Source organism: Vicugna pacos, unplaced genomic scaffold (assembly GCF_048564905.1).
Source record: "Vicugna pacos unplaced genomic scaffold, VicPac4 scaffold_21, whole genome shotgun sequence".
NCBI classification, from domain to species: domain Eukaryota; kingdom Metazoa; phylum Chordata; class Mammalia; order Artiodactyla; family Camelidae; genus Vicugna; species Vicugna pacos.
The window spans coordinates 14,548,208-14,620,296 of NW_027328742.1; the positions used below are offsets into that span (position 1 = coordinate 14,548,208).

The 72,089-nt window shown below is 36.1% G+C and overlaps 7 pseudogenes; all 7 read left to right on the forward strand.

Moving 5' to 3' along the window:
- Positions 1 to 9,831: 9,831 nt before the first annotated feature.
- On the forward strand, positions 9,832 to 11,318 carry LOC116277860 (olfactory receptor 5M5-like; annotated as a pseudogene).
- A 6,307-nt stretch (positions 11,319 to 17,625) lies between these two features.
- Positions 17,626 to 18,545, forward strand: LOC140694272 (olfactory receptor 5M11-like; annotated as a pseudogene).
- An 11,572-nt stretch (positions 18,546 to 30,117) lies between these two features.
- LOC140694392 (olfactory receptor 5M5-like) lies at positions 30,118 to 31,067 on the forward strand (annotated as a pseudogene).
- An 8,897-nt stretch (positions 31,068 to 39,964) lies between these two features.
- Positions 39,965 to 40,903, forward strand: LOC140694266 (olfactory receptor 5M8-like; annotated as a pseudogene).
- A 5,154-nt stretch (positions 40,904 to 46,057) lies between these two features.
- Positions 46,058 to 52,226, forward strand: LOC140694367 (olfactory receptor 5M3-like; annotated as a pseudogene).
- A 7,078-nt stretch (positions 52,227 to 59,304) lies between these two features.
- LOC140694383 (olfactory receptor 5M3-like) lies at positions 59,305 to 60,234 on the forward strand (annotated as a pseudogene).
- A 7,272-nt stretch (positions 60,235 to 67,506) lies between these two features.
- LOC140694301 (olfactory receptor 5M9-like) lies at positions 67,507 to 68,448 on the forward strand (annotated as a pseudogene).
- Positions 68,449 to 72,089: the final 3,641 nt, after the last annotated feature.

A 72,089-nucleotide genomic window follows, 5' to 3' on the forward strand; every position in this document is an offset into this window, starting at 1 on the left:
TCATTGGGTCATTAAAATGTAAATATCAGGTTTTTGGTTGAAAGAATAAACATATATGGGTTTTCATTCAAGCAAAGTAGACATAAAAATTCATCAAAGATTTATTCAGACCAAACACAGAAAATTAGAGAAATGAGATTTTTCTGAGAAGATAATCAGATTTCTTTAAGGAATATACATAAGATGTACCAGGGAAGAAAACCAGTTTCTTGAGGAAATTTACTACAATGCACATCACTTTGCTGGTGACAGCAGCTCAGGGATGCTCCATGTTGGTGACCTAGGAAGTGAAAGGGAGAACTTCTCAGCTAACTAACCAAGTGGAAATGCATTCCTGAGTGACTCTAAAACGGTGAACCAGCTGAATCGTAGACAACTGACTTCTGCTGTCTTGATTCCTGCCCACCGTCATTTCCACACATTTTGCCATTCTGTTTCCATAGACTCTCACTCGATCCCAAGCTCTGCGTGCATATAAACTATGATTGCTATTCCAGAGAGTTGCATCCCAATGTTGGCAGAACCAACAAGGGATACTTTTCGATTGTTTTGGGGGATTCTTTCTTCTTTTATTGGGAAACTGGTAAAATAGAGCTTTTCCCCATTGTACCAAGGTTTCTCATAAATACCCTTCTCAAAGTCTGTTTCACATCCTTGTTTCTCAGGCTGTAGATAAATGGATTCAGCATGGGACTCACAAAAATACAAAACACTGAGACAATTTTCTCTTGTTCAAAAGATTGCTTGTTTGCTGGTCTCAGATACATGCAGAACAGGGACTCGTAGAACATAGAGACAGTTTTCATGTGGGACCCACAGGTGGAGAAGGCTTTGCACTGCCCTTCACTGGAACAGATCCTCATGATGGTAATGAAAATGAAAACATAGGGGATGAGGATTATGAGAAGGGAACCTGTGAGGTTAATCCTGGTGGACACAAACAGGGTGGTTTGCTTTAAGTAAGTGTTAGAACACGTCAACATTAAGAGGGCTGGGTCTGCACAGTAGAAATGGTTGACGACGTTGGATCCACAAAAGGACAAGTGAGAGGTCAGTATCACATGCATTGTGGCCACCATGGACCCCCAGAGGTAGGGGAGGGTGACCAGGTGGATGCAGAGTGGCCTGGACACTCTGCTGTTGTAATACAGGGGACTGCAGATGGCCACATACCTGTCATAGGCCATGGCACCAGGCATGTAATACCTAGTAAGGAGCAGGGTCACAAAAACAAAACATTGGGCCAGACATCCCGTGTAGGAAATGGTCTTCTCAGGTAAGAAGTGTGCAAGCATCTGAGGAGAGACATTCATAGAATAAAACATATCTATGCGCGCTAAGTGGGTGAGGAAAAAGCACATGGGGGTTTGCAGCTGGGAGTGAATCTGATTAAATAAAATCATCCCAGGGCTCCCGGCCAGGGTGACGGGGTAATTCAGGAGGAAGACCACACAGAAGACGGGCTGCAGGTCTCGGTGTGTGGTCAGTCACAGCAGAACAATCTCGGTGGCCTCGGGGCCATTGTGCCAGGGAAATAGCTTCATTGTCATATTCTCTATTAAAAGAATGATTTTTCAGATTTAAAAAAGAGAAATGAATTGTGTGCAATTCAAGAATAGATAAAAATGAATCAGTACCCCAAAAAACTGGTTTTGAAAAGAGAGGTTTCAATAAATTGTTACCTCCTTCAGAGATGGAGGAGATTAAGCAGGTGCCTCCCACGGTCAGTGGTGCTGCTTAAATGGGAAAATGTATTTGATAAACATACCTTGAAGTCCATGTACCACCTGTGCTGGTTGTTTTGCTACACCCACCAACACATCTGAATCTGAGTTGGCTCTTTCATGCCCCTTTTTGGAAGCAGAACCTTGGATGCTCAAACATAACTGCTACCTGTGTCTGACCATGACATCAGTGCTCAATCAGGGAGGGAGTGGAGGGGGTGACTGGCTTTCTGGAGATTGGTTCTATCATTGCCAGTGCAGGCACACCTGCTGTAACTGGAGTGGCATATACTCCTTGAGAGCCTCGTTGTATATTTATTCAGATTCAGTTTCTTCCTGATTTCTTACTTATTCTCCAACAGCAATCAACCTCTTGGGTCCTTTGAATTTCTCTTCATCCCGTCACCTTTGTTTCAAACCAACAATTGATGGTCTGCATTGTTTCTTCCCCCAGTATTCCCTATGATCTCACTAATCTCTTTGTGTCCCACAAAATCCCAATTTATTTTGTATTATATGTTTAATATTCATTGTATTTTATATTTAATATTCCTATTTCAGTTAACCTCATAACTTCCCACCTTCTATCTAAACTAGCAAGAAATCTCTGCTCTACTTCCACACATTGCCTATTGAATCTTAGAACAGCTTGTCAGCATCTCCTCCACTACCAGTCAGGTCTAAGATTAAATTATCTCTTGCCAAAGCTACTGTTAATGATTTTTCTCCTTTCAGTTGGAAACTTTCTATCCTCCAACACAAGCCACTGATCTTGTTATAAACATAAATTACATCCTGTTAATGACCTAAAGTGGTTTGCTAATGTTCCATCACACTTGGGCTAAAATCTTCACTTCATACCAGGATCCACAAAGACTTACGTGATCTCTTCCATAACTCCAAACACTTCCACCACTTTCCCTTCAATCCTTTTGTTCCTGCCACAGTGACCTTCTGGTCGTTCCTTAAACATGCTGAGCACATTCCTGCCTCAAGGCCTGTGCACACACTGGTCCCTCTGCCTAAAATGTTCTCCCCTCAGACCTGTAAGTGACTCATTCCATCACTTCAGTTGGGTTTCTCTTCTAATGACTCCTCCTCTGAAAGGCTGGCTTGACTGCTTGTCTAAGTGACTCCATTTCACATAGCTCTTTTACCATGAAGTATGATCTATTTTTTCTACCATTGATCACTTCTGAAGTCATTATTTACTTACATAAATAAGTTTAGTTTCATGTTTTGTCAGCCCCTTCCACTTTTAGAATGTTAGGGAATTTCTTTGGGCCATATCCCCAGAATTTGGGCAAATGTCTGAATCATCAATGAGCAGGATCCATTAGTTGAATGAATGGATGGAACGAGTAATGTACACTTTTCCACTCACATCACCTGACTTTTCCTGGTATGTAGATTTCTTACTCCCCTGATGGAGACTGAGTTACTACACAAGGCAATGTAAATCTGCTTTGATTATTACGGAGGGAGCAATGCTGTCACTTTTTAATGTAATACTGAATTGAAAAAACCTAACAGAAGCCTTTACAGATGAGGAAGGAAATGTGTTCACATATTTTTTTTCTTCTCACCTTTAGCCTTACACTCATCCAAATCCCTTTAAATTTTTCTCTTAAAAATAAGTGTCTGAAATCATTGAAGGCATATGGAGAGGGAGTGTATTTTCTTGTAGCAAATTTTAAGGTTATAGGCTTGGAGAAGGAAAACAAGTTAAAAGAGAAATACGTCATCTTTAAAATTCCTCGAATTCGCTAAAGCTCCACATCTAAGCCTGCTCTTCTTCTTAGCCGTGTTGGGAAATGCACCTTTAACTGAGGTCTGGAGTGGTGGCAAGGTCTGCCCGACCTCCTGATACATCACAAGTCACCTGCTGTCTTTGGCAGAAGGAGTCTGGACTTTGTCTGCCTCCTGTTTGGTCTCAATCTGGCAACCTTATAGTCACTACTAATTCCATTTGTTGTTCTAAAGAAGAAACAGTAAGAAAACAAGCAGTATTTCGTATGAGTTCTTGATTTTCAGAACAGTCAGACTTACCTGTGGAGAACAGTGGTTTCTTGGCCTCCATGAAGGTCCCCAAATAGGAGGGTTTATATCTGAATGGGGTCCAGCCCTGAAGCATTCATCAAGAAATCACCTATGGAACATCGTTAGAACTCCCTCCAGAGGTGCTGACGAAAGTCACATCTTAATGAAGTGGATCTTAATTTATGGGTTAATCATTATATGTACACGGTGTCTTTTAGAAAATGCAAAAATGCATCATACTGATTTTGATACTGAAAGTAGTTTTTGGGCAGATGAAAAGCTATTCCTCCCTTTATACTGAAAGGTCTCTGCATGTTTCTGTGTACCTTATCCTCAGCTGGGGTAATGTTTCCCTCTTCCAAGTGCCCACTGTTGTCTCTGCCTCTCTTGTGGTCCATGCCTCCTTCATAACTTTTCTAATTCTTTTAAGGACAGTAATTGTCTAAGGACAAAATTAATGCCAATTTCATCTGCTATCCCCAGTAGCAATCTGTAAACACTTTGAGTGCACATTTAATCTTTAAAGAAGAGTTACTGAATAAAAAAATAGTGATGCTAGGCAGAAAGTTGTGAATTCATGGACTTTCGTGTAAATAGTACATTATCCTGTTTTCGTGAGTAATCTAAGAGCATTTCATCTTGTGAATTAAAACACAGGGAATCAGTTTTTAGAACCTCAGATCCAACTGAAAGATCAGTTTAAATGAAATTAGTTCAAGTAGACATTAGCATAGGCCACTTATACAAAGATATTTTAATTCATGACTCCTGATATATATTAACTCACACAGTATTTTTCTTTAGGTCTTATCTACATTAGTGCTTGAAATTAGAGTCAAGTCCTAGTATTTCTGACCAGATGTATAATAATGCTACTATAAATAAGAAAAATAATGCAGCAATATTATAACTTCCATATGATTAAGCCAATCTTCCTCTCTCTAACTCCATCTACCATTCACTACTCACGTAAAAAATATAGATTATTACAGAAAAAAATAAACAGAAGTAAGTCTTGCCTTTGGGCACAGGCATACTAATAATCCATTTAAAAAAGTGATTTAAAGCCTTAGGAGAGCTCTCTGAGCCTGACTGTCCCACACTACTCACTGGAGGCATGGCCCTGAGTCAGTCTGGTGGGCGGCCACAGCGAAGTAAACCTTGGGTTCACACAGCAGTTCATCCACACTTGGACTTGGGTTAATGCTCCGACAGTTTCTCATTTCCATGGGACATAAACAGCACCCAGGTTTCCAAAATTCCACGTCTTCCTAATAGAGGAATAGGCAAAAAGCTAAATGGGATGACTGGGACAGGTGCACCAGTGAAGCTGAGAACCCACAGCAGATGTCCTGGGCCAGGACTCATGACATAAACAGATCAGACCTAAGCAGGGCCTGTAATTCCCTTAAGAGCCAAGATGCAGCCGGGTCAGCAGGGAGGGTCAGCAGGCCCCGTCCAGCCCAGAGGGAACAGTGACCCCAAATTGCACTGGTCCTAGAGACTGGCAGCAGAGTAAACTAAGCATCCATGTCAGAGACCAAGGCAGACCAGAGAGAAGCAGGAAGGTAATGAGTGCAGATCAAAGCCTTCCTTTCCGGTGCTGGGAGGCCTCCACAGTCATATGAGGGAAAAAAGATGAGACTATGAAGCGCTGGCCATTGCCTTGAAGGGAAGGATTCAACAAAAGAGTTTATTTAAATTATTGACTAAGTCCAAAGCTGCTCTTTAAAATAAAACCACACTTCACAAGTTCATGTATGTAATTACACCTTGACGTAAGGCCCCAGGTAATACAATTAAAGATATTGGGCCATTAACATTTTTTTCTGAAAAGATGAGTGAAATATACATAATTTGTATACACTAGTTCCCATAAACTTGCAAGGAAGAAACCAAAGCTCTTGGGCAAAGATCTTTCAGGTTTGGAAAAAAAAAAAGCCACATTTCAACAAACCTACTGGACAAAAACTATTTTCATAATAACAAAATAAAGAACTTGAAATGGATGAAAGTTCTCCTATAATATTATAATTTATTCACAGTTTATAACACTTGGGCCTAAATACAGGCCACTGTCAAATTCTTCATTAAATATGTTGGTTAGAAGAAATTATGTTTCAACAGGTAGTTAAGAAATTATGTTTCCTCATTAAAGTGACATATTTGGTTCATTACAGAAATTCAAATTTGCTCACTAATCTTATGATTGTTGACATGTAGAGATGGTTTTGCAGATGTTTTTACAGTCACCTTCAGCCTTATAATCTTGGATACATGCCTTTGGTAGTCTCCATTATCTCTGGATTTTCCTAAATTCAGGTTGAACAAATAGAACTAATTGGTTTTATAGTTGATTCACTAATAAAAAAACACACGCTAAAAACTTGTTTTACCGTCTATCTGCTCAGCTGGATTGGACTCCTGTGGAAGAGAAGAGCACTTCCAGATTTTCAAGCTACATTTTCACATTTTCTTTACCCTATCTGGCAATGGAGCTTGTATTATTTGCAACCCTCTTAGCATGACAGCTGGTATCCTCTGCTGAGTGCTTATCAGATAACAGCCACGAGTGTGCTAAGTACTGAGAAATGGTTGTACACATTCATTGCCAAGGAAAGACAAAGTTTATTGAACATTTGCAATGTCCTTGTGATACAGATATTGTAAAGTATTTCTTACAGATTAAAGACCTGAATATAAGAGAAATTAAATCAATTTTTCCTAGAACACAGAGCTAGGTTTCAAATCAAATACTGCTGTCTTATGTATTTCTGGGCTGGCTCTGAAATCACTCCAAACCATAGGAGTTTAGATGTTTAATAGTAAGTTATGTTTCAGATTTCTCAAAATTTAGGAATATATATACATATATTCATTACATAGACATATACTTATGTACAAATGTATGCATTATATAATATATATTATAAAATATATTATTATTTCTATACATCTAGGCACAAAGGACTGGTACTAGGCTGACAGTGTGCTGGCAGTGGATGAGATAAAAAGTGGGCAGAGCTGTTACTTGCTTTTCTTGCATCTTTCAATTCCAGGTCATGGCACTTCCTTAAAGTTGAAATATTTATTTAAGAAATGAATTAATAAAAGTTGATTAGCTTTTAAGAAAGGAGATCTCCTAATAACTGTCAAAGTAATGTTGCAAACTCCTCTAAGGTTAATTGCAGGAATTCCTTCCTTCTTCTCTCCTCCTCCTCCACCTCGTAATCTTCCATCTTCTCCTCCTCCTCCCCATCCTTCTCCTTCTTCTTCCTCATGTGGGAAAATTTGACTCTTAAGGCATTTAAAAAGTCAAGGAGGTGATATCTGGCTGTGGGAGGGAGTGGGAGGAGGAAATCAAGGATGACGGAGACTTCTGGGATGCACACAGGTGAATGGGGGTGCCAACTGCAATAACAAGGATTGAGGCAGAGGTTTTTAAATGACTTTGGAGGAAAAGAGACTGAAGGACATTTCTGATTTCTCTCCATCGACCCCCACAGGCTTGCTGTGGTAGGGTGAATGGAGCTTGGTGAGATGATGAAAAGCATCATTTGCAGCTGCCTGGCTGTCAGTACAAGACATCCTCTTCTCTATGTGACTGACATGTGTGTCTCATCTCAATCAGATGTGCTGATATGTCATGGCTCTGGAAAGGGAAGGAGGGAGCAAGAGTTGTCTCACAGCTCTGCTGTGCCCAGGTGACTTCCATCCAGAGGAGAGAGTCAAGAAAGCATGTCTAAGCCACATTCTGAAACCGATTTTACCTGTGGTGATGCCAGTAATATTAATATCTGACTCCCCTGTGTAGTATTCCGCCAAATCAGAAGCCAGAAGGAGGGTGATTCAATGACCCCTTTAACATCCGACAATGATGAAGCCAGGGATATCTCAAACTTTAACAAGAGGAGTAATTATTATTACAATAATGACTATTACTGCTCCAACTTCCAATGTAATATTTATTGAATAAGTACCATGTACCACTCTCACCTGAATAAGGGACATGGAATAAAACAAAATGCTACTCAGATGGTTTAACTGAAGGGAATTTAAGGAAAAGACAGAGAATCAGTGAAAGAAATGTTAAAGAAATTAGTCAAAGACTTAAGCATCTGGAGGCTGATTGCAGCAGGCAATTTCCAACGTAGCACTGATGTGGTCCGGGCAGGGACAACTGTCTGGAGTCCAGTGAGGACCAGAACCAGGAAGAGCCCTGGCCACCTTCTCAACACACACCCCAGCAGGGGATTGCTTGGAAGGATGCAGCTACTCCAGTGCCTTCTCTGTGAAACTGGGAGAAAAGGAAAGGGCAGTTGGGCTACTGTTCTCTTCCTCCCACCTCTGACGTGCTGCTGGTTTCTCCCACTGGCAAAAATCAGCTGGAGACAAGACAACGGGTCTGGGTGGGGCAGGCTGACAAAGGAAGAATCACCAGCACATTTATATTATCTGAATACCCACAATGTCTCCATTGCTGTGCAATATAATACCTATTAAAAAATAAAATAAAATCAGGAAATAACCAGTCTAAGTTCAACAATACTTGATTGATCTCCAACAGTTTTCTAGACTCCAAACTTACTCCACACACCATGCTCTATTTTATCCTTTGTAAACAAGATAACTTAATAGTTCCCCCAAGTCAAGTCTCCAAATATTGAGGCACTCAGGCATAAATTAAAATAAATAATGAATCCCATTGCTTCAGTTTCAGGAGATTTGATGTCTTGATGATACTGAGGAGTGGCAAAAAAAATCATGTTCTCAATCAGGTTATAATTTAAAAAGAATAAAACAGTGGTGGTTGTGTATAGTCTGAATGACTGTCTGCTGGAAGTAATTGCACCACAGGGAGCTGGTCCCTCTATGACAATTCTGCTATAAACTCCTCTGGTCCTTCCCGGCCACGCTGTCACTAGAAATCACTCTTCTTTCACAGGTAGGATTAGTCATTGTTAAAATACACTTTACACTCCAGAAATAAATATTTTAATGAACAAAAATAAAATTATGGCCTGAAACATATTCTGATGAATTATCAAACATCTTAATCTAAATTCTGCTATTCTTCTGATGATTGTCTCCTCCCCATCCAGGGTGTCTTTTTATATTTTATTTTTCCCCTAACCTCTCCCAGCTTGAGTATTTACTATCACTGTTATGTGTGGTGTTAAGTGCCACAGGCATATGGTTTATGTGCAGTGTGTTTATCTGTTTCTACACAAAGAGCATGGATTTACTTTCATGCCCCATGAACACACTCATGCCCCCAATAACTGGCCATATTTTACAAAGGCTCAGATATCCTGAGCTGAGTATAAAGCTTTGGTGATATGTAGGCCAATTGATACAGACAAGAGCAGGGGAAATGGACATGCATTTTGGGGTGAGGGATCATCCTGAAAATGATCGTGAGTTTAGAAGGGCTGGTGGACAGAGTCCAGTTCTAGAAGGATTCGTGTCATTTATCAGTGCTACCTCCTTGAGTCCATGTAGCTGTGAAAACATGTGACTGATGCTTTGATATCACATCAAAAGGCATACTGATAGTACAGGGAACTATAATCAATACCTTGTAATAGCCTGTAGGGAAAAACAATACAAAAAAGAATGTAAATAAATATATATGTATAATGGGATCACCATGCTGTACACCAGAAATTAATACACTGTAATATAATAATATAATATAATACAGTAAAAAAGATATAATAGGAAACAAATGATCCTAATTTCAAAGAAAAGTAATGTTTAAGGGAAGTATAAGTAAACAATTTATGAAAACTAAATCAGGAAATAATACAAGATTTTCAAGTATGAAAAGACTTTCAAAACAGGGTTTGGGAGTGTGACTGCCTGTACACAAGAGAACTCTATCAGTTTAGGTACCTGAAACATCAGTCTCATACTTGCTATGCTATTTCTTTGTGTTACACACATTTACAAGTTGGAGAGAGGAGTAAGTATCCGACGACATGATGTGGGTAATGGAAAAATGACCAAAGACAAATGCATTTTTATTTCCTTTACTTTAGGCCTCATTTGAAGTTGAGCAAGCATAATGGTAAGGACAAACTACACAGTGGGGACTGAGTTTATTATCCTGGGACTGACAGACGGGGCGGAGCTGCAGCCTGTCCTTTTTGCAGGGTTCCTAGTCATCTACCTCATCATGGTAATCAGCAATGTGAGCATGATTTTCTTTTTTTTTAATTTTTTAAACATTTTTTATTGATTTATAATCATTTTACAATGTTGTGTCAAATTCCAGTGTTCAGCACAATTTTTCAGTCATACATGGACATATACACACTCATTGTCACATTTTTTTCTCTGTGAGTTATCATAAAATTTTGTGTATATTTCCCTGTGCTATACAGTGTAATCTTGTTTATCTATTCTACAATTTTGAAATCCCAGTCTATCCCTTCCCACCCTCCACCCCCCTGGTAACCACAAATCTGTATTCTCTGTCTGTGAGTCTATTTCTGTCCTGTATTTATGCTTTGTTTTTGTTTGTTTGTGTTTTTGCTTTTAGATTCCACTTATGAGTGATCCCATATGGTATTTTTCTTTCTCTTTCTGGCTTACTTCACTTAGAATGACATTCTCCAGGAGCATCCATGTTGCTGCGAATGGTATTATGTTGTCGGTTTTTATAGCTGAGTAGTATTCCATTGTATAAATATACCACATCTTCTTTATCCAGTCACCTGTTGATGGACATTTAGGCTGTTTGAGCATGATTTTCTTAATCAGAACTGACTCAAAACTTCACACTCCAATGTACTTCTTCATCAGCCACCTCTCCTTTGTAGATCTCTGTTATGTCACCAATGTCACTCCTCAGATGCTGCTTAATCTCTTGTCCAAGAGAAGAACCATTTCCTTGCTAGGTTGCTTTATACAGTTCCACTTTTTCATTGCCCTGGTGATCACAGATTATTACATGTTCGCAGTGATGGCTTATGGCCGCTACGTGGCCATCTGCAAACCCTTGTCATATGGAAGCAAAGTGTCCTGACGTGTCTGCCTCTCTCTTGTTGCTGCTAATTATATTTATGGGTTTGCAAAGGGTCTGGCACAGACATCCTGCTGCTCCACCTCTCCTTCTGTGGACTCAATGCAATCAACCACTTTTACTGTGCAGACCCACCTCTCATGGTCCTGGCCTGCTCAGACACTTACGTCAAAGAGACTGCCATGTTCATGGTGGCTGGCGCCAACCTCACCTGTTCTTTCACCATCATCCTCATCTCCTACATCTTCATCTTCTCAGCCATCCTGCGCATCTGCTCAGCATAGGGGAGGCACAAGGCCTTCTCGACCTGCGGGTCCCTTCTGACCACTGTCACTATCTTTTATGGGACACTGTTCAGCATGCACCTGAGGCCCCCTTCTGAGGCATCTGTAGAACAGGGGGAAATTGTAGCTGTCTTTTATACTTTTGTGAGCCCCATGTTAAATCCTTTGATCTATAGTTTTTGAAACAAAGAAGTTAAAAACACAGTAAGGAAAGTGATTCAAAAGAAATTGTTTGCCCAGTAGCATAGACATTTGGTCACAGGTATCGAACATATCAATGTTCTCTACCAATTAGTGAGCATTTAAAATAACAAATCAATATCTGTCATGGAGTTTGTTTTTGTCTCCTGTAATTTGCCTGTGAGACTTGGAAGAAAGTGTCAAAGTATTAGCTCATGTTCACAGCATTGGCTCATTCTATTTAAAAAAAAACACATGTAGAAAGTCAAAGACAAGACTAGATAGCATTGTTATTATTGCTCTAAAAGTCAATAGTCAATAAAGGACAGATAATTTTATACACAGTAGTCATACAGGTACAAAGTTATAAAAGACATAAGTGAAAGACGATGCTACAGCAATGACAGTTTGCTAGAATTTGGGGGGTTAATGATTTCCAAACTATTTTCCAGAAACTTGTTAACCATAGCATGAGAGGTTTTTGCTTGATTATTTGGTTGGGTTGCCCTTCTGTTCAAATTATATATCAATGAAGATCTTTGGGGATCTCAGGTCATTACTCTAAGAACTATATTTCCATGTTAGCACTGGCCCAATAGAATCTTCATTCATAAAGCTTTTTGATGGAAATGTCTGATTTCCTTCAATTTTTTTATTATTTCTTTTAATTTTTTTGACCAATATATATCCCTGTAGTGAAACTGGTTTTGTGGTTTCAATTTTTTCATCATAAACTATTACCAGCATGGACCCCAAAATAGAAAATGCCATAAAGACCACTCGTTCAAGCATATCTGATCACTGTCAAGTCTTCATTCAAAGCTGCTTCTGTTCCAGATACTGCACACCTCTCCAGTCATGGGCCCCACTGCTCTCTTTGGCATCTCCTCCTCAGGCACACAAGGCAGGGAAGCCTCTGGTGCCAAAAATCTCTCAGAAAAGATGGGAGCTGAGCAGAGCAGGGGTCTAGTAGTCAATCTAGTTGAATTTTCTGCTTTTTCCAGGTCTTATCTCTCCGAGTATTTGTTTTGTACATACAACTGAGAGAGTTGTTTGTGGACTTTATTTCTTTCTGCAATTTTTTTTTGGGAAAACTTGAGGTTAAAATTAGACCATGTCGAGTATTCCTTTTGTTATTTATAGTTTTCATCCCATCTCTGATACTTATTCTCTAAAAGCCGGTTCTGTCTGATGTGCATTTATCATAAGCAGTATTAATTTTTTTTATCATTTTTAGCTACTTAACACCTATTATGTGTATTTCTCCCTTTTTCATATTGAAGTATAGTTGATTTAGATATTATAGAGAGTTCTGGATTTATAGCAGAGTGACTTCCAATTTTTAAAGGTTATTTTCCATTTATAGTTATTATAACGTATTGGCTGCATTCCCTGTGCTGTACATATACCCTCATAACGTATTTACTTTATATATTGTCATTTGCATCTCTCAATTTCCTACCCCATCTTGGCCCTTTGCCCTTTCCCTTCCCCACTGGTAACCACTAGTTTGTTCTCTGTATCTGTGAGTCTGTTTCTTTTTTGTTATAATCACTCATTTGTTTTGTTTCATATTATGGATTCCACAGATAAGTGACAACATACAGTGTTTGTCATTGTCTGACTTTTTCACTTATCACAGTAGTCTTATCTTCAAGCCCTGAGTTTTTTAATCACCTAATTTCTTATTTTATTGTGAATATTGATACTTCAGAATACTTTCTAACAAGTTTTTTGTGCTTTAAGAAAATTTTCCCTCTGCCTTTCCCTTTACTGACTAAGAATTCAGTTGTATTTTCAAAATTCTTTTTCTTTTTAATTCTTCTTTGATTATTACACATTCCATACTCAATTTTTAATAAATTCCCTTAAGTCTTAATACACCTACTTGCCTTAATGAAGTCTCCATTGATCAGTAAGTCTACTTTGCTATGATACAATAAAAGAAACTTAGACTATTTAAGCCTGGCTACATCCTGCTTCTAACATATGCTTTCATTTGCAGGCATAGAATAATAAATTATCATTTAATGATGAATCTTAAATATTATTATATGTGTTACATATGATAACAATGATAATTGGGTTTGATCCTATTTCTTCAATATCAATGTTCCTTTAACTTTAGTGACCTTTTCCAGAGTCTCATTGTTCTTTCAGGATTTCTACCCTTCATTCATGATTTTGTTTTCTTCTGTGAAATGAATACCCTTAATCAATTCTTTCAGTGAAAGTTTCTCTGTTTTCACTTGTCTGAGAATTTCCTGTCTTAACTTTCATTCTCAAAGAACAATTTATTTAGGTATGAATGTAGACAGACAGATACTTGCATTCAGTATTTAAAAATGTTTCAACTTGGTATGTGAAGGCAGGCATTCAAATCCCACCCTGCCACTCAACAGCCACATGGCAGGGTGAGTTAGACATCACTGTTCCTGGAGTGGCACTTCTACTTCTTTAGCTAAGACTTCAGAATAAGTCCATATCTGTTAGTTTTTTTTTTTTTGAGAAATCAACTAAATTACCTGCATAAAAGGTGTTTGCCAATTACCTTGTCTATTTCTGCCTATTCCTGATCCTGTCCCAGACAGCGATGCCCATCAAGGAGGACTCTGATAAAAGCTCTGGATTTTAGAGAGGAGACAGTTTCAGTATAAAAGAAAAACATAAAACTCAGACGATCATCAGAATTTCAAGTTGAAATTCTTTGTGTGGTTCCCATAAAACTCTTAGGGTAAACAGTAATTTGAAATTATGGAGAATATGACTGAGGCTTGCAATTTGCTTTCTGATCCCCAAGTGTTCCAATTAATTCTGAAAAAAGTGATTCCCAATGCCACACTCATTCCTGCTGCTCTTCAGTCCTTCTGAGATCTGCTTTAAGGGCAGTTCCCTGCCTCCCATATCCTACTAGAAATATGGTTGCCTTTGTGGGCTTGGAGAGGCATTAATGAACTCCCTCAATCAGAGTTTGAGAAAATAGGTGCCTATTAGAACCAGAAGTAAGTCTTTGTGTTTCTACTTTAGTTTCAGTCAAGAGGAGATTTTATTAAAGTCTCAAACTGATGCCCACAAATTTGTACCTTGTTTGCTCAAAATATGTACAAGCAATCCTTTCTGTTTTCAGTATCAGAGTTTGAACGGCAACTAATTTTCTGGACAAAAAACTTATTGAAATTCTATTGCTCTTTCTGGACAACATTTTACAGACCCGTTGCTAGAGCAAAAGAACCAAGAAAGGCAAACACTCTGTTCACCCCACACAAACATAAGGACATGTCTTCATGCATAAGACAGAGCTGATCCTAAATATAAGACTTCTTATCCTCAGAGCACAGGAATCTAAGAGCCACCTAAGGAAGATATTCAAATCTTTCCTCTGACCTGACCCAGCAGCCAGATCAGCTGTGATTTTCCTTCTCTGTAAACATGAACCCTTTATAATCTTATTTTTTTAATCTCTTTCCACTTATCAGCACTACTGCTTTACCTCAGTTGGTTACATCTGGATCCCACATAAGTTTCTGAGCTTGTGAGTTAAAGATATTTCAGATCCAACAGGCAATCATGAAGTGACATGTAATAAATGAGACCTTCTGCAAGTGAAATCTCAAATCCAATTTCCTGCTATGTCTTTATAACTTTGAAATTCCAACATCCTGATCTTTGTCTTTCCATTATTTTCTGTCCTGGTAACCACCACCTCTCTCTTTCTGGGTGCTGAAGAGTATGAGGACTCTCCTGAGCCACCTTGCTGCTGTCATACAAACAGATATCCTTTTTTCTCAGAGTATTTTTTGTAACACTTCTTGCAGAGAAGCTGCAACTAACCACCAACTCCTGTTCTCCAGTGGAGGTTGTGACATTTTGGCAGGAAACTGATAGGTAGAGATGGATCAGATTCTCAATGAAGTGAAACAACTGTGTTTTAGGAAACACCTCACTTATGACCTTCTGTGCTGCTCTGTGTGAACTCTGTACCCATGCATACAAGTTCCAAAGAAAGGTCACGCATAGTGTCTTCATATTTTCTTTTTTATATAAATTTCATGTTATATGTATTTTACTATAATTTTTATTGAATGAAAGATTCTTAAAATTCTGTAGTGCTTTACAGTTTTCAAAAGTTTCACAAATAATTTGGTAGAATCCCATAATAACCCTTTTCTTCTACACCATCTTGCCCCTCCCCTTTCCCTCTCCCCAATGGTAACCACTAATTTGTTCTCTATATCTGTGTCTGCTTTTTCATTTTATTCACTAGTTTGTTGTATTTTTTAGATTCCACATATAAGTGATATCATACAGTATTTGTCTTTCTCTTTTTGACTTATTTCACTTAGCATAATGCTTTCCAAGTCCATCCATGTTGCCACAAATGGGAAATTTTTGTTCTTTTTTATGGCTGAGTAATATTCCATTTGCATATACACTGCATCTTCTTTATTCACTCACCTGCAGATGGACACTCAGATTGTTTCTATACCTTGTCAACTGTAAACAGTGCTGCTATGAGCTTTGGGGTGCATGTATCTTTTCAAATTAGTGTTTTGGGTGTTTTTCTGGATATATGCCCAGGAGTGGAGGTGATGGCTCAGTGGTAGTTCTGTTCTTTTTCCCTCCTAGAACACCCTTCTTAAAAGAGCCTTGTTGCTTGCTTTCCTTCTCCTTCAATTTGTTGCTTTTATGAATTTTGTTGGTATTATTATTAAAATGTGAACTTCCTGTCTTCCAAATTCCATTTGAAACACTATGGACTTACAGCACAGTCTGTTCACTAGAATGTGGGTGCCACAAAGGCAGGTGTTTTTGAAGGTTTTGTTCATTTTGTAACTGAAGTGCCTAATCACACAATATGCTGAGTACTAAGAAATACTTGTCTTATGAATATCTAGTCTGACATCTGCAAAGACATGAGAAGGAGACAGGACAGATATTATTATGTCCATTTGCAAATGAGAAAAATGATGTGAATCTTGGTTAAGGATCACTGTATGTTATCAGTAACTATTATTAGCATATTCAGCAAATATTAACTAAGTACATAATGTTCTTGGTAAAGGAGATATAGGTGCAAAATAACTTGTCACTATCTTTCTAAAACTTATAATAAAGTAATGTAGAAATGAAACAAGAATTGTGTAGGTTTTGAAAAATATTAACCAAAAGTGAACAGACAAAAATAAAAGCATCTGGGGAGAAAGGAGGAGAGGACTCAGGATAGTTAAGTGGCGAAGACGAGCTAAAAATCCATCAGGATTGTAATTCCGCTGGATAAATACAATTGTGATTAATAACTTAAATACTAACCACACCAAAGTTACTTCTTTTCTTTATCAACATATTATGTCTTTACTGTAGACTGTTCTCAAAATACTGCCTGAGAATTCATTTGATTTGATAATTCTTTATTCATTTATTTGACATATATGACTGTGCCTTTTTAAAGTGTGATTCTAGAAGCATCTTCATTAGAGTCTCCTGTATAATTGTTAAATGTGAAGATTCCAGTATCCCATGTGACGCTTTCTGAAACCAACTTTCTGTCAATTTGCTTGATTAAAAAGCTTCTCAAATAAATGCTTTGTACACTAAAGTTAAAAAAAGTCCTTAGCTCTTCTAAGGATCTGATGTCACGAAAAGCTCTGTAGGGATACAGAGATGAGTGCAAGTTTGCAAATAATTCATTCTTTCGTGCTCATACTATTTTTTTTTCTTTTCCTTTTTACAATTCAGTATGCTTAGAAGTCACAGTACAGTAATGAACTATACTTTGTCCTGGACACTGAGGAACTAATATATGAGTAGAAAGGGGATACTTTATGGGGATATAATGTGCTCAAAATAGAGTATGTAGGGCATGCATGAAGCAAATAGTAGAGAGGGATTAATTCATACCCATGTATGACAGGAATGGGCTGAGACATTCTCAGAAATGACTGGCTTTTAAACTGAGCCTTATAGGGGAAAAACAGTGCAGGGAGGTAGGGGATATGCAGCTTTGGTGTACAGATAGGTAGAACTGTAGGTATAATTATGGTTATCTATAGGTACAGCCTGTAGGTAAGAGAGAGAAATGCAATAGTAATTTGTTATATAGACAGCTTAGATAATGGCTTAGGCATAAGTATACTTATCAGTAGGTACAGCCATTAGTACAGGTGAACCTAGGGTAAATATGATAGTAGTGCAGTATAGAGAAAATGGAAATAATAACTCAGTAGAAGTACAACATTGGGTTATGGCAGTATTTATTTGGGATAGTATCTGGAGGGGAAGAGGAAAATCATTTCAATAGTCAGTAATGCGATTTGCACCTTCATGTCTGCTTTCATTGCATTTGTTCCAGATGCAGGCACAGACTCAGAGAATGCCCATCACCAATGACAGTGTGATAACAGAATTCATTCTTCTGGGGCTCACAGATCACCCAGAGTTCCAGCCTCTGTTCTTTGTGCTGTGTCTTGTTGTTTACTTTGTCACCCTCCTAGGCAACCATGGTGCTGGTAATCAGACTGGACTCTCGCCTGCACACGCCCATGTACTTCTTCCTCACTAACCTGGCCTTTGTGGACTTGTGCTACACCTCGAATGCAACCCCACAGATGCTGACTAACCTGTTGTCAGATAGGAAGACAATCACCTTTGCTGGCTGATTTGCACAGTGTTACCTTTTCATAGCACTATTCCTCACTGAGTTTTACTTGCTGGCAGCAATGGCCTATGACTGCTAAGTGGCCATATGCAGCCCTCTGCACTACAGTATGAAGATGTCCAGGCATGTCTGCCTTTGCTTTGCCACATCCCCTTATGTCTGTGGTTTCTCCACAGACATAGGCTGTTCCAGGCCATCCAGAACTTCCACTTGAACTTCTGTAGATCCAATTTCATCAACCTCTTCTACTGTGCTGACCCACCACTCATCAAGCTTTCTTGTTCTGACAGTTATGTCAAAGAGCTTGCCATGTTTTAATCAGCTGGCTTCAACCTCTCCAATTCCTTCACCATCATCCTGGTGTCTTATGCCTTCATCATTGCTGCCATTCTCAAGATCAAGTCAGCAGAGGGAAGGCACAAGGCATTCTCCACCTGTGGTTCCCACATGCTGGCCTTAACCCATTTTATGGGACTCTCTTCTGCATGTATGTAAGACCACCATCAGAGAAGACTGTTGAGGAATCCAAAATAATAGCTGTTTTCTACACCTTTGTAAGCCCAGTTCTCAACCCACTGATCTACAGTCTGTGAAACAAAGACATAAAACGAGCATTGAAGAGAGTCCTCAGATGAGATGAAATATGGTCACCAAGGTAGCAACACCTCCAATTTCCAATAAACCATAAACTCTAAATTCTTGGCTAAATATCTTTGCATTTTATGATGAGTTTTAATATTCTTTATGGATATGTCTCAGACGTCCTCGGGTCTGAGAGAAAATGAGTTGCACTTATTAGTCTAGGCGCTTTCCACTCAATGTTTTGTCCGTGGACCAGCATAAATGTGAGATCATACAGTGTTTATCTTTCCATTTGTCTGACTTATTTCACTTAACATAATGACCTCAAGGATCTTTCATGTTGTAGCAGATAGCAATTTACTTTTATTTTTAGGCTGAATAATGTTCCGGTGTTGTGTGTATGTGTGTGTGTGTGTGTGTATGATATTATCTTTATGTATTAATTTATTGATTGGCCCTTAGGTTGTGTCCATGTCTTGGCTGTAATGAATAATGTTGCAATGAACATGGAGCAAAAACCTCTTTTAGGTCATGATTTTATTTCCTCTGGATATACTTCTAGTCCAGAAATGCACTTACTGAAGCATACGGTAGTTCTATTTTTGAATTTTAAAGACATCTCTGTATTGCTTTTCATAGTGAATATACCAATATGCATTTCCATCAGTAATGAGTTCCCTTTTCTCCACATTCTTTCCAGTACTAGTTATCACTTTTCTGTTTGATACCAGCCATTCTGACAATGCAAATGTATATCTAACTGTGACTTTAACTTCCATTCATCTCTTGACGTGATTTTGAGCACCTTTTCATCTACTTTTTGGCCATTTGTATGTCTTCTTTTGGAAAAATATTTATTCAGGTCCTTTGCTTATTTTTTTAAAAATTAAATTATTTACTTTTTAAATTCAATTTCATGGGTTTCAGTTTTAGTTTTGTGAATATATGTGATTGCTTCTTAATTATACATGGTTTACCAATACTTTGGTTAAAAAAAAATTGCAAATATTTTCTCCCCAAACCATAGGTTTCATTTTCATTTTGCTGATTGTTTCTCTTCTTGTGCAAAAGCTTTAAATTGAATGTAGTCTCATGTGTCTAATTATGTTGTCGTTACCTGTCTTTTGTTGTCATACACAAAACACCATCACCAAGACCAAAAATTCAAAGAGTATTTCCACTCTGTTTCCTTCTAGGTATTTTATCATTGCACATCTTATGTTTAAGTCCTTAGTCCATTTCAGATTAATTTTGGGGAATGATGTATGATAGGAGTTCAGTTTAATTCTCTTGCATGTGGTTGTCCAGTGTTCCCAACACCATTCATTGAAGACACTAACCTTTCCTCATTGAATATTTTTGGCTCCCTTTTCAAAAATTTATTGGCCACATATGTAGGGGTTTAATTCTGGGCTTCCAGTTCATTGGTAAATGTGTACATTTTTAAATATCTGTCCCATACTGTTCTCATTACTACAGCTTTGTAAAAGAATTTGAAATCAGGGAACCAGGAAGTTTGATGCCTTTGGCTTTGTTCTTTCTCCATATCCCTTTGACTATTCAGGGTCTCTTGTAGTTCCATATGAATCTTAGGGTTGTTTATTCTGTTTCTGAAAAAAATGCCATTGGAGTATTATAGGGATTGAATTAAATCTGTAGATGGCTTTGAGTAGTATGAACATTTTAACTATTCCAGTCAATTAACATGAGGTATCTTTCCATTTATGTCATCTTCAATTATTTTCTTCAATAGCTTATTGTTTTCAGTATACAACCTTTCGACATCTTAAATTTATTTCTAAGTGTTTTATTGTTTTTGCTGCTATTGTGAGGTTGTTTCCTTTCTTTCTTTCTTAAATAGTTCATTGTTAGTATATAGAAATGTAACTGATTTTTACATGTTGATTTTGTATCCTGCAATAAAAAAAATAAAATTTTTATTAGTCCTAATAGTTTTGGGGTGGACTATTTAGGGTTTTCTATATATAAGGTCATATCCGCAAACAGAGACAATTTTATATTTTCCTTTCTGATATTGGATGCTCTTTTGTCTTTCCTAATTGCTCTAGTTCAGACTTCTAGTACTATGCTGACTAGGAGTGGTGATAGTGGGTACCTTTGTCTTACTTCTGATCTTAGAGGAAAAGTTTTCAACATTTGACTATTGAGAATGATGTTAACTGTGGACTTGCCATGAATGGTCCTTATTATATTGAGATATATTCTTTCTATACTCAATTTGTGGAGAGTTCTATCTTGAAAGAATTTTGAATTTTGTCAAGTGCTTTTCCTGCATCTGTTGAGATGATCATATGGGTTTTATTTTTCATTCTATTAATTTATACAACCATTTCTTCACAAAAACCTACTCCCTGTGGAGAAGGTATATAATTGTAATATGGCATAAATGAATTTGAATATTTTTTTCTAAGATTTGATATGTGTCCTTTATGCAACTGATTTAACTTCATTTGGTCAGTAATAATAAAAACATAGGATTTTTGAAGCTTTATTTTATTAATATGTAATTTTCATGCAATAAAGTGTATTCACTATAAGCACAGTTCAATGTGTTTTGACAAATGTGTGTGCCCATATGACTACCACCACAATTGAGATATAAAACTTTTCACCACTCCCCAAATTTCCTTTTTATTTCTTTGTGGATAGTTTTTTCTTTGCATATCCAGCCCTTGTTAACCACAGATCTGCTTTACTAACTATAATTAATATAAATGAAATCAAAATATGCCTAGCCATTTTTATGTAGGTTCTTAAACTTAACAAAATTTTTTGGGAATTATCCAGTTGTTGGCTGGACCAGTAATTTGACATATTTTCTGTTACTGAATAAAATTATATTTTTAAAAAAAAATTGAAGTACATTGTTGTGTTAATTTCTGGTGTAACAGCATAGTGATTCAGTTTTATATATATGTGTGCATGTGTGTGTGTCTGTGTGTGTGTGTGTGTTTGTATGTATGTATGTATGTAACACATTATATATATATACATTCCTCTTCATACTCTTTTTCCTGATAGGCTATTACAAAGTATTGATTATAGTTCCCTGTGCTCTACAGTAGGACCTTGTTGTTTATCTGTTTTATATATAGTAGTTGTATCTGCAAATCCCAAACTCCCAATTTATCTATCCACCCCTCTTTAGCCCTTGGTAACCACAAGTTTGTTGTCTATGTGTGTAGGTCTGTTATGTTTTGTTAACAAGTGATTTGTCTCATTTATTTTTAGATTCCACATATAAGTGATATAATATGGTATTTTTATTTCATTTTCTGGCTTCATTTAGAATGATATATCTGCAAGTCAATCCATGTTGCTTCAAAGTGCATTATTTTATCCTTTTTATGGCTGAGTAGTATTCCATTGTATACATATACCACATCTTCCTTATTCAGTCATCTGTCAATGGACATTCCAGTTGCTTCTATGTCTCGGGTATTGTAAATAATGCTGCTATGGACATTGGAGTGTTTATATCTTTTGAATAAGATTACATTTTTTAAGATAGACCATAATCATTTACCCATCCATCTGTTATTATAATATGGGTTGTTTCATTAAGTATCAGACTTTCTAACGTACCAGGCTAATGACAGTGTGATTTCAAGGGCCAAAGACAATTCTTCCAACTAACTGACATAAACTCACACAGAACAGATATTATTATGACAGTTGAAAATCATGACTTTCTACCCTCATAAATGAAAGAAGCATTGTTCTGTCTTCCTCACTTGATCAAAGCACTGTGGATATGAAGCCATCACCTATGAGTTACATTGCTAGACTTTTGTGAGTAGAAGTAATCATTTTCTCCATTGTGTTCCTATTCTACTTTGTAACTAAAATGTTTAGTGAGTCTCACACTATGTTCAATATTGTGGCCAAAAAATCAAATAAAGTTGTGAAGTTGGCATGAGTGTTAGAAGATCATAATAAGTAGTTTAGCAGCTCTTGACAAACCATGGTGCATTTACCTTTTAATGGAAGAAGCTGCTGCTCAGCTTTAGTCATGTATTTCCATGCCAGAATGCAAGCCATGGGGAGTCAGATTAGTTCAATTAAAAAAAAAATTCATAATACTGTAATTCACACAAAATTTGTCAGTTTGAAAACATCATGTGAACAAAACAAAACACATTGGTGAGTGAAATCTTGCTCTATTTTTTCAATACATTTCCTTAGTAAATATTTATGGGTAACTTAGCATTTTGCCATTACTATACTGAATGCTGTGTATATAGTGAACATGAAATCGCAGTCTGCTATCCTCTTGGAATTAATAGTCTGGAAAAGAAAACAAATCTTGAGTGAAAAAAAAATAAAGCACTATATTTACAGTTAAGATTGTAAGGAATGTCATAAAGAAACAACAAGGTAAGATAAGCTGGAATAATTGTGGTGGTGAGCAGGTTTCATCTGGGTAAAGAAATTGACCTTTAAGTCATTTAAATGATAGGTAGGCAAGATGTTGAGGAAGTCCGGGAGAAACAGTATTCATGGTAGTGACAAGAGCTGTGGGAATGGCCTGAGTCTGAAAGAGGTTCTCACAAGACCAGTAAATGGCTAAGCAAACAGATGAGGGTGAGAAAAATATCTAGAGGTAGATCATGGTAAAAGCTTTGATTCAATACATCATGGAAAGATTCATATGTCTTTTGCTTTCACAATTACAGTAATAAATATTTAAGCATATGATTATATCATTTTTATCTTTGTACCTCTTGGATCAGAGGATAATTGAATACTTTGTAAATAGGAAGAAAACATAGACACACTGTTTTTACTTTTAGCCTGTGTATTTTCATGTGAGTTCAACTAAATAAAATATTGCTAAATTATATGCTCACCAGGTTTTCCATAAAATATTACTTTCCAACACTTGGGCCCAATACCTTAAACTCACTCTACTACAATTCATTATGACATCATTTCCAAATGATTTTACTCACCAGGTTTTATCATTTAACCACTTTATTCCAGATATAAAGTCTTTTTAGCAAACATTCACTCAAAAGTAGTTTTGTAGAAGGCATTTACAAAACATGATTCAGACTGGGAAGATATCATAGAAACATCCATGTCTATGAATTATGTAATCATTTTATATCTTTATTAATTATTCTATTGATCTGAGTAGAACAAGTGGTGATCCATGATGCAGAAATTCCATGAGAATAAACTCCTGATCACCCAAAGCAGTCAGCTCAAAAAGATTACAAACTGATGCAATCCTGCTGTGCAAATCCCAAGACTCCAATGAGTATGACTCCACATAATCACTATTTTCCCTGGAGTTTTCTCTTACAGCAATGTTATAATTATTTCCTCAGAGTGTGCTGAAAATGCTTTAGGGGTAAAAGCTCCCAATTACAAGGTGGGTATAAATCATTCTCAGCAATTCATCACTTGGACCACTAGTGTCTCTGAGAGAATCTTTCCTTGGGTCAGGTAGGGATGAAAATTCTGACTTCTGTTCTTGCATTTTCTCTTCTTGTTTCACTTCTGGGTCTTCATCAGTAGGAGCCTAGTGACAACAAAAGCAGCTTTGAATGAGAGCTGAATTTCTTAGACAGTTAAAATTAGTCTTTATGTACTGCTTATTTAGATTGGTCACTATAAAATATAACATTTTATTGGAATCGTGTCTTTACACCAATCATTTTCCTTTACAAGTAGCATTCTTTCCATCCATTCAATAATTAAACACATGTTAAATAACCATATTACAGTAAGCACTTGACAATCTTTTAAACATTTTTAGAATAATACTGTTGAAAGAACAGTTCTTCTCAGAAAATATTTGTGGAATAATTCAAATAAGAAACAGACAAACTGAAGCAGGAATTATACTCATCCTAGCCAAAAAAAAAAAAGTAACCTCATAGAACTTTATAAATCTCTCTTTAAACTATTGAGGAGAGAGACTTCGGGGGCAAATTTACATATTAACCTAGAGATACATGACTAGTAATGAGGTTAGGATTTGTAACTACATAAATGAATGCAATAAATAATGGGAATTTAAAAATTATTTAATCAAAGTCTGATATTGAATAGATGAGGACTCTGAAGTCCACAGAGGAAAATCCCTAACAACAAGATAAAAAGACTTGGAAAAGCACAAGAGTTTTTACTAGTTTTTACTTCCATTGACTAGTACGAAGCCACGATGTGCAGCATGATCTAAATTACGTTCATGGTTTGGAATCAGTAAATGTATCTCGCCCTTAAATTTATGAGATGTTGGAATGGAGAGGTAGGAGGAAGATGCTGGAGCTCATTATGGTAGAGTAGACAAGGAAGGTGCTCCTTCCCGGGAAGTTAATATTCCCTTGAGATGCATGGCTCCACCAACCACATGACTTAGCTACCATTTTCTTCATTGCCTACCTTAAAATATCACTATTTGCCCAGCTATTCTTGCAGACTGATCTATGTCTTAATGACAAATTGAGGCAGTTTCTAGACTGCAACCAAACTTCAATAACCCTTACATATATTTTCCCTGATCCCTTTCTTGGGTTCAGTATCTCCTATTCTCCCACTCAATCCATTTTATGGGGCTACAAAATGGTGGCCCTATGCATGTGCGATAGCTAGTGAATGTGACAGCATTTCATTGTTATTCCGCTACATCAGACATATACATGTCAATTGAACCCTGAAGAGGGAAAACTTTTCCTCAATAAATATTTAAATGAGTAGCATTTCTGTTACCAGTGACACTTGTAAAGATGAGCTTTGCAATTTCATCGATTGATTTTTTTGAGGAGGAGAAGAGGAAATTCCAGGAACTCCAAATTTTCACCAAATATTGACCATGTTGACAAATTTACCATAAATGGCACCTCCGGTTTTTTGCTCAGGGATTCCAAATAAATTATGATTAATGCTTTTTTCCTTGCATCTTTGCATAATAAAAAAATTAACATCTGTGAGTATCAATATCTTTGGGAATCAAATTCATTAGCATAAACAAGTTTATGTTTTCTTTTTTGCCTAGTTATTTATTTTAATTCCAATCCAAAAGAAAGCAACTTGATATTGGTGAGTGAATTTAAACTAATGTGGATTTTATTTCAGTTATATTTCTTGAAATAAAGAACACAGACTTTAAAATACTCATTGCTACCTACACTGACTACTAATGACCCAGAGCTTTCAAATTGGACACTAATGTCATAAGAAAAAACTGTTTAGAAGAGTGTCTGGTTCCCTGCCTCCCTAAAGTTTAATTAATTTTTTGTGTGTGATATTTCTCTTACAGAGATCAAAATATTCATGGCTATTTTAAAGTGGATTCAGCAATCTCTCCAGTAATTTAATATGAATTATTCAGTATTGTATGCTGGAAAAGGATTTAGAAGATGAAAGAGTTACGGAAATAAAATTTTGATACTTACTGCATAAGTATCAAATAAATAAACAATATTTCTAACTACAAGGGCACATTGGGTGCAGTTAAAATTAATTAGGGAGCTATCAAAGACATCCCCACAGCCATTAAACATGAGACTCTGACACATCCCAGCAGCACCCACTCTTCAACAGCATAATCTTCAGTTGAGTTTCTTTTAAGTATTCTAAAATCATTCAGATACTTACTTTCAGTGGGGGAAAAAAAAGACTTTAGTTCTAATGTAACTAGCTTGAATTTATCATTTAAATTTCTCAAAAATATTTAAAATTTGCCAACTATATTTTTCATACTCACATTTCAGATCTCAAAGATTTTTATTGAGATATTGAGAATCACATTTTCCAGGTACTTTGGGCCTTTAAATGTGAACCAGGCAAGAAACTCAATTAGAGTGGTCTTGGGAACTGGGTCATGGATGGCAAGATAGAGCTAAAAAAATGGGGAGGAGGAGAATCTTAGAGAGGCATGATATTTTTTTTTAAAGAGCTTAATATGTACTAATTTAAAAGCAGAAAGATTAAAATGTGTGCAAATTTTATGAGAATGTTTAAAATATTTAGAGCTTGTCTTAGGGCATATCTACATTTAGGTTAATTTACCATGTGCCTTGTCCCAAATAGAAACTTAAGAAACAACCATTTTTGTTTGATGCAATATGATGAGCAAAGAAGAACTAGCACTTGGGATTCAGCTGTATAGGTTATGTTTTTGAGGGTAGAAATATTTTGTGTCTACCTGTGACTTATGTGCAGAGCTCTGATGTCACACTGTGTGCTAATTCCCTCAGAGTTCTTAGATCTTTCCTGTTTCTTTCTATTCCCTCTATATTTGTGGGGTTCTTCCATGTTCTGTATTTTTTCCCAAGGATTTTTTTTGAGAGTGCAATTCCACGATATATTCAATAGTGCTTTAGTTCCCTACTAGTGGTATTACTAATGAAGATGGTTTTCCAAATAGTACATAATATACCTTCCTCATATTTTGCTCAGCTGGTGAGGTGCAAGAATTCTAATGATGTCTGGTGCTCAGTGTAGAATTAGGGATTATTAACCTAAAGAGAACACTTAAGATTCTCCAGACTCGTTGAATGAGGAAACTTGGGAAAGGCTGCATATTCTTACCCTGCTCTGTAATTTCCCACTTACATGGACATATAAAAGGCTCTGAGATTTCCTGCAACAACAACAACAATAAAAAAAATTTTCTCTCTCCCTTGTTCTTTATTTCCCCAAAACTAAGTATTTTCCAAACTTGTTTTTTAACATAGACCTATTTTGTTGCCTAATGTCCATTTGTTTTGCTAAATGGTTTTGAAAATACTCATCTAAAAACTTAGGTGACAGCAAGCTTCACATTTATTTGTACCCATTTTCCCCATTCCTAATTGTACTTACTTTATATCAACTACAGGATTCTTCTAAAGGTAAAATAAAGCAGAGTAGCGTAATTGTGCTGTAAAACTGAAGTGCCTATGTAAATGAGAGGAAGTACTAATAATAAAACAGCCTTTTCTTCTTACAATGTAGAGTGTGGTTGCTGAATTTATATATAAGAAAGGATAGGAAACAGGATGATTAAATTATTTTATATTTTATCATCTTTATTTTTGCCTGTATTAGTTGTTAAATGTAATATGATGACCAAACAAGTGCTAATATTTATGGCATAGTTGTATAAATTTAAAGATTAGGTAAGTATCTTTATGCCATTAAAATGGAAGATTTGCATATACGAAGTGTATGTTTTCCAAATGGACTCATCATTCTGGTGAAAGGGCTCTGGAAAGAGCATTTCTGTCATTTATAAATCCCAGCTCCCTAATAATTGTACTTTCCTCCCAAAGGCCAAAGCTGTAGATTTAAGCTGCAAATTACTTCTTTTACAAATTAACAGGGAATTTTTGTTCAAATGCATCACCATAACATGGATGTAACACACATAAACACATACATTCCAAAATAATTCAAAAATATGCTTCCTTGTAGCTATCAGGAGTATTCATACTTCTTGTCCTGTTATGGGTACTGTCAATTTGTTTGGCTACTTGCCATTTTAAAATGTTTTAGTTGACACAACAGACCAACCCTACATTGATACAGGTTATTGTCAATTTCTCTTGAAAGCTTTCTGCCTCTCATGAACTCTTCATCCTATCTAAAAGTCCTCCTTACACTTGTCCTTCTAGAAAAGTCTTAGTTATCCTTCAAGCCCTAGTTAAAGGTTATCATTCTGTGATCCATATCCTGATTCCAGAGCACAATTAATTACTGTGTTCAAATCTTGTTATTGAACTAATTACTTCTAACTTTAGTTTTCTTTTCATATATCTCCTTCACCATGAAGGCACCAACCTGATGTTTCAAGTCAAGCACTGTTACTAGTTATTTTTAATTCCCTGGCAAAGTGATTTGCACACATATAGTGTTGACTGTTCTTTATGTACAAAGATTATCTTATTGTAATGATGAACTCATACAAGATCATAAAAATATTACAAGATCAAAGTAGGTAACTTCTGAGGGTACTTGGTTCAATCTCTAGGAACAGTTTAGATACTGCAAATATAATTGATGAATTGTTATTTGAATCTCAGTGGATCAAGCCTAGAGATTTCTTTTGTTATGCTCTGGTTAAAGATAGGTTTAAAACTTGAATTATTTGCCAGCACTATATTTGATAAGTTTCACATAAAAATAATAATAATGAATTCTGATATCTATTTAAAATTGGATGTGTAAGATCTTGGAACACAGGGCCAACATTACCATTCAGGTAAAAGTCAACTGGCCTTTGTGTCTGCTGACTCTTTAGTCTGGAACAGCCCTCTAGTTTCCTTCAGTCACTCTTATACCCAACCTACTTCACACACTTATTCTCTAATTGGTCCCTTAGGCATTCCAGTTGTGATTACTTATCTTATTTATTGTATCACTTATAAAATAACACATGAACCCACTGAGGATCCATAATGAAAATTTATTCTCCAGACTCCTGGCACAAGAATTTCTCAGTCTATTCTTTCATTATAATCAATATTATCTGGAATGATAATTTTATCTGAAAGTGTAATCTTTTCATTATAATTAGTGGCACCTAAACTTTATACTAAGGATAATTCTCTCTCTTGATTAGTTTCTTTTCTTTTCCTTTTTTTGGGGGTGGGGTGGGTTGAGATAATTAGGTTTATGTGTTTATTCTTAGAGAAAGTACTGGGGCTTGAACCCAGAACCTCATGCATACTAAGCATGTGCTCTACTACCTGAGCTATACCCTCCCCCAGATTAGTTTCTTTTTATAACTTCTGGGCATTATAATTCTGTAATGAAGATGGTTGAACTATTTGTATGTGCTCTCAGAAAATTTAGAGTCAAATTTGTGTTCCACCAACAGCTCAAATTTGCCAACTGTTTTTGTATGCTGTAAACTCCTTAAACTTTTTCTGGGATAAATGAAAAACAAATAAATTAATTAATAACTGAAGAAAACTGTGGTCTAAGTTTGGCCACTTCCCTTTTCCTCTATCCAAGTTTCTCTTGCTTTATTCACACAAACTCTTCTGAGTGAAAATTCCTTCATGAGTAATTCATACAGGACTTTGTTATTTCCAAATCTGGAGTCTTTATGTTTGGTCTTTTCACATAAGAATACCACAATCTCCTGTATTTTTGGATATAGTAGTAAAATAGTTCCTGCAGAATTTTCTTCAAATCTCTATAATTTGGAGCTCTCTAATACAGCAAGTAACGAGTGCGATTCTCAAAGGTCAGACTTCTAAATATGCACACACTGTTAAGATCTGCAAAAGGGTTTTCTATCACATGTTACTGTTTTGTCTCAAAATGTTCCTCGGATCAATGATAAAGCCCATAATTTTGTACTAAATCATAGGTGGCAGTTAGTGGTTCAATTGACTTTAAATAAACTTTAGATCATAATTCCCTCCTTCTCCAACAAGTTGGAGTCACAGGAGCCATTCTCTTTGGGAAACATCCGCACATTATACACCTAGATATTACAGGCTATGATCTTCTTAAAAGTCCTACTTCCTACAGCTCCTGACTCTGTCTAATAATTGCTATGTGTGACAGTAGTTGAGAGTAGAAGAAAAAGAGAGAGAATGAGAAGCATATGATGGACTTCTCATTCACTTCTTAATTGATTTTAATTCATCTAAGTGAACAATGCTGGCACCTAAGAAAATGGTCAGAAGAAATTCCAGCTTAGTGATTGAATTTGTTTTCTTGGGATTAATGGATCGTCCAGATCTTCAGCCCATCCTTTTTGTGCTGTTGCTGGTGATCTACTTGATCACTGTTGGGGGGGGGTCCTTGGGATGCTGGTCCTGATCAGGATAGATTATCACCTCCACACCCCTATGTACTTCTTTCTTGCTAGTCTGTCCTGCTTGAATTTGTGCTATTTCACTAATGTGACTCTCAAGATGTTGATGAACTTCTTATTAGAGAAAAAAAACCATTTCCTATACTCATTGTCAAGCCCAGTGCTATTTTTTCATTGCCATGGTGATTACTGACTATTACATGTTAGCTGTAATGGATTATGATAGGTACATGGCCATCTGTAACCTTCGCTTTATAGCAGCAAGCTGTCCAAAGGGGTCTGTATTCACCTGATTGCTGGTCCATATGTCTATGGGTTCCTTAGTGGCCTGATGGAGACCATGTGGACACACTGCTTGACCTTCTGTGGCTGCAGTATCATTAGTCATTTTTATTGTACTGACCCACCCCTTATCTGGCTCTCCTGTTCTGACACGTTCATTAACGAGACCTCCATGTTTGTGGTGGCAGGATTTAAGCTCTCCAACTCCCTTCTCATAATCCTCATCTCCTACATCTTCATTCTTATTGCCATCCTGAATATGCATTCTGCTGAAGATAGGCACAAAGCTTTTTCCACCTGTGGGTCCCATCTGGTGGCAGTGACTGTGTTTTATGTCTGCATGTATGTTAGACCTCCCACGGACAAGTCAGTGGAGCAGTCCAAGATCATTGCTGTTTTCTGCACTTTTGTAAGCCCTATGTTGAACCCCATCATTTATAGTCTGAGGAACAAGGATGTGAAACAATCTTTCTGGAAATTGATCAGAAGAAATGTACTTTTGAAGTAAAATTACAGGGCATCTTTCTTTAAATATTAAATAAAAGATATTTATGAGAACTGGATACAACTTTAACTGCATTTACAGAAAAGTCAATTTTAAATCCATGACGAAAATCTATATTCTAGCAACAAAACAGTAAAGACATAGGTATAGAAGACTTATAGTTTTACATGCAACATGTGAGTGCATTGTGTGTAAAAGACTGGGCATTATACGTGTCAATATGGGGGATCATTTCTCTTTCTTTACATACTTTGGTATTTATAACTTTATAGGTTAATTTTACATTATAAAATTTATACATTCTCATAGTAAAACATTCAATCTCTAGAAGAATATACGGTGAAAGAGTTAAATATTTCCTTTTCTCTGCCTTACACTGATCTTCCATTGTCACGTCTCAAAATTACTATTAAGAATTCCTTATATTTCCAGGAAGTTTCTGTATATCCACAAATCAATGTATGGTATGACCATATACATATACTTATATACACAAAATTGTTGATACACATGTTGACTATCATGAGCTAACTTTTAGTGGTTTTAATTCTGTATCATTTACTATGCAGGGGCTTTGATTTAATGGTTTAGAGGATGTGACCACAGCTGCTGTTGACCTGCCATCACCTCTGGGAGACAGAACTTAGGATAACACCCTTGTGTCCATGACTGACATTCATTTATTTCCCTCTACCTGTGACAGTAATTTTCAATAAGACGTGTTCCTCTTAAGTCCTAACAGGAAACAAGAATCTTCAAATAATTTATTTTTCAGATATTAACTCTTGAAGCAGGCAGAGAATGGCTGGTACAAAGATTTAGGTCTTGCCTCAGAAGGAATTTTGGCTTCTTTAGAGTTTATCAATAACATTCCAGTCTCCTAAAGACTAAGCTTTTCATGCCTTCTTTCATCCCTGACTTTTAAACTATTTTCCAGGATGTGATGGATATTTGCTATTTATCCCATAGCTCAGATTTTACCCACAATTTTTTTTTTGTCACAACTAGTTATCATGAATCCAAATTTAGAATTAATTATGATTACTTACCTGGAAGTATTTTAATGCTAAAGGATGCACATACAAGTTGATTTTTTTAAGATATTAACATTTCAGGTGACTTTGAAGCTACATTGTATAGGCAAAGTTGATGAATGTTTGTCAATTACCTTCAATGAGTCAAGTTCTGCTCCAAGTACCAAGGACACTTCAAGGAGCACTAGGATTGTATAGTTTTGTGAAACTGCAAAGATAAAAATCAATACAATTTGCTAAGTGTTAGAGTATAAGAAAATGAAAGGGCTGATGCCGTAGAGGAATCAATTCATTTTGAGTAAATTAAAGATCATCTTATGAATGTACAAGGCAAGAATTTGCTCATCTTTTGTGCACCTGCTCCAACATACGCATATCTCCCAGTACAATGTTATACCAGACCAGGCAGGGTCTGACCAAAACAAGTGTCAGATGTTACTTTCAAAGGAAAAGGAAAGGACACAGAACTGTAATGTCTCCCAACTGACATATTTTTCTCAGGTGTATTTCAAAGCATCTTTTCTCTCTTAGAGCTTATTTTTGCTCAGCATTTCCTGCAGAATAACATTCTCATATTTATTGATTCTATATTATCTCATATGATTATTTCCACCTTTCTACTGCTAGAGCTTATTATTTAAATAAATTTATTTTGAAAGTCAGGTTGTCTTCAAATTCTGTTAAAACACAAATAGGTAGCTATTCTTGTAACTTTTAACATTCAATTAATAGTTTGTCAGATTCTACTTAAAGAAATATCTGGAGATATGTTGCTTTTAAGCACACACTCATATAAAGTTGTGTAAAATTATTTGAAATGTTAACTCAAGGTCCATGTTTCTATCTTTACCACCTAGCTTGGCTTGACACCAAATAAAGGTTCCCTAATTATTGTAGTGTTAAAAAACATAAATGAATGTCCATTTTGAAAGTAAACAAAGTGCCTCCATTTTTACATATATAAGAAAACTTTTTTTGAATGGACCAATAAGCGACTCGAAGCATATTAGTTACAAGCCAGCAGTACTGCTCAGAAATACAAGTGCCCCATGTCACTGGTATTTATGACCGACACTAACAACATGAAGCCCATGGTTTTGCACACACGCACACAAGTTTCAGGTAAAAGAGGTTTTTCACTAAGTACTTTCATGAATTGAGTGGCTGGCATTAGACAGTCTGGTTTTCAGTTCCTACTATGCTGTGCTGGCCATAGAATACACATATGCTCATGAAGTACCTTTTCTATTAATGAATTATTTCAGTAGACCCTGGGTTTATACCCCAAAATTAGAAAATTCCCTTATTAATGATAAAGTCTTTCATAAAGAATGTTAAAACTATCTCTTACATCCTTGCTCTTCTCTTTTTAAAGGTAAATCTGTTGGATTCTGCATTTATTGAACAAACTAAGCAATGTCATGATGGAACAATTTAAAAACACAATATTTACTAAACTTTTCTAAGGAACAATAGTTATATTATAGTTTATATTTTTCTTTCCACCTATCTAAAAGATCATGACTCTAATTGGTAGTTTTTCTAATGAAAACTGATCTATGTGTATTTAAAAAATAATTGAATATTTCAGGGAATAGTAATGTTATAAGTCTAACATTTTTATTCATATATCATATATTTTATATTGAATAGTGGACATCTGAAGAATGTTTACATTTCACACTCACACATGCATACATGAAGGAGAGAGAAAGAATTAATACTTCCCAAAGATCAAGCACTGTTTTAATATATGTTGTCTCACTTAACATGGCCACCAATAGTATTACCTCAATATTATAGTTTCTCTTTTAAAAATGAGGCTACAGAGACTACGGGTTAATTATTAACCCAAAATCATATAGCTTACAAAGGAAAGCCAAATGTATCTGGTTTCAAAGGTTACTGATTATTTTTCTTACAATACCATCTTTTTCACTGTATTTTTTGAAGGAAAAAACCATGTCATGAATAAAACTATCCTTTTTTGTCTTCCAAAAATGCTGTTGATCTGGTATTTGCTAGCTGCATGCACCCTGAATGATATAATCCACTGTAAGAAAACCTATTTTATAATCTATAAGCAAATTCTGCTTGTTGAATAAAGTGAGCTTTGTAATCAGATCCTGACTCCATCATTTATCAGCTAAATTAATAGTTAAAAGCGTGAACTCTGGAATCAGATTTCCTGAGGAGGTTAGTCAACCTCTCTCTGCCTCAGTTTTCTCCTCTGTAATACATTTGTATAGGGAAGCTGTGTGGAAGAAATGGTTTAATGCCTAAAATACTTAGGACAGTGACTGTTACTTAGTTGTCCTTCAGTAAAAGCTAACTCATTGTTATTATTAACTAAAAAATCACTTCACCTATTTGAGGCTCATTTTCCTCTCACAGATTTCTGTATTTCTCCACTGTTACATTTAACATTTTCAAGATATAATACTCTTAAAAGTTTGGTTATTTAACTAAAAATCTGTGTTCCCCGTGCAGTAGTAAATGCCGTAAGGTCAGATGTAATGTTTGAAAGCAATTATTTCTCTATTGCTTAGTCTGGTACAATAGTCTGTGCTCCCTAAAAAATAGAGAGATGATAGATAGCTAGATAGAAGTATAGACAACTTTTACAAAGTGGAGATTGTGATATGTCTTGCAGAGTGATGGGAACTAGAAAACTTGAAACACATTGATGGAATCTTAAAAGTGTATATTTTATTCATGCATAATAAATCTATTTTTATTTCTTTAAACAGAAGAATTCATCTGGAAATGTTCAGAATAAATCAGACAAGAGTGAAGGAGTTTAGTTTCCTATGATTGACCAGTTGTCCAGTTTTGCAGCTTGTCATCTTTGTCTTGTTTCTATTTATTTGTAATATCTTTATCATGAAAATGTTAAGCCTAAATCTGGAGATCACACCCTCATGTTGTCTCTTTGCCAAGCTGCCAGCCTCACACTTCTTGGTTAACTTTTTATTTAAGAAGGTCATTTCCTTCTCCAACTTACCTGAATTGTATGACATGATCACATTCCTGTTAACTAAATATTTTGTTCCCGTTGCTCTCTGTGATAATGAAATCCACATAATCATCTGCTTTTCATGTAGTTATAGCTTTGAATCCAAAACGTGGCACACTGATGTGGCCACCGTTGCCTGTGTAAGTGGTTCTGTATAGACTTGTTTACCATCAGAGTTGTTCTCTCCAGAGCTGGCAATGTGGGGCATCGTTATGGTGGCTTGCCACTTTGTAGCTACTCAGACCAAATAAAACTGTTATTTACCAGAGACCATATTGGAACTACAGTGTATGCCTAGAAGTATACAGGAGCCTCAAATTAGCATTTTTACAAACACATTTTCAATACTTTAAATCTCTGTAGGCCAGAGAAAACTGTCTGCTTTTGAATCTTATAAACATGGCTAGGTAATGATGCCTCCTGGAAAGAATCAACAGGAAAATTAAAACACTATCTTTCTTATATGTTTGTGACTCTTATTTAAAACTGACAAATAAGTACAAAGAGAACTGCAACATTTGAAAATATGAAGAAATCCAAAGTTGAATTACTACATAGATCTTTTTTTTCCAGAAGCATAAAGAATCACTATATGAAAAATTTGAAAGGTTCATATTTGATCATGTTTTTATGTATGAAATATTATAAACATGATGTTTTTATTTGTCTTTCTTGATAGGACGTGATTCCTTATTTAAATAACAGAATAAAATCATATGAATTTTCAAAGAATGTTCAAATGAGAGTCAAGAATTATAGCTACATTATTGACTAACTGCAAATCTTTGGTTCTGAAGCCTTAATTCCTCAGTTTATAAATCTTATCTGTCTTGCATTCTACAAATAGATGTCCAATGGTAATTCAATTGTTGAATGAATTTTCCTGATTTTAGCAAATCAGAATGCATGTGAAGGTAGCCATTGATTTTGGAATTGCAATATATTTAAAATTTGTATTTATTTTGATGGCCTTGGATTGAGAGATCTATTAGAATAAAATGGATTTTTTCCTGGAAGACTTACTCTGTTTAATGAACTTAATGGCAGCCGGTATCACCTGGGCAAGAATATATTGGGGACAAGTTTCCTCTTATTTCACACCTCAATCAATAGAAATATCCTAATGTGCTTGTGGTCACATATTAATTTAACTCAGCTTAAAACAAAGTCATTAATGTTTATCAAAAGCAAGACACTGTAGTTTTTAAGAATGATTAAATATATGCATACTGCCTATGAAGAGTGATGTTTATTCATTGAAAAAACTCACAACTATTTTACCATGAGACTTGCTAAGGTAAGAGAAAGAGTTAATGTATTTTAAAAAATTGTTTTGTGAATACAGAGGAAGAAAAAATTAATTCTGGTTAAGGCTTGTAAGGTAGTTCTTCCAGAGGAGATGACGATGGAGCTGGGCTTTGGAAGTTGTGTAGAATTGTAAAAGGTAGAGGTTGGGTGCAAAAGTATTTTCTAAAGAAAGAGGCAACTGATGGAAGGAGTATAGCTTGATTGTGCCTGGGACACCAATTAATGAAAAAAATCCAGAAGAGGTGAGGCTAAATAGTAAGCTGGATCACATGAGGAGTGAAGGGAAGCTTTGTCAACATAGTTAGACTTAATTTGGTGTAGATAGGAACCATCAATAATCTCTAACCTGAGTAGTGCCATGAGGGTCATATAACTTTTCATTATTCAACATGTTTTAACATGTTCAACGTGAGAGACAAGAATTCTGTGAAGAGCAATGCTTTCTTTTAACCGAGGTAGACAGTGACTGCATAAATGGCCACCATTGTTAATCTAGCAAATAACAGTCTCCTTCGCAGACCATTTTTAATTCTCTCCAAGATGTCTAGCTTTTTCCTTCCATTGAGGGATTGGTATTAGAAAAAAATAATAAATTATCCACTTATCTATTTGTTCTTACTTTTATTGCCATTTTAGCACCCCATTTCTTTACAGATTTAGTGTTGTGCAGTTTCTGATTATCAAGGTCCTAAAGTGTATGGTCATGAATCACCCTTGTCTCCCAAACTGCTGAGCAGGAGCTGAGTTCCACTAACTTCTCAGGGTTAAAAAAAAAAAAAAAAAAGGCTATCTTCAAGGAACTGTTAATTGGCAGAATTGATTGTTTCATCCTGACTTTTTTTTCAAAATGCCATAGGGAAAAGGAGTCAACCTTATAAATACAAGCAACCATTTCCTTCATTTGTAATTTTTGAAAGCCCATTGGTTTCCTTACATCTTTATAAGGAGGGCTGTCCATTTTGTGTGTGTTAGGAACTAGCTTAACTAGTGTATTTATACAATTTTTTATTTGCTAGGAATAAATCCATGGTTAGAGATACTTTAAAAACTACATCGAAAGGTTAGAGTTAATTATATGGGAAGTGCTAATGCTCATAATTTGAGAATTTTTATTTCTTCTAAATACTAAACAAAGGAAAGGTAGAAACTAAAAATTCCATGTGGCTTTTTCTGCCTCACACATGGTCAGATATTTACACACATTCTAACTTTTCAAATCCTCAAAGAAGACCCCTGGGACAACATTTCCAAGGTGAGAGCACTGAGACTTACAGAGGTAAGTTGTCTGCACAATTATAGAGCTTATGTGCAGCACAGTTGTGATTTTTCAGATGAAATCTTGCCAGTTCCAAGACTTACGTGTTGATTTTATGAGGTGAATATCAGTGTTAAGGTGATCAGAAATATTTCACTACAAAATATATATTTTTTAAATTTTGGAAAGCACCGAGATACTTTGGGAGACCATTTGTAAAGAAGGCAAGATTGAAGAATAGGGTATAAACACACAAGAGGGTACGATGTGATGTCTCAGTGTCCTCTGCTGGGAGATGAGAAACAGTGAGATATTCTGCAGGGAAAACAACACACATACACTGGGGCAAAATGTGAACTGCTTAGAATAATATGAAGAGGAAATAGGCAGTTCTTGAGGTGGTTCCAGGGAATAAGAGAGAGAGATAAGAAATAGGAGGGAGGAAAAATAAGAGAAACTGGAAATGTGTTATGAAGCTGGGATTAGATATGGAATCAAATACTATAAAGCATCCAGGGGAAAAATCCCATGTTAGGGTGCAGAGGGGAATTTAGAGAATAAATGTCTAATGTTTAAATTTTATTTTTTTATTCTTTTTGTAACAAGTATTATCTTTCACCTGCATTCCATAGAATTGCATTGTGTGTGTGTGTGTGTACATTTTGGATGTCTAAATGGCATGGAATGGATAGAAAAGAGGTTGAAGGCAATTTTGAAAGATCTCAAGAGGCTAAATTCTGGGCTACCTAAGCATTGTCATCACAGATTTTAAGTGAGTCGTAACATGGTCCTTGAGTGTAAACTCTGAGGGATTAATTAAATTTTAACTAGCAATTATCACTTGATGTAGATTTAGCTTGTATAGCAGTCAGCCTTGTGGGAGTCTTGAGCACTGATTGCATTAGTTGTGTAATAGTTTCAATTCCCACTAGAGTGAAAGAAAATAACTTAAACAAGTTAGAAGTTCAATTCTCATTTACATGAAATTCTGAAGTTCAGGCCTGCCATGATTTTAGGAGCTTCAGTCTGCTTTTTCCACCATCCCATTCGGATGATCCAGGATGGCTTAGCACTCCATCCCTATCTCAACCAGTGGTAGGCAGACAAGTGGAAGAGGAGGGCAAGCCTGCATTATAAAGGGACAGATACAAATTGCACATTTCTCTTTAGCTACCTTCCCTTGTCTGGGACCTACTTGGGTGGTAGCAAATCTAGCTTGAGAATAACCAAAGAAAAGGGAAGTTGTTGTGGTTGTCTGCTTTGTTTACTTGGATTTTGCTTTGTTTCTTAACTGCTGCCCCATAAAAACCAACTCTGGATCCAAGGATTGAAACTCATACAGGTACGGGGGAGGTACTGCTTCTAGTTTAGACTCTGCTCAGATCCCAGCCTGTGGGTCTGTCCGGTCACATGACCCTTCAATCTGTTCTCATAATGGAAGCAACATGCTGGACTAAGGAATTTCTATGGTCTAATTCAGGTCCTGCAACTGAAAAAGTAACTTTTTTGGTTTATTGAATTAACTAGAAAAATGTTAGAAGACTTTTGAAAGTTTTTCTGTACATTATATTGGTTCCCATTCATGACAAAAGGTTTGCAACTGTTCAGCTTTTCAAAGATTTATCTTTTCTTTTATTTTCTCCCCCAAGTAGCACCTAGTCATTGTAAAATAGGAATACTGAGATTTTACATCTTACAGAGGTGAATTAAGGTATATATTTTAATTTATCACTTAGTGCCTTATTACAAACAAAATAAATGATTTCAACTGCCATGACCTGGAAGAAATAATTGTTATCAGAGAAAGAAATTTTGGTATAATATTCTTGACTTCTAATTAAGTTATCTGGTAAATTCAATTAGATAAGTGGTGAGTGTCCATTTGTTTATTGGCACTGAGTGCTATATCTGGGATGAGAAATTTGACGTAAGCTTAAGTAAAATGTGAAGAACAGACAGAGTAGAAGTGGAAATGAGTAAGAAATGTAGTGTGAAAGCCAAAAAGATAAATAGACAGAGAGAAATAACAGAAAAATTAACAAAGAAAAACAATTGAAGTAGTCGAATGACAGACACCCAGCGTCAGTTTGAGCTTACTTGCTAGTGGTTAATTAGATCTAGTTTTAATCAAAACACTATGTCTGGGGTCTCTTAGGACAGACAAGTCATAGAAAATGAAAGCAAAAAATTCAGAGAAAAAAATAATGTTCTAAGATTCTGTGATTTTTTTGCCACTTAAGAAAATCCTGTGTTGATCCAAAGTTCTCATTTCCCATTGAAGAAAATTATGAGAAGAAACTTCACTTCAGTTACTGAGTTCCTTCTCCTGGGACTGACCAGTTGCCAGGAATTGCAGATTCTCTTCTTTGTGCTGTTTCTGGCCATTTACATGACCACGGTGGCAGGGAATCTTGGCATGATCGTCCTCATCCGGGTCCATGCACGGCTTCACATGCCCATGTACTTTTTCCTGAGCCACTTGTCCTTCGTGGATCTGTGCTTCTCTTCCAACATGACTCCAAAGATGCTGGAGATTTTCTTACCAGAGAGGAAAACCATCTCCTATTCTGCTTGTCTGTTGCAGTGTTACTTCTTTATTGCCCTGGTCCATGTGGAGATCTATATCCTAGCTGTGATGGCCTTGGATCGGTACATGGCCATCTGCAACCCTCTGCTTTATGGCAGCAAAATGTCCAGGAGCATGTGCGCCTCCCTCATCACAGTGCCTTATGTGTATGGGGCACTCACTGGCCTGATGGAGACCGTGTGGATCTACAGCCTCATCTTCTGTGGCCCCAGTGAAATTAATCACTTCTACTGTGCTGACCCTCCACTGATTAAGCTGGCTTGTTCTGACACCTACAACAAAGAAACATCAATGTTTGCTGTGGCTGGATGTAACCTTTCCTTTTCTCTCCTCATAATCCTGATTTCCTACCTTTATATTTTTCCTGCTATCCTGAGGATTCGTTCCTCAGAAGGAAGGCACACAGCTTTCTCTACCTGTGACTCTCATCTGACAGCTGTCACCATATTCTATGCAACTCTTTTCTTCATGTACCTCAGATCGCCCTCAAAATAATCCGTGGCACAGGGGAAAATGTTGGCCGTGTTTTATACCACTGTGATCCCCATGTTGAATCCCATGATCTACAGTCTGAGAAACAAGGATGTGAAAGAAGCTCTGATAAGAGAACTGTTCAGCAGGAAACTGCTTTCTAAATAAATTTGGGTGCTAATTTTAGTTAAACACTTTTATTTTATATGTCTTATGACCTTCTCTTAAGTCTTAATACAAAAGTAATTTGTCCAAATCCATATCCTTTTCTTGAAGGGCTGGGGGAAATTTCCATAGAGAAAATTTAACTAAAAGGAATCTGAGTATCAATATCAACTGTTAAGAATTTTGAATTCTCTGGGAAAACTTTGCTTGTTGAGACCCAAAAGTAAAGCCCTGTACATTGATGGATCATTGCCAGTAAGAAATTCAATTCACCCTTTGGGAAAAAAAAATTAAAGCTAGAATTGTATTTTATCTTTAGAAGGTTTAATCATACAGTTTTAGCTGTCTCTTAATGGGGATTATTCACTTTAACATGTAGCCAATAACTTTAAAAAAAAACACTTCTGTACAACTTTACTAAATAAACGTGCCTTCCTTACAGCTGAAAACCAGCATTGCACTTGAAATTTCAGAGTGGGGAAAATTTACCCCTACCTCATTTGAGTTCTTTTGACTGGTCTAATAATTAAATGGACACAAGAAAGATAAACATAATGAAACAATTTAATTCATATGCAAAGAGTTGTCATAAAAAAAGAGACACTCAAAGTGACCAAAGCAAGCTGTTTACATACCATTTTTAGATAAGACACCATTATTTGTGAAGATTTAACTAGACCAAGGCACTTGTGCTAGGGTACTGAAGTAATGAAGAAGTCACGAGGTTTGTTAGACAGCTTTCTGAGACCTGGATTCCTTACTGTGGTGATAAAGATGCTCTCTATCCTCCTGCTATGGAGGATACCTTTATGTGGGAGATTTATTTCCAACATTTGAGGAAAAGAGGAGGGTCAGAGTTTTTTTAAATAAAATTTTTTTCACTAACTATTTCTCAAGTAACTTTATTTCAAAGTAACCAGTATGCACCTGTGGTTCATCTTGGGGTGCCCTTCTCTGAGCCCCAGAAAACTCATCCAGTCTACAACACAAATCTCATCTCATTTAACCCATCTGCAGCTCAATTCTTGGCTCTCCTTCCATTAAACCCAACTCTGGCCTGAAATACACCATAGCCTTGGTCCCCCAGGAAGCACGCTTATCTTCCCATGATATATTCCTGCCTATTCTCTTTGAACTCATGAAGAAAAACAAAGAAAAAATATTAATTGGTCAAATTGTATTTCTTAAAAGTCTGAATGAAGAGATACAGTTACTTGATAATGCATTGAACATGCGTCTAATACTAGTAAATCAACCCATGAGGTGTGCAACATAGTTATAATAAAATGTCACCTCACATTTGCAGAGCACTTTGTAAATTCTATGGTCCTTTTCCTTACCCCCACTTGATTGCACAGAATATGAAGAGTAGATGATATTTATTTTCGATGGGAACCACGTGAACAGAAATTATTTTTCCTGTAAAGACAAAAGCCTTGCAGCTCAAATGTCAAGCTGACCACAGAGAGTCAAATCCAGTACCAGCTCTTCCAGTCTTGTAGGTGTGGGTTTTCTGGGTGCTGACACAAACAGGTCCCTTGAAGGTGACTTGGAGCTTTAAGGATAATCACCTGCAGGGAAGATGAGAAGCCAGTGATGAGGTGCACACAAGGCGAGCAGTGAGAACAGAGACCCCTCATGGTCCTGGGGCTGTTGAAGGGCTCCCATCTCTGCACCAGCAGAGTCCGTGAGAACAACAAAACCAAATCAGTCTGTTTAGGCTTTGACTGATAGAGACATTAAAAATAATCCCATCTGAAAATTTAAAACAATAATTGAATTATTTTGTCAATTTGAGGTTTAGATTTACACTGCTTTCATGATCTGTCAGATCCTAAGCTCGAAAAAAAAATTGAAGGGCTTCTAGTTTAGGAAACACTGCATGGGACTGGCACAGACATACACAAATACACGTCAAAGGAGTGACCTCTCAGCCACTCAGATCTCCAAGAATTTCCACAGAGAAAGCTCCTGTTCTTGCAAAGTTTTGGGAAAATAAGAAAAAACATAGGTGGATACACTCAACTTCAAATATTTGCATTACTTGATGCAAATTATGGCAAAAATACACTTACTAGTTGAAAGCAATAAAGGTTAACTTTAAAACTATGAGACTATAGATTGCAATGTACAACCAGAACTTCAGAGAAAACTGACAGCTTAGAATTGAGGAAAAACTGAGTTTGTCAGGAAAACCAGCTTCCAAGGAGAAAAAATAGGTGACTATACATACACACACGAGCACGTGCACACACACACACACACACACATAAAAATACATACTACATAGAGCAATAATAACATAATTTGTGGGTTCAAAAAGATATAACTGACTTCCTGGAAAACAGTAGATTATCAAGAAGGAGGAAGTGATGGTAGCTAAGTTTTTTTTTTCCTTTGATCTTTGTATTTTTAAGATAGTAAAAACATTGGGTATCTTTAGGTTTATTAAGGTTAGTGTGGGTGTTAACCTACCAAATTTTATTAATGAAAGATTAAACATGGAATCTATCTAGCCATAATTTGGGAGAAAGATGGTCAATAGATAACACATTTATAGTGTCGACTATGTGCAGAATGATATTCAAAGCTCTTTACAGACTTTTTCCCAGATATTTACAGATGTTTTGTCAATAGTCATCAGAACAACTGAGACATGTGATGTTATTGTCTCAATATTAAACTCAGAAAACCTGAAACAGAGTCATTAAATGACTTGCCACAGATTATACAGGAAGTAACAGGTGGAGCTGGAAATTATGATGTGATCTAGCTCTAATTTATGGTAGTATGTTATAATACTACTGAATCAGTCCATAAGAGTGCAGGACAAAAAGCACAGCAAATTATGAACAGTTGTCAACAAAACACATTTAAAGAACCAAGTCACATGTCACAATGTGCTCAACTTCACTCGTGATCAGGAAAATGCAGATTAAAACTACAAGATATCTGTACCTACACATACCACCCAGCAAAGGGAAAAAAAAAAGATTAAAAAAAACCCCTCCAATATTAAGTACTGGAGAGATTGTGGAGCAACAGGACTACTTACATAGTGCTGGTCGGAAAATAATTGATAGAACCAGTTAGTAAAACTTTTCTCAGTTTGTAAAACTCAGTATCAGCTAAGCACAATATATGCATATCCTGCAAACCAGCAACTCTACCCAGAGTTCTACCAGGTAGAAATGCATGAATGTGGACATACAGAGATATTTGCAAAAATATATTTGGTAATAGCTGCATCTGGGTGCATTCTAAATAGTTCTCAAAAATAAGAAGAATATATAAATGAAGTACAGTCATACAATGGATACTATGCAGCAGTGGTAATAAAAGAGCTACTGCTGTGCTCACTACCTTCAGCAGCTTGAGTGGAAGTCACGCTGTAGACTGAATATTTGTGTCCCGCCAACATTCACATGCTACAACCTAACCTCCAATGTGGCGGTGCTAGATGCTGGGGACTTGGCTGGTGATTACATCAAAGGCATAGCCCTCAGGAATGGGATTAGTTATTTAGTTATTAGAGTATGCTAGCTAGTCGTTCATGTATTTATGTATACTTGTTGATTATTTTCTATCAGGCACTGTTATTGTCGTGGGGAGTTACCAGTCTCTCCTGTCACATTCCATGTGTTTTTCTTCTGGAAATTAATCATCTACAGCTGTTACTATTTATTTACATACCACAGACTCCTCTACAGGGAGGATGAAATTTTCATACTTGTATTCTAAAGATTAAAAAGCATTGAACTTTGTGTTAAGCATATTTTTGCTGACAACTTTTAATTCTCAGATGAGTAATTTCTCTGACCTTACAGCAACACTTTCAGTGTGTTCCCACTTTTAATATGTTCATTATTGTTGTCTTAATAGTTGGTTATCTGGGGGAAGGTAATAGCTCAGTGGTAGAGCAGGTGCTTAGCATGCACGGGGTCCTGGGTTCAGTTCCCAGTACTTCCATTAAAACAAACAAAATTACCTCCCCATCCCCAAAATATATATAAATAAATTAAAATTTTTAAAAACAAAAAAAAACAAAAATAGTTGGTTATCCAATATATACATAGATACCTCTATCCTCTCTGTTTTGAACTCTTCTTCACCATGACCACGAACCCATCGCCACTACCACTGTCATCACCATCAACCACAATAACAAATACAATCTCTTGTTGGGTTCCAGAAAATGAGCTGGACATGTTGGAAGACATAATGCATCAGTAGGTGACTGAACTGGGAAATATGAGATGAACGTTTGATGAAAAACTCACTTTGTCTTTGTGGGATTCCATTTGTCAGTGTTCAGAATGAACTTTACCTGTGTTATCATCAATGTCTTTCCTAACCTATGTATCTATATGTATATATGACAGCATGTAGACAGAATTCCAAGCATTTCCAAATTTAGATTATGATATTTCTTTGACATATAACTTATCTAGATTTTTTTTATTTCCCTAAGTATTGAGATACTTAAATTTTTAATTTTGTCCTTAGTCCCCAGCTTACTGGCACAGTGTAATTGCAAACACAACCTGAATGCAGATCATTTGTTGAAAAGCTTTTAGACTTGCTGTATGGCATATGTATTGATGTCTAATTATGGAAAAACTACTGAGATACCATAACTAAAATCTTTTGCATATTTTTACAATATTTTCCTGATACAATTTTTTTCCCCTTTAAAGGAGGTACTGGGGGTTGAACCCAGGATAAGGTCTACCACTGAGCTATACCCCTCACTTCCAGCATGGCACAATTTTTAACCACAGTTTCAGTGATTTAAAAAATCTTTTATATCTCTCCTCAGATAATCAACCAATGCCTCACATATGACAAAGACATGTTCAGAAGAAATCACACTGAAGTGACAGAATTTATTCTCTTGGGTCTGACAAGCCATTGCGAGTTGCTTTCTTTGTCTTGTTCCTTGTGGTTTACATAGTCATTGTGATAGGAAACCTGCACATGATTGTCTTAATCAGAACTAATGCTCAACTTCACATGCCCATGTAATTCTTCCTCTCAAGTTTGTCTGTTCTAGATCTGTGTTTCTTCACATATGTCACTCCCAAAATGTCAGGGAATTTCTCATCAGAGAGGAAGACTATCTCATAGGCAGGCTGTCTGGTGCAGTGCTGTATTGTCATGGTTGTGGTCCTTACAGAGCACTACATGCTGGCCATCATGGCGTACAACTGCTATGTGGCCATCTGCAGTCCTCTGCTCTACAGAAACCCAAGAAACAAGAAAGAGTTAGAATCAGGTTACTTGGCTGGCCTGAAAAACCTCAAATATTAGATCCAGAAACATATGTTTTTGGGGTCACAGGCTGAATTACTATGGGGTGAGAGAAGGAGAACCCAGTGGAGGGATGTGCCCAGTAGTCTAAGTACTGGGCAGCCCTGTGGTGTTTCCTCTCACATCTAGACCTGTTTCATAAAATATGCAAGAATGCATTAAGCAGCATTTCATGTGTAATGATTATCACTGTCTTCTTAAGTTAATGTTAGTAAAATCTAAGCATTAGTTCAATAAGTGAGTCTTTTGCTTAAAAACAATTTTGCCAATAGAAACTCAATTTATCAATACTGTGATTGTTATGATCATGAGGAAATGGAATGTGGTCTTCAGGGTTTGTGAACATTTATTAAAAATGTGTTGACTGATAGGTGGTCCAAACAGTCTTGCTTCTCAGTTATTATTGTTTAAAAGCTTATTCAGTTAATGTTAGCTAATATTATGTAATTATATATTATATACATAGGAGGCAGGGTAAAGGGGACTCAGAAATAAATAAATAAATGTGAAACCTGAGTTTTTAACATCTGTAATAGTATCTTATCTTTGGAGAAAGGGGAGAGACAAAAAGTGAGCTTGAAGTTTTCAGGCTATGTCTGCCAGAGAAACAGAGACATCTATGACCTTACTCCAATTTCTTTGTGTTAGATTTGGGAATAGAGGGTAGGCATCACACTTATTCCATTAGATTTTTAGAATTCAAGTACAAGGATTGCCTGTGTTCTTTTTTTCTCACTGAACCACAAGCAACAAATCTCCCAAACAATGATTGTCACATGTGTCTGGCTGGAGAGGAGGGTCTCAGTCTCCCAAAGGCTTCTGTGCTCCAGCAGAATGTGGTAACTCCAAAGTGTTTACTGTTTCTCAAAGGAATAAAAAGCACATAAAATTAAAAAATTAAGAGGTTGCAGAGTTCCTAATATGGAGAAAGCATCCAGTAAGAATATCGGTATAAAACTAGAATATGAGGTCCATGAGAGCAGGTAGTTTATTATTTTTTCCCTGGATTTAAGGCACATAGTAAATAGATAAATAAACAAATAAACAAATAAATGCATGTCACTGTCTAAAGACAATGACACCAAGGTTAAGAATGCTGTGTTTTCTAATGCTTTGTGGGTAGACTTACCCTCTAGAATACAACAACCCTGTGGAAAGCAGAGTAGGAATTAGTCAAGTTAACTTTCTTCCACTTTGGAAAATGGAGCCTTAAAATATGAATTAAGCTCAATTAGAGGAATAAAGCTGCACAGCTTACAATATAGAGACTGTGGGCTAAAAATTATACCCATGGCATTTGCAATTATAAGTCAGTAAAAATTAAAATTGTATTCCTCAAGTACATTAATTTATTTTCTCTCCAAAATGGGTAGAAACTATAGATATGAGAAGGATAGCTATTGTAGATCATCTTCTATCAAATAAAATAATTTATTAAGACAAGATCGGATGCATTCAGGGTGGCATGCGGAATTTTTTACAGTGTTAGGAAATAGAACAAAATATAAACAACAGCAATAAAAAACGGTCACCCCTAATGCAAGAATCAAGTTGGGTTTTAGAGAAGTACATTAATTCTTTCAGACAAGGGGAAGCTCGTCTGAGGCTCATTACATGTGTATATGACATCCTTTTTTATTCTGTCATTGCTTACAATTCTTTCTTACTGAAAAATGGCAGGAATGTTCTTCATTAATACAAAGAATTGTGCTAAGTACAGTTTATTTGAAATATATGTTGTGGCTGACACAATATCGACATGTTTATTATCACATGGGAAACTAAGAACCACTCCCACCCACAAATGCAGCACAGTCATCAGTATACAGAGAAAACACTGTAAAAAAAGAGGATGAAAAGCAAAACCTCAAGTCCTTTTAGCCCTTTAATTAATTAACTAATTTAAAAAACTCTAATTCTGCCGAGAGTTATTTTGCTCTTGAGTTTCATTTTCCATTACAGGTATTGCCATCTGTAGCATTTTAATTATCTCTGCAGCTTTCTGTCCATATTCTCCAGTGAGAAAGCCCCACAGTGGGAAATCCAGCTCTTACAAAGCCTTCTGAATCATGCAGTGGTGACACCAGATGAGATGTTCCCAAGAACATTTTTTCTTCATGTACAGGTAGGTTCATGCACAGGTAGAGTCTGTGTATTTTCATAAAGTCAGTCCAGAGTGTGAGCCTTCTAGGTTGCCCTTGTAATTCTCCATAGGAAGAGCATGTTCTGGAAGGGTTGTTAGGAGGTGTAATTAGAAAGGCCTCACTGTGGCAGTGGTGGTCAGATGTGGTTGGGGGCTCTGGTTTGATGCCCTTGTCCAAGAATTGCAGTCATTCAGTGGCAAAAGTATACACCATACTACCTAACAAACAGTGAGAGTTCTCCCCATAAATGGTCACTACATGACAATCAAACCTTTGTGTTTCTGTTTTCTCTGCTAAAGACATTTTCTCTTCAGCGCAAGTGTTGGTCTCAGTCTCTCCCTCTCTGTCTTTCTGTGTCTGCTTCTCTCTCTTCCTCATATACAAACATAAAGTCATGAAATTAAACTTTTATATAGTACTAGAATGTATAAGATACGAGTAACATATGTTCAAACACAGTTCTTGATAAAGAAGCAGACTGGACCTCAAAACATTCATAAATGACCTTGTGCTCCTTAAAATCCAGACCATCTTTTCCTCATTCTACCTTCTACAGACTAGTGGTTGGGGTTTCACATTGGGGTAGCCTGAGGAAACATCTTCTCCTTGCATGTGATCTTCTAGTATTCTCTGCCCTGTTACAACTAGCTCCCTGAGGAAGCCTGTAAGACTCGGATAGTTGTAAATCATGGGCCCAGCGTTTCTTAGGGTGGCCAATTATCTTGGTTTTCCCAGGACTGAGGTGTTTCTCTCAGTCAAAACTTAATATTCCTAGACCAGGAAATTTCTGGCTAAATTGGGTGGCAGCTGTTTATGTCACATTTCTCCCACCACAGACTGAACTGGTAGCAGACATAGATAGATTACATTACAGGGCAAAGTGTTTGAATCTCACTCTGCTCCCCTGTGCAGATTTGTCATTCAGTGGCTACTAAAATTGAAGGCCTCCTTGGAGCTGAAGACTTGGCTCATGTAGCTTGACTTACGCATTGATACACTTCTCACTAAGTTCTTAAAGCCTGATACCGTTTTCCTTCTGCTTATGTTTCTTGATGACATTTGCTATAAAAGTGAAAAAACAGTTTAAAAAATTCTCATTACATATATAAGGTTTATTAATCATCAAATAAATCAATGACGTTGTAGAAAATGTTTCTTTAGAATGCCTGTATAGAGTGTATAGAGGAGGCTGGGAGTATAAACAGATTTCTTACCTAAATATGTGGGAAATGGCTAATTATCTGGAAGAAGAGGCAAAAAGAATCATGTAGACCTCCCTGCAGCACAAAAAGTATATTTGAATAGATCTGACAGCACTCTCTATTCCCCTCCTTTACCAATTCATGGTTAGATGAGGTAACACCTCTTTATATTTGACATTTCGGCAGAGGCAGCCTAGAGTGCAGGTCTTTGTACTTTACTTTAGTCACTACCAACATTCCAGGGGAGGATGAATATTATCTCATTTTTCCAATCACCATCTGATATCTATTATGTAAATTTCAACCAAGAGATGAGTAGTGGGAGGCACAGATATAACAAGGAAGCTAAGATAGGGACAAATTCTAGGGGATGAAAAAGGAAGGACAGATCTCAACTAATAATGGGTAGGAAGAGAAATAGGCAAGAAACAGGTTGGTCATAACAGCTTATTATAGATAAGAGAAGAACCAGTGATTTTTCTGGAAATTAACTACATGAATGAATGGATGAATAAGTAAATATAAAAGTGATGATGATGTTTTTCTAACTTGTACTTTGATGGCAAATACAGGATATTTTCATGAAGAACCATCAGCTGTGCACTCCCATGGCTCATAAATAAATGGACCATAAGTAAAATCTTACTGCTGGTAAATGAGCTCAAGATATTTAAACTAGCATATAAGAATGTGCTAGAAGGAACCAGAATCCAGACAGATCAGCCATCTTAATCTGATACAGTCAAAAAGTAAAAAAAAGAAACTTCTTCTCTAAACCCTGAAAAATTTTCCTTCACTTTCTGGTACATTTAAAAATTTTCATGAAAGTGTAAATAATTATAGAATAATAACACAGTCCTTCATTTAGTATTCTGTTTTTCCTAATTTATTCAAAGTTCTAAGAAAAAAGGAAGAGACTGGAATAGAATGTGTTAATGCTTCAAGACACAAGGGAGGAGAAGAGTTTAAAAAAATGGAGGTGATGCTTCAATTTATCTCTTTTAGGCTTCTTTGCAACATGGACAATGGCTGGCAAGGATTCATTTTCTTATGTTGATTTTCCAAATTAGAAAAAAAACACCGAATCAATGTAATGCTTTAAGAGGTTTTTTTCTTTTCTTTTTTTCCAATAAAGATAGTTGTTTTATTTTAAACCATTTTATACAGTGTTATTAGGTCATTTTTTAAAATAAAAAACATCTCAAGCTTTCAAGGTTAAGAAATGGAGGTATCATTTAACTATCTGATTATGGATCAGCATTTCTTTGCTTATGACTTTGAATAAATTTCTTACATATTTTATAGACCTTCTAACTCTATAAATCTAGTGAATAAAAAAGTATGCACTTCCTAAAAGTTGGGACCATTAGTAAAAATTCTTTCCCTTTCCAGGAGAGAGCAAGAACAAAAATTCTTCCTCTAAACTTTTTCTTTATAAACAAGTAAAACTAGATGCAATAAGTCATGTCATTATATTCTATAATTTTATATTATTCTGCCAGTTTCTCTGTAAAAGAAAACTTATGTATATATATGTGCATAAGGGAAAGAAATACTGCTAAGTAAAGACATGGGGGAAAGGAGAGGAGAGAGAAAAAGAAAACTTGCAGAGGAATTGAAAGAGAATGGATTGGTAAGATAAAATACAAATGAAGAATGACTATATTTGAGATATGTATTTTTTATTTCTGTTTATTTTATTAGACAAAGTGCATCTCTGCCTGGATCAGATTCAAGAAAGTGCTCAATTTTACTGATGTGACAGAATTTATTCTCTTGGGACTAACTAGTCATCCTGAATTACAGCTCCTGTTCTTTGTGGTCTTCTTACTGGTCTACATTGTCACCCTGGTTGGGAACGTTGGTGTGATCGTACCCATCAGGGTCAGTCCCCAGCTCAACAGCCCCATGTATTTTTTCCTCAGTCACTTGTCTTTTGCAGATGTGTGATTCTCCTCTAATGTCACTCCCAAAAGGTTGGAAAATTTGGTGTCTGAGACCAAAACTATTTCCTACCCTGGTTGTACAGTGCAGTGTTTCTTCTTCATTGCCTTCATCCATGTAGAAGTCATCCTAGCTGTGATGGCCTTTGACAGGTACATGGCAATTGGCAACCCTCTGCTCTATGGCAGCAGAATGTCAAGGATTGTCTGTATTTGACTGATCTCTTTCCCTTATGTATATGGCTTCTTTATTAGTTTCATCTCCACATTGTGGACCCATGGCTTGTACTTCTGTGGGAACATTGAGATCAACCACTTCTACTGTGCAGACCTAGCCCTCATCAAGATGGCCTGCGCAGGAACCTTCATTAAAGAATACACCATGCGCACAATGGCGGGTATCAACTTCTCTTACTCTTTGCTAGTCATTATCATCTCCTACATATTTATCCTTATTGCCGTCCTAAGAATGCACTCAACAGAAGGAAAAAAGAAAGCCTTCTCCACGTGCGGATCTCATTTGACAGCTGTCACCATATTTTATGGAACTCTCTTCTTCATGTACCTCAGAAGTTCAACTGAAGAGTCCGTGGAGCAGGGGAAAATGGTGGCTGTGTTTTATACCATGGTGATTCCCATGTTGAATCCCATGATCTACAGCCTCAGGAACAAAGATATGAAGGAGGCCATGAGCAAAGCGATCAGTAAGACATACTTAATGAAATAAAATAGAAACAAAATATATGACGAAACCCATGGTTCAGTAGAAGGGTTAGAATTAACTATTTCTCTTGGATAACGTTGAGGATAAGTTGTTATTTTTGTTTTCAATGAACAGACAAAGATACTGTACAGTTGAATAAGGAATAAGGTGTAAGGATAAAAGCAGCACATTGTAAACAGGACTCCCTGGGTCTATAACACATGACGATATGAAAGCATGCTGACAATAGCATCCTTTCCCACACAGTGTCAGAGTCAGCAGGTCATTTTGTAGCTGGAAGTGTTTGTTATGGCTTTTCAGTATTTTACAAGTCCACTCTTTCAATTCTGTTCTTAGAAGAACTGTAATGGTCCCTTCTTGCATCTAAACGAGGTGGTGGTTCAGGATGTATGTTGTTATTTTTAAATACTGAAATTGACTATTATTTCACTAGTAGTCATTGTAGACAACAACACTGACAGTGGAATAACTTCTGCAGAATATATTATAAGCTCCATGTAAGAAATGCTAACGAATTTAACTGTATGCTATATGAGATTACCATTTCAAATATATGCTAATTAATTAAATAAACCTCATTTATATGTAAACATATGTATTTAAATCCTATTTGTATCTTACCTTATAATGACTATCAGAAGGTAGTAACACAATCTCATTGGTTAGTTTTGGATTGTATTTCCATAAACCTATTGGGGAAAGTGTAGATATATATTTACTTTTTCTTTCTTTCCTTTATTATTGAAGTGTTTTGGGGTTTGGTGGTAGTAGAAACCAGCTGAACCCTCATTGGTTCTAGCACATGCATTTGTAACATCATCCATTTTATATCTATTTTTAAAATTAACAAATCATCAATATAACAGATGCCCTGAATTGTGGGTTTTTTTTTAACAATATTGTTGCCTCTGTTTCAAAATACTTTTACTTAAAAGATGAGAACAATTTGAGGCACAAATTGCTGATTTTGATTGTAAATGCACAAAATCTATAACATTTCTTGTCAAGATTGAAGTCCTGTTTATTTTCTTTTATTTAACAATATTTTCTCAAGAAATTTAAAAAATAAAGCAGGATTTTCACAAATAAAGCAAAATCATGCATGCATTGTATATGTGTATATACATATATATACACCTGTTACACATCCATCCACATGTACATGTATGGATATTTCTGTTTGTACGTGTGTGTGTGTGTTTGTGTGGGTGCATGTGTTTCAGAATAGTCAACCTGATCAGGACTTTGCAGGAGTTGCTACTTAGGATTTTCCAAAGGATCAGACTAGTTGTAACATGAATTAACCAACATAATGATGTCATTTATTACACTTTATGTTGTATTATATACAGTGTCATACTACATTATTTCCCTGCCCACTACATTTAGTGTATAACACCAAACAGCCTACTTCGCCCACAACAGAACTACTTTCTCTACTTAGCTCTCTCCTGACCACAGATTGTAAAACTTAGTCCACTTGAAAACCAAGAGATTTTAAAGGTTGTTATGGCCAGCTGTGTTATTTTAACAATTATAAACAAACCATATGGGGGGAGGGTATAGCTCAAGTGGTAGAGCACGTGCTTAGCATGCATGAGGTTCTGGGTTCAATCCCCAGTATCTCCTCAAAAAAAAGTAAGTAAACTTAATTACCACCCCCTCACTGCCAGAATAAAACAATTTAAAATATAATAACAAATAAATAAAATATAAAAATAAAATGTTTTAAATAAATAAATAAACTGTATAACCATTCACATAACAGCTCATGCAATGGATACATATATTAGCATACTTATGCTTAATTTAAATGATTTAGAATTTATTTTTTGCATTTGGTCTGAAGCAAGAAACTAATACTAATTTTCATAAAATATTAATTGCCACTTGTTTTTTTAATAATCTTCTTATCCCTGATAATTTTAAATGCCAGTAATATTATACATCAACTTGTTTCTATTTCTCTTAGTTCATTCCCCATCATTCTAATCTGTTCTTTAATTAATTAATGACTCATTCATCTAACAAATATTAGCTGAGTGCCTATTATGTACCAGGCACTGTTTTAGTTATTTGTTATCAATGAGCAAAACAGAAAAAGAAATTCTTGATCTCATGAGTCTAGGGGTGTGAGACATATGTAAACAATTAGCATAATATATAAATAAATCATATAGTATGTTAGATATGTTATGGTGAAATCTGGAAAAAATATCATGATATAAAGGAGCAAAAGAGTGCTTCTAATTTAGTCATGGGAATAAAGGTAGATTTCTTTGAGATGATAACTGAGCAAAAAACCTCTGCAGGTGGTTTAGAGCGGAGCCACACAGTTGTGTGCTAGGTCATGATTTTAGTTTCAGGGACTCATACTTGTTTCATCTTTCACTGGAAAAGTGGAGTCACACAGATCGTGAAGTACAGAACACAGGACTGGCTTATGCAAGTTAAGTGACACCATCACCAGGTTTAGTGTGATACAAACTCAAAGCAAATCATGTCATTTGATCCCAGGACACCTTCAAAATAACTTGAGTTTGAGTTTGGGGAAAAATAAAATTGTGCAAATTGTAAAAAAAATAAAATAAAATAAAAACCACAAATCTCATCAGTATGTGTTCCTCTGGGGATGCACTTTCCCCAGGGTCATTTCTGGTGAAAGCCTCTTAATTGCTTCTTTTTTCTAATGTAAACATTTAAGGAAAACTTCTGTGTCCTTCCAGTTTCTCTTTTGCCTGGTTCATGTTGTTTGCCATCTCTTCTACAGCCTCCAATGTTCAATTCTGCATCCTTTCTGGGAACACTTCTCTTCATTCTGAGGTTGGCACACAAATGCATTGATCTGGAACTGGAAAATGAAGGTTGCATCTTGAATTTTATTTACATTTATTCTTTATCACTAACATTAACATGAATTAACATTAATTATTTCATAAATGTTATCTATGTGTAGATTTGTATTTGTGTGTGTTCAGAGAGAGAAACAGAAAGAAATTTTCTATGCAGATTTCATTATTTGATTATTGCAAACTATTAATGGAAGCTACAGTTTCCAGGAGTGCATTTAATATTTAATAATAATTGTGCCTTGAATATTTATTATGTGTTAGTGTGTAATAAATCTTTTCATATTCACAAACACACAAAGAAATTAATACTGTTATTATTGTTACATCATATTAGTATAGTGAAATTATAAACAAAACATGAGTAATCCTGTCCAAGTTCTTAAATAAGTCATGGAGCCAATGTCTGACAAAGCAACAGAATGAAATATTTTATAATTTCTCATGCCTGAACCTGAAGGAGAAAGAATCCACATTCATGTGTAACTTAATTTGAAATACAAAATGCAGCAACATGGCTGTTTGGGTACATCTGCTTTGCCTGGAGATGGCGAGGAAAATCCTGTAAGTGCTTCTCAGTTCCCCAGACCCTCCATTCTTCCCCAGACCTCACACTCACTAAGATCAGAGCTGATCATTCCACTTTGCTGTGAGCTCATCATCACTCTGTATCACCTGGCTAATCACCATGCAAGTTTACATGGATTTAATTTTTGCAAAGTATTAACAACACCACTTTTTTATATCTTTTTTTTTCTCAGGCACCCTTGGTTGCCTGTAATTAGATCTGGTTTTCAAACAAGAATTCCTCTATTGCTAATCTTTGATAAATGCAAGAGTGTGAAAACCACGGGCAGCCCAGGCACACTGCTGACTCGGCATCAGCACGATCTGTGGAAAGGCTAGTCACCCTGTTCCAGGCACAGACTCTCTCCTTCATCTTTGTATTTCTCCTGTCTTTTGTGATGCTGTCTTAAGCAGATCTTCCATTAATTTCTCTTTGTCTATGAACCTGTGAATCTTAAAAAATCCATTTTTTCTTGTTTAGGGAATTCATCTTTTCAAAAGTTAATATATTCTTTTTTACATTTTTACAAATGAATTAGCATAGTTTGGGCAGGTTACAGATAGATCTGTGATCTTTTTTCCTGTTCCTGTTCCCATGGACTGAACGTGTACACAGGCAGCTCGATATGATCCTACAGCACATTCAGGACAGATACAGTCCTCCATCAGTATCTGACGGGTGCGTTCCAGGACCCCCGCTGCCTCCCAGGTTACCGAAATCTGCAGATGATCAAGTCCCTACTATGGAAAGGTGTAGTTTTTGCATATAACTGATGCACACCCTCTCATATACTTTAAATCATGTCTAGATTATGTCTAACACCCAATGCGATGCAAATGTTTTGTAAATAGTTGCCATAGCCTGGCAAATTCAAGTTTTGGCTTTTGGAACTTTCTGGATTAAAAAAATATATATTTTCCATTCAAGGTTCATTGTATCCATGGATGTGGAACCTGCAAGAGGGCTGACTGTACTCATAATATGTTTGCTCTCCTTTCCAGACTTTCTAGGCTCCGCTCTAAAGCTGAGCACATAACAACACACTAGAAAAGTGTACAACCAGCAGAGAGGGAGAATATTTAATCAACTTGTCTTCCTACTTGGTATTACCTGTTTTTTCTTTTTTCTCAAATCTATGAAAACGGTTTTTTGAGGGTTAAAAACAAAGTTGAACAGCAAGGTTTTAATTTGAGTAGGCATCAATATTTAACAAAATAGTTAAAAAACAATTTATCTTTATGTCAGAATGATTCCACAGAAGTTCAAAAAATAAAAAGATGTGAAGATTTGGGTTGTCACAGGTGATATATATGAATATAGAAGCGGATTGTGACACACTTGCTCCACACTGTCAAGAACAAACCACACCATCACCATATTCACTCAATTGCCTGTCGTAATGCAACTGGTTTACAATTTTGTTTGCATTAGTTTTTTAGCTTTATAAGTGCCACACGTGGTTACTGAACATATCTGAGAAACTTTGGAATAAAAAAATGCCCCAAGACAAAAAAATACTTCCATATTACTACTTTCCACCTAGTGATTTGAAGTCACCTTTTATTTCCTAAAGACTCACAAATATATTCCTTTAAGGAGATAACATAAGTTTTATAACATGAATGATAAATTGGTAGATAAATAATTTTAGTAAATTTATTAATACACATACTATGAATCATAAGCTGAGCAATAGCAAACCAAGCACTTGATTTAATCTTTAATATAATTTTAATGAAACTCTGCTTTAGGCATAGATTGATGCCAAACTATAATCCAAAGTGATCACATGTGTTCTCTAAGATTTAATGTGTCTGTGTCTAACTACGTATTCTTAAATCCAAATGGTCACGTCAAATTGACCATCAAAAACTCTTCGAGGGGATAATGAGTTCCATAAAGGTGACACGAGGCCTTGGGATGGGGAGGTGGGTGGATGGGGAGAAGAAACCAAAATTATACAGAAAGAATGGTATTCTTTACATCACAAAACAAAGGGTTTTATCTTTTCCAATTTTAACTCTTATTATTCCTAATATTTTTAAGCCATGAGTTAATGCTTCAATTTTTTACTAATTAGCCTAAGACCCAGGAGTCATTTGTCAGTCTAATTTACTTGCGTTCATAGCATTCTCCTTCCTCATGAAAACCTTTTCTTTACAAAAGGGGTGAGTAGAAGGCAGTGGATTACTTTTGTGAATAAGAGTCTATTTATTTTCACTCTGACAATGAGGTCATCTTCTTACCTGCTGTGATCTTTCTTGGTCGTAACTCTAAGATAACTTTGGATACGCATCAGAGGGTAGTTGCACAAAGTATAATCCTGGAGGTAAAAACAAGGGTTCTGGGAATAATCAAATGACATTTAGACCTTGGAGAGCATGGCACAGTCCTAACTCCAACAAACTCATCGCCCTGTTACAAAGTTCTCTCAGGAATCTTTTTTGGTAGAATTATTCTCTGTGTTCCAAAGAACTTTAATGTTTGCTGAATTTGAGGAACTCTCTCTCTCTGTGTCTCTCTTTTTGCTTTATTATTCTCTCTCCTTTCCTTCATTTTTAAGCTAGGTAAATGCCAGCTAGACTAAGTATAATAGAATTCTTTCCCACACAGCTTCTCAAAGTTTACCTTTACTAGATAAGTCATGTGTCTCTAAGAGTTTGCAGAAGATACAAAAATTTCTCATTATCTGATGAGTGAACCCTTGTGGATTTTTCTCCACAATACCTATAGTGTTTCTATAGGAAAATAATTTTGGAAATATTGTTCTAGAAAAATGTTCCTATGATACAACCTATATCCAGGAAGAACTCCATTGATCACCAAAGAAAAGGCAAACATTCCCCATTTTCTGCCTCCAGCATAACTCTATAAGAGTACACCATGGTTTTAGAAAGACCATTGACACCAACACCACTCTGAATAGACATTGATCTCCTTGTCTTACTTCTGTTTGACTCTCCAGAACGTAAGAGCGGATGATGTCTAGTAGATTACAATTACACATTAGAGATGCCAAGAGTCTGTGTCCAGGTACTGTGCACAATGTAGAAATGTGTATAAATGGCTTACACCTATATTTTGATGACTGCTGTGATCAGTTCATCCCTCTTTAAATGAATCCAAGGATGAGGTTAGATTAAAAATAATTTTTATCTGACATTTAGGGCTGGTGAATTATTTGATTAAGTGACTTCCTTCTCTAATCATGGAGAATATGCCTATAATGAAACAGATAAAATAGTAATTTTGAGTGATGATAAAAAGAGAACTATAGCCCTCCAAAATAGATTCAAAATATGAAAATAGCAAACAAGCCAGTGTTGGAAACAAGGGATGTTGAAGAAGTGGTCTTGGAAATTTGGCAAATTCACTATCATGTACTAGCGTGTTTCAATCAAGTTTTGTACACCTGTTATGTAAGTGGGGCTCTGTATTTATCCAACCAGGTAGCATTCTGAGAGCACGTTATGTTAGCAAGTGCTCAGAAATGATTTGCTGAAAACAGTAGCAAAATGCAGTCATAGATGTTTAATAAAGAAAAAAATGAAAAAAGGCATGGATAAAAATGTAAATTAATACATGGTCACTATGTGATTTTGAAATTTATTTCCTTGTAGTTATCACAGGGATTTGTAGCTAATATTGACCCAGAACTGAGAAAATGCTCAATTTCACCGATGTGACAGTATTTATTCTCTTGGGACTCACCAGTCGTCAGGAATGGCAAATCGTCTTCCTCATCATTTTCCTGGTGCTCTACATCATCACTGTGGTGGGTGATATTGGCATGATCGTGTTAATTAAGGTCAGTCCACAGCTCAGCAGCCCCATGTACTTTTTTCTAAGTCATCTGTCATTTGTGGATGTGTGGTTTTCTTCCAATGTCACCCCTAAAATTTTGGAAAACCTGTTATCAGAGACAAAAACTATTTCTTACACTGGTTGCTTTGTACAGTGTTTCTTCATTATAGCCCTTGTCTGCATAGAGATTTTTATTCTCGCTGTGATGGCCTTTGACAAGTACATGGCAATTGGCAACCCTCTGCTCTATGGCAGCAAAATGTCAAGGCTTGTCTGTATGCGACTGATTTTTTTCCCTTACATATATGGTTTTCTGATGAGTCTGGCAGCCACATTATTGACGCATGGCTTGTACTTCTGTGGAAAAGTTGAGATCAACCACTTCTGTGCAGACCCAGCTTTCACCAAGATGGCCTGTGCTGGGACCTTTGTTAAGGAATATTCGATGATCATACTTGCAGGCGTTAACTTCACTTATTCTCTAACTGTAGTGATCATATCTTACCTGTTTATTCCCATTGCCATTCTGTGAATGCACTCTGCAGATGGGAGGCGGAAGGCCTTTTCCACCTGTGGCTCCCATTTAACAGTGGTCATCATATTTTATGGAACTCTTATTTTCATCTATTTCAGACGTCCCACCGAGGAGTCCGCAGAGCAGGGGAAAATGATAGCTGTGTTTTAAACCACGGTGATTCCCATGTTGAATCCCGTGATCTACAGCCTCAGGAACAAAGATGTGAGGGAGGCCATGAGCAAAGTGATCTTCAGAACATTTTTAACTAAATAAAATAGAAAGTTTAAATGTCTGATGAGACCCATGGCTCAGTAAAAGAGGAAGAAATTAACTGTTTCTCTTGGATAATTTTGAGGAAATTTGTTATTTTTGTTTTCAATGAACAGACAAAGCTACTATACAATTCAATAGGGAAGAACAGTGTAAGGACAAAAGAAGCACTTTGTAAACAAGACACCCTGGTTCTATAACGCATGAAACCATGCTGACAATGTCATTTATTTTTTTCCTTCCACACAATAGTAGATTATTTTGTAACTATAAATATTTTTTTATGGTCTTTCAGTATTTTAAAAGCCCACTCTCTCAATTCTGATTTTAGAAGAACTATTATGGTCCCTTCTTGCACCTAAAATAGGCATTGATGCAGGATATATGTTATTACTTTTAAATGCTTAAATTGACTATTATTTCATAATAAGTCACTGGTATTATTTTTTCTTTTCTATTTTATGTCTTTTTAAAATTTTTATTGAAGAAGAGCTGGTTTACAATGTGTTAATTTCTGATGCATGACATAGTGATTCAGCTATTTATATATATATATGTATTCCTTTTCATTTTTTTTATTATGGACTATTACATAATATTGAATATAGTTCCCTGTGCTATTCAGTAGGACATTATTGTTTATCTATTTTATATATAGTAATTAGTGTCTGTAAATTTTGGTCTCCCGACATCTCTTCACCTTCCCACCCCCCTGGAAACCATAGTTTGTTTTTTTATGTCTGTGAGTCTGTTTCTGGTTTTTAAATAAATCTATTTGTGTCATTTTTAAAAATTTCACATATAAGTGATATCATATGGTATTCTTTCTCTTTCTAGGTTACTTCATGTATTATGATGTTCTCCAGGTCCATCTATGTTGGTGTAAATGACATTATTTTATCCTTTTATATAGCTGAGTAGTATTCTATTGTACATGTGTGATATATATATATATATATATATGTGTGTGTGTGTGTGTGTGTGTGTGTGTATATAGAGGGAGACAGAGAGAGACAGAGAGTGAATATCTTCTATATTCAGTCATCTGTTGATGGACATTCAGATTGTTTCCAACACTTGGCTATTTATTGTATATAGTGCTGCTATGCACACTGGTGAGCAGACACCTATTTTAATTAGAGTTTCATTTGGATATGTACCGAGAAGTGGGATTGCTGGATCATATGGTAAGTCTAATTTTAGTTTTTCAAGGAATTATCATACTGTTTTCCATAATGGGTGCACCAGGCTACATTTCCACCAATAGTGTAGGAAGGTTTCCTTCTCTCCACAACCACTCCAGCATTTATCATTTGTGGACTCTTTAATGATAGACATCCTGACAGGTGTGAGGTGATACCTCATTATAGTTTTGATTTGCATTTCTTTGATAGTTAGCGATACTGAGCATTTTTTTCATGTGCCATTTAGCCATTTATATGTTTTCATTGGAGAAATGCTCATTTAGGTCTTCTGCTCATTTTTAGATTGGGTTGTTTGATTTTTTGTTTTTGAGTTGTACTGGCTGCTTGTATATTTTGGAAAGCCCTTGTTTAAAATATGGTTTTAAAGCATTTTAATATCTGTGAGCAAATGGATTTAAATGTTTCATTTTGAAAGCACAGTTTTCACTTAAAAAATTAAATTGATATTCATGCAGAATACTTGGCACATTTGTGACTTAGATATGGTATTAAATACTTTAAAATAACTTTTGTATTTGAAAGAAATAAAATATTGAGGGCGTCTGTCATTAACAATGACATGTACTAATATAATATATTAATATAATCTGGTTCACTCTTGCACCTCATTTAGGTAAGTATAAGCATGAGGCAATAACCTTGCAACTTGAACTTCCATAAAGTTTCTATGTCCTCTAATAAAAATAAATAAATAAATGAATAATAAATAATCTGCTCTCTTGATTTAGATAACACATAGCTACTGAAAGTTCAATCACACATTTAAATGATGCATTTAAGTAATCACAAATTGATCTGCAAAGATGTAAATATAAATGAGATCGGGGCAGTGTGAGAACAAACATTCTTCTTTGGCCATTTTTGAGATTTTATTTTCCTTAAGGGAAACCAGTGATGCATATGAACTCATTTCCACATACAAGCACATACATCATGGTCAAAACTTTAAGGCTATTTGCATATAAATAAATTGCTTATTCAAATTAAATTATAATATTACTTTGCTTAGAGTTTCAAAACTTAAACCCCTAAAAGAATTTAAGATTTTATTTACTTATTGTTACTTTTAAGTGAGTTAAAAGTAATTTCTTTTGGCAGTAAAACCACTAATTCACCATTTATTGGAAAACTCGACATACCAAATTAGTTGCTGATTACTAACAAATTTTAAAATATGGTTTTAAAGCATTTTAATACCTGTGAGTAAGTGGATTTGGATGATCTTTGTTACATCTTTTTCTTCAAAAGTGAACTGCTTTCTCTACTTACTTTCTGGAGTGTTGGTTTAGTGTTACATGAAGAATGATGACAGCAAGGTAAATGGTTCACTCATGTTCATGGTTTGAGTTTCCAGATTTCAAATAAATTTGTGGGTGACCTTGATCTAATCATTTCTTGTTATTCATCCAGTTAAGTTTTAGGTTCTAGTGTCTGACTCCGAGATCTCTTCTGGCTCATAATTTCCATGAGTTTAGATTCTTGAGCAGAAGGTAAAGCAATTTTGCCATTTGCTGAAAATTCAGGATAGTTTTGTAAAATACTTATAATACTACACCTTAATGTTACATTCATTTCTACATCAACGTCGTTACATTTCAGCATTTCCAAAATAAAGTGTGTTTATCTTTCTCTGTCACTCTCTCTCTGTATTTTGTTCTCTCCAACACACAAGCACACACTTTCTTCTTTTTAAATGTACATTTAATTGAGAGAGTGCATGCTACATTATAATAGCATGGTACCAAAGAGTTCACCAGATGCACTGTCTTCATAATGAGTGAGAAGGAACTTAGGATTTGTGGGTACTCAGGGATAAAGAATGCAGAAGAAAACTTTGCCTGAGCATTATTTTGCAGATGAACTTGGGGTAGTAAATAATTTAGAGTTTATGAATGATCCACATTGGCATTCTGTTTCTTTAACCTGTTAGCTACCTAAACTTGGTAGAAAAACTTAACCTCAGAGTTATTTTATGTATGCATATTTTTATCCTTCAACATAGCAACCAAGTCTTTGAGAGCTTCGTATGAGACAGACATTATCCTGAGAGTTAGCCCTATGTTATCTGAGATCCCCACCCCAGCCTAGGAGATAGTAGTCTCACATTCTGCAGATGAGAACTGAAGCTGAGAATCATTACTCACCCAATGACACACAATTAAAGTGCAGAGTTAAGGAGGTTTGATTCCTGATCCTTCTGACATCAAAATCAGTACTCTACTGACCCCCAGAAGAGCCTCAGTTAAGTGAAACAGGTTGTTCTACTATCATCAACTTCTTCACCAATGACCTCTACTTTTACTCATTCTCTGTAGATGTTTCCAAATGGTCTCTGAGGCATCTGTCATGTGTCTAACATCCATGAGATGCGTAGGGCAAGCATTGCTGTGATGGTGTCTCTTGAGAGATGATGCTTACTAGAAATGTAGCACAACAGACATGAAAATGACTGACCAAAAGTTTATAATGCAAACCATGACTGTTTTTCCGAGGTGCATAATTGTCAGGTGTGAATAGAAGGAAGCAGAACCCATGTGAAGGTGGGAGAGATTAAACCATTATATTAAGAATTTTGATTTCTTAATTTTAGAACCATAAAAAGTAGTCTCCTCATTAACACTCCTTAACTTGTCTTACCCCTGAGATGTTTTTATCTTTTCTTTCATAATTACCTGGGTAGTTCCTTGGGGAGATGCTCTCAATCCTCTCAGTGTTCAAGGTTTCATAATAAATAGTGAGTCATTATCACTTGCTTTTCTCACTGCTGAAGGTATGTCTGCAAATTTTACACTCTTTACAATACAGATTAATGCAGTCGCATCTTTTAATTTTTATTCTCGTTTTGAAGAGTAGACTAAGACCTCATTTGTAGACTTATTGGTTATCACAGTGTTTTATTGTGTGGAAACATATTACAGGGAAATAGTCTTATTTGTATCCACAGTTTATTTAAAACTTCATATGCCTGATCTAGCTACAATAGGGATTAACAAAAAAATTATCCTGCATTATTTATCCTTTTACCTCTTCTCTGCAATGACCATTGATTTTCACATTGTGTTTTAAAATAAATGTGGATGGAGTTGAAGATTTTGTGTCAGTGGAAATGATTAGAGCAGTAATTATACCTTCACTGTTTCTCTTCATGAGAAATTCCAAAAACATTATTAAGATTCATTTTTAAAACTCATATGTTACACATTCTATATTTTTAATTGTTTAATAGATGATGCACACTTATATAATAAATTGGCTCTATCCCAGAAGTCACTTGACCATCTGATCCTAGGACTACGGGTTCGCCTAACCTTGAGTGGTAGCGTGAAGCAGTGGTCCATTTACTCTGTAGTTCAGCCTGCTCTAGGGTCATGCAAAGCTCTTCTGGTTCATCAAGAATGAACTATTCAAAGGATAATATTCTTCTTTTTTGGAGGATACTCAAACTGAAAATTTAAATGTAAAGAAATAGAATATTGGAATAGATTATCAAAGAGGCAGCAATATAAGATTATTAAGGCTATAACATGGAAATCGAATTAATTGGTTTGCATCTCAGTCTGACCAATTAGCAGATGTCTGATCCAGGGAGACCTTCTTAGCCTTTCAGTGCCTCAGTTTCCACAGTTTTAGATTGACTATGTGAATAGAACCTGGTCCATCGGAACTTTACATGCAAAAGTTTTAGTAAGCACTCAACAAAAATTAGCTATTTTTACTCATATTTTAAAGCTGAGACAGTTGTCACTAAAGCAATCTTTCCTAGAGGCTTTAAGAACATTGGAGTACTGTAATGCATTACATAAAGCTGATCTAGAGATCAGGACACTTTAAAAAATCTTGTGTGAATATTGCTGAGTATCAGTTATATTTAACAGCTAAGCCAGGCAGTTTAAAGAGTTCCAAGATGAATGAGACTAATGCTACTATCACAGAGCTAACAATTATGTGTAGAGGAAGAAAAATACACACGTCATGCAGGAAGCAAAATTGGAGAAGTAGTTTTAGTCTATGTTTCTTAGATGCTTTGATGCTTTTGTTAAATATATTTTATGCTTAGTAGTACCATTAACCCAGTCAAAGTCTGTTGGTTGGAAAGTATGGGCTCATTGAGCAGGGTCATGAGTTTTTACATAGGAAAAATCCCTGATCTTAGCTCTGCTTCCTAACCAGAGTCTGCATCTCTCATCTGGCTGAGTATTTCCACACTTAAGAGAAGCCAGATGATCTACAATCATGGAAATCTACAGAAAGGAGGAAGGCAGATCAGAAATGAAACTTCAGTGCCTCCTATCTTATGTGCCCAATTTACTTTATTCGTGGTGTATTTCATCCCCATGTGAATAATCAAGAGATGGGAAAATAGTTCATAAAGACTAATTAACTTCCTAAATGTCCTCTGCTATGGATTGGAGGGGATCGTGATATAATCATAGAATTTACACACTGTTTAATGTTAAAGGAATGGCTCTAGAAACACTCATTTTCAACATGGCAGGCTAAGAGTTCCTTTTGAATTTTCATTCTTTTCTTCCCTGTATTTCTACATTGCTGGTTTCTTCTCACTAAGTAAAAGAGCCATATTTTCAAAGAGATCTTCTATCACCCTGTCTGCATCCTGCCTCTCCTTATTTCTGATCCCATTGGCAAACTGTGCATTTGTCACTGTGGCTCCAATCCCTGAAGTATCTCACTTGTATATTTTATCCTTCACTTCTTTTCAATGAGAATACATTCTGATGCAAGCCAGAATCCTGTATATATTGTTTAACCTCCTATTTCCAGAATTTAGAATACTTCTAGATATAACAAATATATGACATATAACTGGCTTTGATGTTTGTAAAATGAATTAACCTAAGCAATTACAAAGACCCATTTATATGTCAGTAACATCCCCTTCAAGCACAATTAATATGGAGAGCTTAAATTCCCGAGATGATGGTAATTATACAGATGCAGCCTTAAGAACTCACAGCAAATTTTTATTTCTTGGAGAAGTCAACACGGGAAATGTATTAAAAGGAGAAAGATTTCTTGGGAACATGTTCCTTGTGGTGACATTAAATTTGAATATAAATAGACATAGAATTGATTGTTCCTGAAAACCAGTGGAATCTGAAATGAGAGACAATAATTATTAAAAAGTGTCACCTCAATTTTACCTCATGGCATTTGTCTAGATACTTATCTATTGACATAATTCTGATGTTGAGTGCTATGTGATTTAACCACCTGTGGTTTACATTTTTTTTTAAGATAACAAAAGCTAGTAGAGCCTGTGCTTTTAAATACCTCTCACCTTACCCTGCTAGTAGCACTCATCAAGCAAGTATAATGTAAGGCTGAACAAACTAAAATGTGATTAGGAATTTCATATGTCGAAAGCATGTGGTATCATATACTGGCATAACATAGGGCTAATATGTCAATAACTAGGCTATAAGACCAACATATAAGACCACTGTCCCATAAGATCATATAAATAAGAGACTACTGTCCAAAACATGTGAAAATAGATCAGTTAATATCACATGTGTGTTTGTATTTTTATTGATATTGAGAGCCAGCTATCATACTGGAAAATAGCATTCAGTGGAGTTTCAGAGGATTCACTCCACTTACTTGCCTGTGAGTACTCAGTGGCTAGCTGACCTTGAGTGAACACTTAACACTGATGAGTCTCCAGCTTTTTTCTAAAAAATGATATATTGGAATGGATTCAGTCATTCTCTGACAACTCTCAGTCTGGCTTTAGTCTTATCTGAGCCCTGGGATGTTAACATTATGGAAATTATTTACAAAATATAAATATATAATTCTAGTAACACATGAATGCAATTGTCTATTTTAGGACTAAGAAACTGATATAAATATTGATGGTCATTACCTATAAGACCTACTAAAGGAAATAATTGTACCTAGATATTCTTTTATTGGACACTGTGTGAAATATACATTAATTGTTCAATTATTTGAATTAGAATACAGATACACATGATTCAAGACTTCCAAGAATAAAACAAATCCATTTTTTTTTCTTTCTCCCACAGACAGTACAGCCTGGGTCTCCATGAAGGCAATGCCAAATTTCACAGATGTGACAGAGTTTATTCTTCTGGGGTTGAACAGTCATCAGGAGCTTCAAGTTCTCCTTTTTGGGGTGTTCCTAGTAGTTTACATGATCATGCTGTTAGGGAACATTGGTATGATTATTTTGATCAGCATCAGTCCCCAGCTTCAGACCCCTATATACTTTTTCTTAAGTCATCTGTCTTTTGTGGATGTGTGGTTCTCTTCCAATGTTACTCCCAAAATGCTGGAAAATTTATTATCAGAGACAAAAACCATCTCCTACGTGGGGTGTCTGGTGCAATGTTACTTTTTCATCGCCCTTGTCCATGTGGAGGTATATATCTTGGCTGTGATGGCCTTTGATCGCTACATGGCCATCTGCAACCCTCTGCTTTATGGCAGTAAAATGTCCAGGACTGTCTGTATTTGGCTCATCTCTGTGCCTTATGTCTACAGATTCTCTGTTAGCCTGATATGCACCCTGTGGACATATGGCTTGTACTTCTGTGGAAATTTTGAAAATAACCACTTCTATTGTGCTGACCCTCCTCTCATCAAGATTGCCTGTGGTGGGGTCCACATCAAAGAATACACCATGATAGTTATTGCTGGGATGAACTTCACGTATTACCTTTAAGTGGTCCTCATCTCCTATATCCTCATAGAAATAGCCATGCTACGCATGCACTCTGCTGATGGGAGGAAGAAGGCGTTCTCCACCTGTGGGTCCCACTTGACGGCTGTTACCATGTTTTATGGGACTCTCATATTTATGCATTTCAGGAGGCCCCCTGAAGAGTCTGTGGAGCAGGGGGAAATGGTAGCTGTGTTTTATACCACAGTGATTCCCATGCTGAATCCTATGATCTAAAGTTTGAGAAACAAAGATGTGAAAGAGGCAGTCAACAAGGCAATCATCAAGGCAAACTTGGGGCAGTGAAACTGCAATAGATATTTCTGAGTACATTGCTACTTGTGATAAGTGTGTAGGCATGAAAGTTCCTAGCTCAATAGAGACTGTCTAAAGGCAACTCTTACATATACTGAGCTCCAGTCTAACCAAGTGATGCTTTTACCCCATGAATGGCCTCTAAGTACCAAGATTGTTACTCCACATATGCAACTATATGATTCAAACTGACATATTACACATTCATGGTGTGTTTAAAATTGTGCAGTCACTGGAGGACTCATAAATAATTTGAGATAAATACATTGTGTTTTGGAGATATCTTTTTTAGAGTTGAACATGATTTCTATGATGTTTTCTTTACTGAAATTTTGTAAGAAATACATAATTTCATGAGGAAAAGAATAGGAATTCATCTCTATTCCCTGATTACAGAATGCTGATGGACCCTGATTTACCAAATAACTTTTTGATAATGTTCATACACACATGGACTTTTGATAACAAAGTTGTATTCAGAATCTTCAACTAGTATTGTAACACAGTCCTAAGTTTTGTTCTCAGTATATATAGCTTGATAGTTATCAACACTTTTTGTGTGTCAATCTATTTACTTACCCTGATTCTACTCCTTAGCATGGATTCTGGTTAGTTTTCTTGGTTTTAAAGGGTGAAATATTTATGACATAAAGACTTTCCTGTCTTCATCATAATAAAAAAAATGAACCAATATGAGCTTTCTGATATTTAAAAATCTAACCTTTGTTCATAGCCTTCATCCTATTAAGCCTTTGGTTGATATGATTTGAAACTATTTTTTGTTTCCAATTTCTTCTCATGAATGTGACATTCTTTGGTTCTGTTTTAGCAGCTTAAATCAAGCTTTCAGGGCTTAGAGTGGATCAACCAGATAAGAAGCCCTGTTCAACTAAAAGCCATTGCACTGGGTATGCGTTAAACTATGGTCAATACAGCTCAAAATGATATCCACCAGGACCCAGTTAAAGTTCTTAAAATCTCACTGTTCCATTTATATAGATTGGTACCCACTTAATCTACATTCATTCTTGCTATAGGAAGAATACAGACTTTTCTTCCCTTAATGACTCTCATCAGCATAAAGGTGAATGGGAAGTAGAAGTAATTTCTGATGATTGAGTTTATTCTTGGGACTAAAGAAGCCCTGTTTACTTACCCTGATTCTACCCAGGGCTAATTGAATTGAAAGGAGTGCACAATGAAAGATGTGCAGGAGGACTCTGAGAAGTAACTTATGGTTTTGGAAACACCACTGGGAGGATGGACTAATTCAAGCACATAAAGTATGGTTGCTCAGGCTAATTTACTAGTTAACTATAAGCCACTTTCCTTCCGATTGGATCTGAGAAAAGGTAGCTGATGGGAGGAGGGATGTTCTTTTTCACAAATTTAGGTTCTGAGTAGGAAGAAAAATTACCATTAATTGCTATAGGAAATTACATTAACAAAGTGGATTTCTTTTTTATGTTGTTAAACTACCCAAATTTGGTTCTAAAGAGTTCATGTCAATGTGGTGTCAAAGTAAGACCGCTCAAGAAACTTTTGCTTTCACAGAGATTGGCATTATAGCCTGGCATTCTAAGATCATATTTTCTCTGATGCTTATGGCAGAAATATTCCTCAAGGTCCACTATTTTATGTTTACTTTTAGAAATAAAACACTAGCCCTCCAGCTGTTAACCACAGTTGCCCTCATTTCTATTAGCCAGGTAGCTAACATTGTTACAAATGTTTTGGCAATGAGCTGTCAGTAGAAAGATATGCCTAAAACCCAAGGTCATTTCCTCAAGTCAGAGCCACTTGATGTGGACTTTTTCCTTTCTCTTCCTTCTTGAAAATGTTGCCACTGAAATGGTTGCTGTAGATTGAGACAAGAAAGCCACATATGGAGGGTCTAATTGCCTAACCCACACCCCATAACTCACACTGTCCCCTGAGAAAGGAATCAAATCCTATGTTACTAAGTCACTGTGTTTTAGGAGTTTGCTCCTTAGACAGCATGGCTATAGTGCTGAAGTTGTTCTTATAATTCTTTCCAGAAACATGGCCCTTAGCACCTGGCCTCTGCATCTGACCACTTCCCAGGGCAAATGTTGCCTTGAGGATGAATGTCTCCTCAGAAAGTGTCTGTTCTGACACTGAGTATACTGAGCAAAGAAGGGAACCTGGTTCTCTGTCTTAGCCAGAAGGAGGGAAACTCAACCTCTGGTCTTAGGTGATTGGTTGTATCCCCTTTTCCTAACTACTTGGTGAGTCCTTGGACTTGTCATGACCTCCAGCTGTCCATTTAGTTGGTTTTGAATCCCTTTGGCCCCAGCTTCTAGGTGACTTCTCCTCACTAGTTTTTGCAGGCACTTACAAGGCTCTTTCACAGGCTCAGGGAATCTCAGCCACCTCCTCTGCACTGTGTTTGTAGGTGTGGACCGGATGAGCGTCCACCAGATGTTTTAGACAACACATCTTTAGCTCTTCTTACTTGGTATGAGTTGAATTGTGTGCTGATAAAACAAATGTATTCCTTCACCAATTTGCTGCAATGCTGGGACTCTGGTTTTTCTATTAAGCTTTTTGTTTCAATAAAACAGGCTCTACCTCAGGGAGGTAAGCTATCCTTGCTGCTGCAGGAGCTCTTCAAACCCCTCTGGGCTTTCTTTGGGCAACGGTGTAATTTTGCAGCAACCTCACCTGAGTCTACTGTGCTACCCAGAGGAAGGGGCAGCAGATTCCTTTCCAAAGAGTCACTAACCTTTATATCTTGCTCGCATCACCAGGCTCAGGTTGGGACCTTACTGCTTGCTTCCAGAAAAATGGCTCCTCTGCTGTTAGGAGATCTCTTCTACTTTCCAGTTCTCTGTATAAACTTCACTGTTCAATACTATGCTTTTGGGATTACAGAACAGGCAAAACAAACACAGCAACAACAAAGGTGTTTTCCTTATTTGAGTTCTTGCCCTTGGCAATTCACAGTCATGACTTTCAAGATTCATTTTTTGGTATGATGCCTCTGCCCCCCCAAAGAAATTAATTTAGAGCCTGAAAGGCATAATTTTAATTCTGCCTTTCTTCAGAATTTGTACTGTTTGTATCCACTTAGAACACCTCATTGTTGATTTACTGATAGAGTTGGTGTTGTTTAAGGAGGATGTAAAACTAATTTTTAAGATACATAATTTAATATGACAATATTGATGTCTTCACAGAAATCTAAATTCTAAATTAAACCATGAATGCTGTCCTAACCTAACTTGGAATAGCGAGTTAAAGTGGTTATCACAGGCTTTTGATTAACTTCTACAATTTCTCTTGCCAGTATTTCCCAAAATACAGCACAAGAGATAATTTCACATAGCACCCAGAGATTGTGTTATTTTAACTTTTTGAGTGTTCAGAATTCTTGTTACTTTATGAAGATTTTGGCATGGATTTTTCTCCTTTGCGTTGGTTACAGAAAGTTTAGTTTTCAGATTTGTTTAAATAAGTTTGTGAGTCAATTAAAATATATTAAGCAAATAATAAATGTTCCAATACATGAAAAATAATAAAGCATAACATTAACTAAAAGTCAGAAAACACAACCCTATGGCAAGTCACTACCATCACACACACACACAAAATCACACACACTATCATAT